Consider the following 63622-nt stretch of genomic DNA (forward strand, 5'->3'; position numbering starts at 1 on the left):
CATCATATGAATATCAGGTACAATCCTTTATTATACCAATCATGAGCCCTTGTCGGGCAAGATACAAAAACATCATAATACAATGATTATATAAACATTAGTGAAATACACAATAAGTAATACACACATAATAAATTGATAATATGAGCAATGTAGGATATAATAATGGTAAGAGGCATTAAGTGTAATGAGGTCGATTTAATATTAAAAGAATATGATATAAAGTTTATTAATACGGAAACAAAAAAAAAGTAAAAATAGAACCAGGAATATAGTATCTCATTCTGCAGGAGTTCTCCTCATGACCAGTGCACAGCAGTGAGAGACTTTTACATCACAACAATGCAAAAATCATCAAGGGGAGATCCTTCAGAACTACTACATATACATGAGATTACTCCAATAGTGATTCTCCTCATGATTAATGCACAGTAGCAAGGGTTGACATTGCTACTGGGCAATATTCATCAAGGGACGGTGCTCTAGAACTCACTATAGAGAAAATAAAAAGTTCAAATTACAAGTAGTAGAGGGAGATAAATCCCATTAAAATTTTTCATATTTTTTAATAATTTATTTTCTGATAATAAATTCTCATCTTCATTATTCATTAACCATATATCTGATTTTGGTTAGGGTCAAGATTTTTAAAATTCTTGCAGCAATTATTTATCATTGTTATCATGTCTTTCCTTTGGTCCGATAAACTATCACAGTTGAAAAGAAAATGTGTTTCATCTTCGACCTCATTACTACAACATCTCTTACATATTCTATTGTGTCGGGGAGTATTACTATATCTACCTCTCTCTCTATAAGTAAATGGTGAGCAGATATGCGAAATCTTGTTACACTCCGTCTATCTTTAAATTTTTTACCAATATTAAGATATTTTTCACAAGCACAATTTGATTTAAAGGTAACATATGTGCATAGTTTTCCTTCTGATTGAGTTTTGAGATTTTTTTTCCCCAATCTTTCAACATGGCATTTCTTAGTTTTCTGTTGTCAATTGGTTTTATTTGTGGAAAATTCTATTGTACCACGATGGTTTCTTTGACTCATACAATTTCTTTGATTCTATAAATGCATTATATAACAATGGAAAGTAAGTGTCTGATTTTTCTAGTCTGTAATAGTATTTAGTCATTGCTTTAATCATGTTAAAATATATTGGTAGTCTTCCTAACTCAGTTAATACTGCAAAATTGGTGCTTTATTTGGAGCTCTAAGAATAAATTTACAGAATTTAGTATGAAGTTTTTCAGCAGGTAATCTAGAGTGAACATGGTCAAATGAAAAAAAAATCCATTTCTATATTTAGACGACATTGGATTAAAGGCATCCCATATCTCACAGCTGTATAATAGGATGGGTTTGATGGTATGATCAAAAACATGCATGCTTGTTTTGAATGAAGGATGCAAGGATAAAAAATCTTTAGATAACTTAAAATAAGCTTTTAGTGCCTTTTTATACAATTCATCCTGGGCTACTGTAAAGGAGCCAGATGCACAAAAATGTATACCCAAATATTTATATGTATTACCACACTCTAGTTTTACACCATTTAGCATAAAATCATATTTGTTAATCAATCTACCTGCCTTGTTGAATACAAGAACCTTTGTTTTGTTTGTATTCACACTTAAGCACCAATCATTGCAGTAATTTTGCAAAATGTCCAATTATTAAGTGTTTTTACATCTCGCAGTGTGCATCGTTTATAAATTATCATGAGTCAATTAATAATTTGTATGCTTTGCATGTAAGTGTGAATTAAGTTCAGACTAATTACTTTCATTTTTCAAAAATTGAAAAAAAGAGGGAATGCATGTTTCTGTTTTGAAATGGGATGGGAAAAAGAACGAAATCTAGAATAAGTAAAAAAAAAAAAAAAAATAAAAAATAAAAATAAAATAACCAACCAAAAAATGCGACATTTCAGAATTTTACTCAAAATCAACTTGTTTATTATAACAAATAGGTTTTTTTTACTAATGAAAACCATGTTTATGTTTCAGGTGCATTTTTGATTCCGTTTCTGTTTTTCTTGGTTCTATGTGGACTACCATTATTATTCCTTGAGACCACAATTGGACAATTCAGTGGTAAAGGATTTCTTCATGTTTGGGAAGTATGTCCACTATTCAAAGGTAAAATCAATGGATACAGGTCAATACATCTAGTTCATTTTTACCTAGCAGATGTATCAGCGCAAACAAGTTAACAAATAATTCATGGGGGCTTGAGTATATATCGATGATTACCACGAATTTATGCGACCATTTTACCACGAGCGATAGCGACTGGATATGCTATCAATCACGATGTGTATTATGTGTTTTTATGCCCCATCTAGGGACGCTGTGTTTTTAATTGATATTATAGTAGCCTCTGGTCTACGCTATCAGAAATATAGAGTTCAAACTTATTCATTATCTTTTTGACCAATTTGTATTATCATGTGTTTAAAAAGCGTGATCCGAATTTGACCACTGATTAAGATACGTACATGTATATGTATGGATATTTCAAGATAACAATAGATTCATGATTATTTTATTAGTTGTTAGCTGTCAGTAACTACGAGTACTCTCGGATCAGTATTTAGTGTCTTTTTGTTGTTAGGATACACAAGTACCCGACCAAGTCCACTGTGTATTTTTGTTAAATGTATTTGTATTTGTATCCATCGGATGATTTAAGCCTTTTTCAACTGATTTCTATAGTTGGTTCTTATGTTGTACTGTTACACCACTGTCCCAGGTTAGGGGGAGGGTTGAGATCCCGTTAACATGTTTAAGCCGCCACATTCTGTATGTATGTGCCTGTCCCAAGTCAGGTGTCTGTAATTCAGTGGTTGTCGTTTGTTTATGTGTTACATATTTGTTTTTCGTTCATTTTTTGTACGCAAATTAAGCCCTCTGTTTTTTTGTTTGAATTGTTTTACATTTGTCATTTCGGGGCCTTTTTATACCTGACTATGCGGGACGGGCTTTGCTCATTTTTGAAGGCCGTACGGTGACCTATATTTGTTAATTTCTGTGTCATTTGGTCTCCTGTGGAAAGTTGTTTTGTTGACCACATCTTTTTATATTTATACATGAAGATGTAAGTATGATAAAAATCGCGTTTATTGGGATGACCCATTAATATTCACTCATACGTAGTTCGGGTCAAATAGGATCATTATATAAATAAGTACGTCTGAGTCAGTGACAACTCTACAACAGATATATCCATCGGAGCACCAGCAATGATGGTGATACATGGCTGTGTACATTATGTATATACAACTCATCTAAACATCAACCCAACAATGTTAGATCTGTAAATTTGCTTTCGCAAATTTTTGGTTCTTCCCTCACAGTAGCATGGGTTCGAATCCCGGCGAGGGAAGAACCAAAAATTTGCGAAAGCAAATTTACAGATCTAACATTGTTGAGTTGATGTTTAGACGAGTTGTATATATATATATATAAGTACGTCTGAGTCAGTGACAACTCTACAACAGATATATCCATCGGAGCACCAGCAATGATGGTGATACATGGCTGTGTACATTAAATATGTTTTATATACCCCATCAATCAATATGTTAAACTTTTACACAAATTTTGTGTAGCCGTCAAGCTACAAAGATATTTTTTGTCATGCATCCGATTTCACCTAGATAGATGCACACGCCCGATGAAGCTAGTTTGTTTAGCGAAATATTGCGTGAATAATATATAAAATATAACAAACTAATTTTATAACACTCATTAGTGTGTTAAAGTTACATTCTTAGACACTTATATAATTTAATTTAGTAACTGCATCAGTTTATTTACAAACTGATCCACACCTAGATAGATTGAATGTTGATTGTTGCTATTTTTAGACACTATATATATATATATATATATATATAGCGGATGTGGTCGAGTGGTCTAGAGCGCTGGACATGAGGCTAAGCGATTGGTGCTGTAGTGTATCAAAGGTGTGAGTTCGAATCCCGCTGAGGGACGGACAAAAATTTGTCAGTAGAAAATCTAACTCTAACACTGTTTGGTGTAATTTTCAGACTTATAATATATATATATATATATATACAACTCGTCTAAACATATATATATATATATACAACTCGTCTAAACATATATATATATATATATATACAACTCGTCTAAACATAAATATATACAACTCGTCTAAACATCAACCAAACAATGTTAGATCTGTAAATTTGCTTTCTCAAAGTTTTGGTTCTTACCTCGCCGGGATTCGAACCCATGCTACTGAGATATCGTGACACCAAATCGCCTGCACTGTAACCGGTGCGCTAGACCACACGACCACCTGGGCTTCATAAAAATGAAGCTTTCGGTGGCCGTATGTTACCTTTTCACGTCAGTTTTAATCTAGCGTCTTACTACATACAGTACATGATATATAAGGCATAGATGTTATTTTTACAGATCAGCTAAATTATCCATAGTGAAGGATCCTACAAATTATATAAGATAATTATATTTATAAGTACGTTTGAGCCTGTGACAACTCTACAACAGATTTATCCATCGGATCACATATTAACTTGCTTCATCATGCTATAACATATATTTAGAGCCGGTAAAATGCTGTTTAAAATATGATAGAAGCTGTGTTTAAACTAGATTTAAATATTCTAAACATTCTGTATTGAAATGGAAATATATGTAGCATGTATATCTATTAACTTAGTGTCGTACTGGGACAGAATTCGTTTATTCAAATATTCATAAATTGCTTTTATCAATTGAATTTAAAATGCCGTTTTCTGTCAGTGTGTTCAATATATATATATATATATATATATATATATATATAAATACAAACATATTTGTTTTACCGAAGAAACACATTTTTTTTAGGATTTCGGAAGAATCATTAATGCAGTTCAGATAATAATTATGTCTAAACTATCATGTTTGATTTCCAACACATTTGACAAACTCCAAGCGAGGGGCAACACTTTTACTCCAAACGTTTATTGTTATACACCAAACGCTAAAGGAGATTTATGTTAAAAGATATACATTTATTTACTGAATTTAATGGATATTTTCAGTTTTTTAATCGTTGCGGTAAGCGAACAATGATATTTAGAAATGTTTTAAAACTGTTAAAGAGTTTAAAAATGTTATTACCGTAGATTTAGGTTAATTGGGTACAGAAAATTTCACAATAAAACGATAGACCTGAGAAAAGAACACTATTAAGAATATATTATAACATGATCATTAGGTAGCTAGCATTTGATTTTTATGGGGGATAGGATGAAACTTTAAAAAAGCAGGAGTGTTGAATTAAAAAAAATGCAGGATGAACGAGCAACTAGGCAAAAAAATCCCAGGATGACAATTCATGCAAGCAAGTCAAGATAACCCAATAAAAAAATTCAGGACCGAAAAGAATGAAAAATAAAAAGACAGGACAGGAGATCACAACTTAAAAAAAGCAGGACAAGATTTTCATCCTTGTCTCCGTTATGATTCAAATGGTAGCCCCCTTAAATCGTTAATGGTGATTTTATTTTTCAGGAATAGGTGTTGGTATGATGATTCCTATATAATATGTATTTAGTATCTATTATAACATGATCATTGCATGCATGGACTTCGTATTATATCGGGACTAATGATTTTATTTTTTCAGGAATAGGAGTTGGTATGATGATTCCTATATTTGTATTTAGTATCTATTATAACATGATCATTGCATGGACTTTGTATTACATCGGGAATTCTTTTCTGAATCCGTTACCATGGACAACCTGTGACAACTACTGGAATAGTCCTAATTGTGTAGTAGACCACGGATTCCTTAAGAATATTAATAACATATCAGGACAGAGTTTAAACATTAGTTCGCAGATATATGAAGATACAACAAACATGGAGTTTATAACGAATACAAGTTCCGAATGGATTACTGCACAGGAAGACTTTTGGCAGTAAGTTCGCTGGCCTTATAGATCCTTCCTTTGGGTTCATATAATCTAAGGACCATTCAGTGATAGAAATCAAATCATGTATACCTGAATGAGCCCTTCTTTTGGTGTTAAGCTTATATAGTTCTCTTTTAAGTTATTCTTCCGAGAAAAGAAAACACCAACATGACCTTTTATAGCTGACTAAGAGGTGTGCGCTTTGCTCATTGTTGAAGGCCGCACGGTTACCGATAGTTGTTAATTTGTGTGTCATTTGGTCTTTTAAGAGTTGTCTCATTGGCAATCTTACCACATATTCATTTTTTTGTATATACAAGTTATACAGACGCCGATATTCAGTTTTGTTATTAAAAAATAAAACACTGTTTTAGGTCTCTGATGATATTTGTATATTTGGCAATCATACCACATCTCCTAATTTTTATATACAATAATTCGATTGTTTGTCAAGCTACGGTCATGCACAAGGTATCTTTTCTAAAACATGTATCTTTACTGCGACGCTTTATTCTGACTCCGATCCGAAAGGTTTTTGGTTTGCATATATATATATATATATATATATATATATATATATATATATATATATATATATATATATATAGAGAGAGATAGATGTATCTGTAGATATATATAGTTGGTTACCTGAAGATAATATGGTAACCTTACAGATATATATATATATATGAAAATGTATAGATGCACCGTGGGATACACTGGTGCTTTACATTTAGAATGCACCGTGGGATACACAGGTGGAGTATCCAAAAACCTATAATGTCATAGTTAACATTAAGATTATATGCAGCGAGTTCTGCAATTTACTGGGAATCTATTTATGATGCTTAAAGTTCAAATAAAAGTCACTAGTCTCAACAGCAAACAAGTTGGTATCATTATTAAAATCTGTATTACCGCTGCTACAGACAGAAACCTGAAAAATAAATACAAAGGAGCAATTATATCTCGTACAAAAAAGGAGTGGGAGGGCAGGTTTTCAAATTTACCGCTTACGAAATTCAAACAGCTTGCTGTAAAGGACTAAATTAAGTCACAGAATATATAACGTCACTCATGTTAGGTAATTAAGCTAACACATGAAACACAATCCGAAAGAGGCCCAGCGATAACTGAATTTAAGTCTATTTACTTAAATTCCATTAGCCCAAACAGAATTATGCTTTTCTTAAGGAACCGATTTTCTTCGTTGCAGAAACAATGTACTGCAAATGTCCAAAGGTTTAGAAGACTTGGGTAATTTGAACTGGCGTTTATTGTTGTGCTTGCTTGGTGCATGGGTTATTGTAGGACTATGCATTATCAAAGGGATCAAATCAATAGGGAAGGTTAGTAAACAGTAATTTCTATCATATGACCATTGATTAAGTATATTATTCGCGACATTCTTACCTTTACTACATAGATATAAGATAGAAGATGTGATAGGAGTGTCAATGAGACAACTCTTAATGTATACATTGTTACTTCATGCATACCCAATAGTAAGGGTTTTGTTTTATCGCCATCATGTATATGACTAAATTTTCTACTTACTACTATTTTTACGAGTGTCGATACACGTTTTAACATGAACACGTAAGCATTACATTTAAAAAGCCATTTTTATTTTCCACAAAAAGCCAAATAATTCTAAAAAGGGTTGAAACATTTTCCATAAGTTGTAACAATAAAAGCACTACATATGATTTGACATCATTTGCATATAGTAAATCTTTTAAAGGCAATTTTGAAAATATCTTTTAATATGAGCAATATAGAACAATAATGTATAAAAAATCTAAATTACATGTATATATGTATTTTAAAAGGTTGTGTACGTAACAGCAGTATTACCGTATATTTTACTGACAGTTATATTCATCAGAGGACTGACACTTGAGGGTTCTCTTTACGGAGTTATGACATTTCTGAATCCAGATTTTAGTAAACTTTTAGAAATCAGTGTAAGTATGAAAAATAATGATATTGCAACAAATGTTTCGCTCTGAGGGAACTAGAAAAAAATATTCCGATTCCCAACTTTAAAGAACAAACTATTTCGATCGGGGGTAAAACAATATCTGATTGATATTTTATGTCATAAAAAATAATGTTCAGTTCTTGAAAACGTCCTGTGTTTTCGGCGGTGTGATATTACCGAATGAGATTTTTCAATGGATTTGTACATGTATGCATAAATAATACAACGGGTGTCACATGAGGGGTAGAAACTGACTAACCGTCCGGTGTATATCAGTGATTTTTCCTAATACAACATATTAAAACGAATGTATCGGTATAATGCTGAGTCGTGCATTCGCATGCTATTAAATAAATAGATTAAGATCAATGACTCCACATACTCTACTTAACATAAAATGTTATTTCATTGTATGGATATTATAATATTTCTGAAGGAGTATTGAATTTGTTCATCGTTATAGAACTTGTCTGTCGTGCATAAAATTTTAAAGTGGGTTCACAGACATCCGTGTACTATAATGATATTCGGAGTACATGTATACACTAAAGTATATAAACGAAACAGAATTGGCTTATACTTTTAAATGTAATAACATGAATAAGGATATCATATAAGATATACATTTGTGTAATATATTCCGGCATATTTTAACTTCAGTATTAAGATATAACAAAAAAAGATATGTATGAAATTTTAAAATTTAAAAGATAGAGAGAGAGAGAGAAATTGACTTCTCGCTTCCTCTATCTTTTTTTGTATGAAATTTAGAAATAACAATGAATGTATATACATGTTGCATGGCATTGTTGCGATCCGCATCAGATACATCAAACTGCATTTCTGGTAAGTATTAGAAAAGCCCCAAATACAAAGTAATGATATACGCAAGCGCAATAACGGATATAAAAGAGAATGGTTCTGATATCGAAAAGCTCGTTATAAAGCATTGTGATGTAAGATATAGAGAGGTAACATAAAACCCAACTAAATGTATTGTTATATACACATATATACCTTCACCACTGTTTTAAAATCTATCAATGCCTACATTTTGGAATTGCTCAAGGTCATGTTTATGTCGTCCTTACACTAAATTCATTGGAGGTTGGGTGTGTACTGATTCATTATTTAGTTTTAGATACATGATATTTTATTTGTGGTGATCTAAATTTGAACCGTATTGCAGTAACTGCGATTTCTCTCTGCTTTGTGTCGTTTGTGTTTTTATTAAAGCCTCGTCGACAGTAAACCTAATTTGCGACCATCATATCACAAATTGATGCCGTCGGCTCTAAGAAAACAATATTGATTTCTTCTAATTCTTCAGGCATTTGTCTGTGGTACATCAGTGTGCATATTAATCTTGACTTTTACAGACTTATAGTGAAGCTGGTTGTACGTTACAAATGTTTTCTCTCTCACAATTTCAGATTTGGATTGAAGCTGGCCTTCAAGTATTTTTTTCATTAGGAACTGGGACTGGTCTCCTTATTTCTCTCGCAAGTTTCAACAAATTTGACAACAATTGTTTGAGGTAATTAAAATAAACAAACTCCTTTTGAAACAATAATAATATTTTCAATAAAAACCAACAAAACAAAGATGCGTTATACTGTTAAAACTTTTAAATTCTACTGTAGTTTTTTCTAAGTTGTTGTAATACACATTTTATACTATTAATACACATTTTATACTATTAAGAGGTTTGAGAGATTGGAAATTGTCGTGTTTCGAATATTCAATTCTTAATTTATTTATGCTGTACTTCGTTATGTGTCTTTGTCCCTTGGTATTATGATTGGTGTTCAAAAGCGAACAAAATAATATTCTCGATGGTTTCACTTCATTCAACTGAACTTTGAAATATATATATATATATATATATATATATATAAAATCGGAATAGGCTCACAACAAATACACAGTACACAGTTAGTAGTATCAAAGGGATGCAAATAATAATTAGAAATAATAAAAAGATAAGAGGATGACTTGTGGTATGATTGTAAATGAACTCGAGACGACTCTCGACCAGAGACCAAAGGCAATATATACGTTAACAACTTTAGGTCAACAACATTGCGCAAAACCCATTCCGCATTGTCATCTATGCAATGCCCTGGGATACATGAAATTGAAATGTAATAATTTTTTATGAAGTTTGAAGTGGTTTCAATCAAATTAAATGATATATATTAATGTGTTTTGTATTCCATACTTAAAATTATTTTTTAAATATTATAGTTATAAACATTTTTACTTTTAATCGTTGGTTTTCCCTTTATTTAATTTAAGGGATTCTGTCCTGCTGTCGTTTACAAGTGAAGGAACCAGTATATATTGTGGACTGGTCATATTTACTGTCCTGGGATTCATGGCTACAAAGTTTGGACTGCCTATTGACAAAATAGTTAAATCAGGTGTGTTCAATATTTACGTTTCTCTTATTCTAAGTAGATTCTTACTTCAATTCCCATCCCGGTTTAATATTTTTCAATAATTACATTGGATGTATGTTTCATTATAATACGATATTCTGATTGGCTAACTGCACATCACGTGTTATTCCTTAAGCAATTGCATTATTCAATAAAAGTTATCATTCATGATAACACGAGGTCCCAGAATAAAGTGCCCAGGTGAATTAAATAAAAAATTGATAAAATTCGTGTTTTCATGATCCTGGCTAAAAATGTAATTATAAGTATTAAATGCTTCTTTTTGTAACTTCATAGATTTGTAAAAGCGTTGATCGTGCGCACATTTTTAGGAATGAAGCGCTTCCGCGCTCCATACAAAATGTACTTCGGTCAACGCTTTTACACCCCAATGAAGTTACAAAAAGAAGCATTCAATTCTTAATTAACAACGTGTGGTTCTGCAGTGTTATCGATCTCTTTAATAAAAGTCATCTCTAATTATTACTAGGTTAGTAATGATTTAAGGTGAGAGGTAATCTTTTGCTTTGTTTTTTTTTTTATAAAGAACAGCAATAAACGAGCTGTTTCTTTGTATTTTTTTGTTTGTTTAAAGTTTGTTTGTTTGTTTGTCAAAAGACAGAGAAGAGAAGATAGAAAGTAAAAAAAAATAATACAGAAAAAAATAAAAATGAATAAATAATACAAAATATATCTATGCGCATGCATTTATGAGTGGTATATCTATATATTTTGTATTATATTGCTATAAATGTTAAATGGAAAAGACTTCATAAGTCTCTTTGACTTGTGGCTTATCCAATTTGTATCAACTTGATCAAATAAAAAATGTTTAAACTAATTTGTCTTAAATCAATGGTCTTGAATATTAAATTTCTACACTATTCTTTTCCGTGCAAATACTGTAAGTTTTGTTGAACTTTTGTTTTCTTGTATTATATGCATTATTATAGTAATCGGTTGTGTGTTAAGTGTTTTTCTGTATCTCTATTAATCAGAAACTAATACCATCCAAAATTTTAAAAGTAACAATTGGATAATGTATATCAAATTATAGGGTTTAATACTATTGGAGCGGACATCGGTGGCCGCGTTGTAAAAGTAGTTCAGCTGCTGTACTAACTAACCAGGCATCATTGAGGTTGTAAGTTCGAATCAAGCTCGTCCGGGTACACTCGACTCTTATCTTAATTGACTAGGATGGTAATATTTGAATGCCTCTATCAATAAAAAAGTAACTGCCATGAAATAGGCCAATAGTGTTGAAAGTAACGTATAACACCAATCATTCAATAATTTGGATTAGTTTAAATCGAATTGATAGTCACTGTAACAGTATAATTATCCAGAGAATTTGATTTGCGATATTAACTACAGCGTTGCTGTCTCTTTGTTTCAAACACAACTTGTCAGTAAAAAAAATACAACCATACTGCTACTGCCATGGAAACAAATTGTCATCATCAAATGATTCATGAGGAACACAGGCACTTGTCTCAGAAAAAAAAAATCCCATAGATACCTTAATGTTATATTAAGGTCTATAGGAACAATTTTTCTGAGACAAGTGCCTGTGATGAGGAATCATTAAAATTACAGTTTCGCATTACACAATAACTATGACAACGTGTATTTTCATATCTGAGGCAATGCACTATTCTTACTCTCGTGACCGTAAAAAAAAAATTGCTAACAGTCTATCAATATGAGGAATATTCTATGTCTTTTAAGGACCAGGAATAGGTTTTATGGCGTATCCAGAAGCACTAGCACATCTGCCAGGTCAGAATGTTTGGTCATGTCTCTTCTTCATAATGCTTTTAACTGTTGGCTTGGATAGTCAGGTAAGGTATTTTTTTTTTATAGCAAACGAACAAACAACTATTTAATAGTAAGTCATATTATTTTTAACATGTGTTTGTGTGTATGTTGATTGTGAGTTGCGTTTGGTTGACATGCTGCTGACAAAATCATTCGTTCTCTGTTTTACTATGAATAATTCAAAGATTTATTTATAGATGTTGCAAACATCAGAAACGAACATAGTGTGTGATTTCCCTGCGCATATCACAATCATTTTATTATGTAACGTCGGAGAAATATTCACATAGTTCGCTTGAGAACAAATATTGAGAAAGAAGAATGTTTTCAAAGGAAAAATAATGAACAACAAACTCTTTTCTGGTGTATTTTAACCTAACAGTTTGCTACTGTTCACTATATTGTCACAATAACACAATTTAATCTAAAAAAGAAGACGTTGTATGATTGCTAATGAGTCAAATCTGCACAAGAGACCAAAATGACACAGAAATTTACAACTATAGGTAACCGTGCGGTCTTCAACAACGAGCAAAGCCCATACCACAGAGTCAGCTATAAACGGCCCCGAAATGACAATGTAAAACAATTCAAACGAGAAAACTACCGATCGTATTCATATTAAAAATGAACGAAAAACAAACATGTAACACATAAACAAACGACAACTACTGAGTTACAGGCTCCTGACTTGGGACAGGCACATATTTACATAATGTGGCGGGGTTAAACATGTTAAGTCAAAATCAAAGCACTGAGTGGTAGTATCGTGGAAGATTTATATTTCCTATTAGTGGTACAATACTACTGATAGTATTGACGATATTTCCATACACATAACACATGTTTTCATACATGATTTATGCCTAAGAACATAATTTAGACAGCGAAACATTTGAAAATTTCAGTAATCCAAAACGTCGCAAACGAGCAACTTATCGGTATGTTATATATTAAGGGGACTTCAAGGTTCCATTCTCTAAAACAGTGCTATATGTTCTAATTATCTATATTTTTTAGTTTGCCATTTGTGAATCAGCTGTTGGTGTATTGACGGATAGCTTTCCGAGACTACGTAGACGGAGAAGCGCTATTACAGTCCTGTTTTGTTTGCTGTGTTTTGTGCTTGGAATTATATTCTGTTTCCAGGTGTGTTCCTATCTAATATAAATTTGATGTATTGTAAACACATACTGCGAGACAAATGTATTACATACTAGTAAATGATATTGACAGAAAGCATACAAAAGAAAGGATAAGCATATGTCTAACTTAATATTGATATTACAAAACTTAAAAAAGGAAATGCTGATATTATGCATAAGCACGTACATATATGAATCGGGTTGGCACTGAAAAACAGGTATAGTAAAAACAAAAAAAATAACTCCACACAAACTGATGCTAAATTGTCTGCCTTTTTCAGGGAGGGATATATATTTTCCAACTGATCGATTGGTATATTGCTGCCTTTTCACGACCAATCATTGGTATTTTAGAATGCTTAATATTTGGATGGATATATGGTGTGTATTTTGATTTATATATTGTAACTTAAGGGTTAATCACATATTATGTGCAAAAATGAATTGTAATGCATAATGACTTGTTTTAGTATATATCCTTTCCAATATTTAGTTTATTTTACTACAGTTCACAGTATGACAGCTTCGTTTGTGTACTTTGAGTTTCTTACAACTGCTAACTGTAGACTTTAACATGTAATTCAGTTGTCAATGTTTGGACTGCCCATGTTTTGTTTTTAAACGTTCGGACGATAAGATCATTACTATTGATGCTGGTGCATCATTAAAATGAAACTTTCTCAAACGTGTCATTGTTTTTAGATCAAAGAGCTGTGGTATGATTGCCACGGACAGAAATATCCACCAGAGATCAAAGTATTTGGATGTAAGAAACTCTATTAACCATCGCACTATCCTTAGCACTATAACGTACGTCAAGACCTAGGCATGAAAAAAAGTAAAACTATCCCGACGAGAAACCAAAGATCTGACATATGCTAAAAACATTGCAGACAGCAAAGCAGGAAGATCACTAACTAACGTTAGTGTCAAAATTAAACGGATTCAATAACTTTACCACCTAGTTAATGCTTACTATATTAAAGTGATATTTTAGAAATAACATTTTGCATTAAATACTCTTAATGCAAATGAATTACTATACAGGACTCGAACGTCTATCACACGACCTTCACCTGATGATTGGTAAACGACTACCTGCCTTTTTTAGAATTTGTATAGCAGTTGTTACGCCTGCAATACTGATGGTTAGTTAAATACTTAAAATATATTGAGATTTATTTAGATATTGCAGAAAATTATTAGTATCTTCTTCTTAAATCAGCTCAAGTTTAAATAAAATATGTATGTACATTTAATATTCCCGTAATCAAAATACATAGAAAAGATTGAATAAATAAGTAATGCATGATTTTAAATACATTGCTACTACACCAATCATAGATATATGATTATAAAATGTGTCTGATATAATGTGATACAAACTTGATGTTACAATTCAAAAGAAAATTTGATGATTTAACTTACTTTTTTAATGATTTACTTAGGTGATCTAACGTAACATTAAATAAATCAAGAATTCAAAATTGATACCATAAAATGGGGAGTATTAGTTAAGGATCAAAATAAGCAAAAAAAATACAAAAGACTCAGAAGTAAGGCTCGAATAAAAACAAACCCAAATAAAGTATGACGTTAAAGAGCATTAAGGACCAAAATCCCGTTATTTGCCAAATTTATCTAAGGTAATTGATTGATTGGGAAAATCAAATTCAAAATAAAATTTGGAATGGAAATGTGGAGTGTGTCAGCGAGACAACAACCCGAAAAAGAGAGGTAAACAGCCTATTGTCACCAATGGGCTTTAAACACAGCGAGTAAATCTCATACCCGGAGGCCTAGGCGTGCATCAACTGGCACATAAAGAAAGTATATCATACTTGCTCAGTTATAATGGACGTCTAACTAAACTCAGAAATATACAAAAAGAAACTAAAACTAAAAATAATATAAAGCTTGGGACATGCGCAAAATACGGCGGGGTTAAACATGTTTTTTGAGATATCAACCCTCCCCCGATACATGTAACCAATGTAAAAAAAACCAAACACATAGCAATGCGCACAGTAAAACTCAGTTTAAAAGAAGTCCGAGTCCGATTTTAGAATAGTTAACAAAAGGAACTAAACAAAATGACAGTGATACATACATAAATAAGGACTACTAACAGTTACTGACATGCCAACTCCAGACCTCAATTGAACTGATTGAAAGCATATGTCTACATAATGTGATTATCAGGCACAATCACTCCCGTATCATACCATCATAAAATATATGAGAATAACAAAACCCGTCGCATGCCAACAACTGGTGTTATAATAAAATGTGTTTATGTTCCAGACCGTATGAGTATTTGGACCGTACGCGTACGGTCTGACTGATATTAAGAAGTTGGTCAAGCTTATTAGATACAAATGTATATAACAGATCAACATGACTTATATCTCCAATTAATATAAAAAGTTCAACAGCATTTGACATAAAAACTTAATATTTTAACTATTTAAAAAGATCACGCTTATTTAATCTGTTAATCTCCTGTATTTTGCAGGCCGGTAATTCATTAATTGCAGCTCAGTATGCTCATTGAAATTGAAGTTATCGGAAGTAAACATAATGTGGGAGGACAATTTTTTTTAGAATATTTATCAACTTTACAAAAGAAATGCATACGCAAAGGAACATGCATTAACAAAACATGTAAATGTAAAAAATACGACGTTCTTATTAGAAGCAAGTGTCACCTTCGGCCAGAGTAACAAAATAGAATTCACTGATATAAAATTAAGCAAATATTTAATTTCTATTGTTCGCTTATTCACTTTATCATCGGCCATCTATTTTGTAATAATAACAATTTGTATAACTAAAAATAAAGATTTTGATAAATGTTTGTTTAAATTGAACCCATATGATCCCAAAACGTATGATCAGCTGGACCGTACGCGTATACTCATACGGTCCGACCGTACGCGTATGGTCGGACCGTTCGAGTATACGTATACGGTCTGGACCGTACGCGTACGGTCCAAATACTCATATGGTCTGGAACATTTATATTCGAGCGTCACTGCTGAGTCTTTTGTAGACGAAACGTGCGTGTGGCGTGCTTACAAAATTTAATCCTGGTATCTATGATGAGATTATTCCCGATACAAAACCCTATAATGGAATCAATAGTAAAGCCAAAATATGCCATTTCCTTACAACAGTATCGTAAACTTACCACTTCTTAATAAGTCTGTTTACAGGTTTTGTTAGCTTTTGAGATGGTGCTTTGTAAAGAATATAACTATAAAAAATACTACCTGAACGTATAAGATGTCTGCATGTTGATTTATATTTATGAATGATGTCATTGTACTGATGATAAGATTTAGTAAATGTTTTGACAAGTTTGTGATATCGAAAACCCTGGTGTTATAATTTTCAGTAATACATAGATTTCTTTCTCTAAAATCAAATACGTTGTTACATACACGAGCGAATCGTACAAGTTGATCATGAGATATAGAAATACCATATAAACACCATAAGATGGTGGCAAGAGAACGTCATCATCTAAAAATATATAATTAACAATAGGAAATGAAAAAGTGTGTTATCACTCTAAATTTATATTTACGACCACAACAATGATAATACAAGTCTTCAAGATTTGAGGAGAACATCTTGACCATCAGCGGCATGCATGTGTTTGTAGGAATCTGATCCACAACTACCATTCCCTTTAACTTGTGACATACTTCGTGAAATTCCGAATTGCTTTAGTGATGATATCGAATAAATTGTCGATTCACCAGAATCATATTATTTTTGCTAATTTATCTAGGTATTAGTGATATCAACATTTGCAGGATATAAAAGACCAGCGTATGGGAGTTATGTATATCCACAATATGCAGCAGTAATTGGAATACTTATATCCGTGTCTCCTATTATACCTATTATAGTTTTTGCAATAATTGCAATTCGGAAGGCAGAGGGAATAACTTTTTCAGAGGTGAGTAGTCATCGCATCCCTGACCGGTTTATGTAAATACTTGTTTGATATAATGTGATACAAACTTGATGTTTCTATTCAAAAGAAAATTTGATGACTTTACTTACTTTTTTAATGAGTTACTTAGGTAACATTAAATAAATCAAGAATTCAAAATTGATACTTTAAAATGGGGAGTATTAGTTAAGGATCAAAATAAGCAAAAAATATTGATAGGTGATGGAGCTCCTTTTCGAGATATTTGATTTATAAAATATGGCGGTAAAAGCACGACTCAGACTTTTACCTTATGTTTGCATTGGTATTATTTGGGTCTCAAATCAGAAGAAAGAAAATATAGAATCTGCGTAATTTCTGTCACATGACCTCTAATGAGCTATCATTTAAGTCTTATGTTAAAAGATAAATAGGTGTTATTGGGCAAAATATTTTACCTCGTAGGGTATGGAAAAACACCAAGGAGTCCGAACATTTGACACTTATTCCAAAACCTCACCTAAGTACATCATTAAGGTTAACATTTATAGTCGATTTGAGAAATTTGAATATCGGTAAAATACTGTTGCTCAATGTCCTAGGTGATATTCTTTTCAAATATATTAAGAAACTATCAACAAATGCAAAAGTCTGAATCAAGAGGTTAACACATAGTAGGACACCACTTTTCTAATACACAACTTTGCATTTAAATTCCGGTTGGGGTAACGGCGAGAAGTTGTCATTTTTGCTTTCAAAACAGCATTCACTTTATTGAAGTATTTTTATATTTTGAATAACATGAGCAACAACTTAAATACACATAATATAGAGTTTATTACATAATGAAACCTCACCATCACGTTTGTAATGACTTAACGGTAGACGTTACCTAACAAGACCAAAGTCCTTATAGATATATGTATGTAATTAGTTTATGCTATTAGTATGTTATTCTTTCAGAAATTACGTTCTTCAATGAAGCCCACCGTGTTCTGGAGCCCTGTGCGTACAGATGAACAAAACAATTCGAAAGATTCACTGGTTGTAGGCTTAAGTGTTCCTGAAAAAATCAAACTCAATTTATTGGGCACAAAATAAAAAAAAAACATCCAACAGTTAAGGGAGTTCGCTACTTAGTTTTAAAATAACAAGCTTTTCATAACACTAGTATATATTGATACATGTAGGAGATTAATAAAGGAACCAAAAGAGCAAAAAAAATATAGGGTAATGTGCTTGTTTTCAAGATATTAGCCATTGACATACTAGCGGGAAAATGTTCTCTCTTGATTTTTTATGGCTTTATCATTGACCAGTTTAAGGTCTGAAAAACTATTAAAAATAATTTTATATACTTTATAAGACTGTTATAAATGGCTTATAATTGTACATGTGAAAGATTTATTAAAAGACAAATGAGGGTCAATGGGCAAAAATTATAAAGGCATTCAAATTGTTAAAACCAGAGGATTCCGAAATCTGACAAAAAAGCCAAAACATTTCTAGCGTACGTCCTTTAGGCCAAAGAGCTTTGAAAAAAAACTTAGCTACATGTAGATTAATAAAGTTTTCACAGTTATCACCTGTATTGAAAATTTATCAGTATCGTATATGGAACAATGAAAGGAAGATGAATACTAATTGAATGTTTTCTAATTTTAAAATGGTTGTTTAAAATGATAACACTGACCATGAGCCCATACTTATATGAAAGTATATCGATCTTGGTCCCAAACGTCAGCAAACTTCAGCACTAAAATGAAGTTCTTTTACAGAGACAAAAATGTCTAAAGGCACATTAAAAAAATAGAAATTATAGATTACGTTCGCGTTTGTAAAACAATAAACATCAGGTGTGCAAAATAATATTTATTATTATCATGTCGCTCCTCTTTTTGTATTAATGATATATCTCCTATATTCTAAAGTAGTGGTGTGATTTTATATCGTTTTGCAATACGTTCCTTAAAAGACAAAACACAACATTATGTATTAGAACAAATGAAATTTTATTTACTTCAAACATAAAAGTATAAATCTAGTCTAGTCAGTAAAATTTCCAAATTTCAAAACCATAAATTTTCGGAATATTTTCCCTGTTTACTATTTGTTTTAAACATTTTTTTTTATTCTCGTATTAATTATATGCCTAGGCCAACCATGAGAGGATAGATACAAAAATAACAAGTATCGCCACTTAGTGTAATGGACTAGTTTCATGTCAAATATTGTGTTACCTCAATCTTCTGGCGTCACAAAACTTTGATTTTGATTAATCGCATTAAACATTTTCCTTCGTAACGTCATTTTAGAGGAATGCGCATAATACACAGAAGTGACAAAAAGATAGTGACACAGAGAAGTTAGACTTATATTACATGTACCACGCATATCTATCTGTTTTTATTTAATAGTATACTGTTTACCATGGGTTACATATATAAATGTTGGTGACCTTCTGCTGTTGTCTGCTCTATGGTCGGGTTGTTGTCTCTTTGACACAGTCCCCATATCCATTCTCAATTTTATTTTGTGATAGCATATATAATTTGCAGGATAACTCCTGTTTTGTAAGCTACGTCAGAATTAATTTTTTTTGTCTTTATTTACTTACAACAAACTGTAAATGATTTCTTGCATATGGTATACCACCGAGTTTATCACACAATTTCATATGCTGTTTTTCTGGATCCCCTGGAACCAATACCGGACGATCCTTGTCAGCCTTTGAAGTCAATGAAATATTATATTGAAATGTTGATGTTAATGAATCGCCTTTTCACAAACTTATGTAATAGTTCAGTACACATTTATATACAAACAGCGATTTCTTCTGACTAGTTTCAGTCGCTATTTACCAAAATACATTCATATTAAACTGTTTAAACGTTTTAGAATATTCATGCTAAAGTCTTGCCTTTACATGCACAGCGACATAGAAATTATGAGTTTCAAGATGAATTGTTTTTGTAATCGTTTGAATAATTAAGAAACATGAGAAGAATATAACACTAACCATGGTAATCACTGTTTTTAAGTATATAGAATTCTTCAAAACTCGGAGAGAAACCTTTACATTTTAACTCATATGAACACAGTCAACAGATGCATTTATAGAATAAGTCACCTTAATATTTTTTTTTGTCTACGCGTAGCGAATTATTTTAAAGTTTGCACCACGTACGAACAGGGAGATTTGAACCAATGTTTTGACAGCCATTCCTTATAATTTAATTCATAATCCATTTCAAGGTATAGTTCATGAAAAGAAAAACAATCATGCATATGAGCTGATAGACATAATAATTGCAGCCAATCAGAAGACGTGTTACATCAAAAATTAAATTATATTAATATACATGTATTTATCAACGTTATTGTGAAGAAATGAAGTCAATGACATACAGACGGTTGATTTCTGCAAGCATCTATCAAACATTGCATTCTGTTTGTAAAACCATCTTCAAATTGATTAAGATCAATTGCTATAAAACCTAAACCCTGTTGAAAAAAATGAAAAACAAAATATCATCATAAAGAATCAAGGCTTTTATGCCTTATAACTGTATCTCGTTTATATTCTTCACAATTATCAAATTATGTAAAAGTTAAAAACAAAATTTGGTAAAACTTGAGATGTTTACATTGTTTACCCTCCCGGAGCACATGAGATCACCCAAGTTTTGAGTGGGGTTCGTGTTGCTCAGTACTTAGTTTTTCTATGTTCTGTTTTGTGTACTATTGTTTGTCTGTTTGTCTTTTTCTTTTTTAGCCATTGCATTTTCAGTTTATTTTCGACTTATCAGTTTGAATGTCCATTTGGTATCCTTCGCCTTTCTTTTGAGAAAATTGTCAACATAATGTATATCCGTTTACATAAGTTATCAAATTTCGTAACTGGGTTAATTCCTTGAGTACGGAAAGCATATTTGTCTTCACATAAAAACAGTATAAAATAGCATATTACAAATACAATTCTTAAATTAAAAAAACAAAAGAACAAGTTCAGTTAAACACGAATCATTTGTATAATATATACATGTAGATAGCAGAAAATATATTGCGGGGAAATTCAGCATAAAGAATGTGATTCAATCAAATGTTCTCGAAAAGTCAATATGATATAATAACCTTTTTTAAACACACAAGAGCAGAAAAATAGTATTTGCTTATAAACAAAAACGTTAAAATCAAAGTTCTTTAAATATGTTACCAGATTTCCCGCTCCTTTGCAATTTGCCCCAAATTCGGCACCACTTAAAACACCGCTAAGGATATCAATCATCATGGCCAAACCAAACCCCTTATAACCACCTTAGGAGGAAAAAAAATCAATAATCATATGTTAGATGTATTGAAATAATCTATGAATCAGTTAGTTTTCCATAGGTATTTCATGAAAAGCGATTAATTAAATCTTGTGTTCTTTTCATGTCCGAATAATTTGACTTCCCTGTCTTTCGCAGGCACGATCAGAAGCAACACATTTGTTATTTTTTTTAATTCTACAAATCTTTGTTCAAGGAAATTGTTCACACTGCTCTTCAACTTTGTACTTTATTTGGCCTTTAAACTTTTTTATTCGAGCGACACTGATGAGTCTTTTGTGGACGAAACTGGCGTTTGACGCAAATAAAAAATTGCAAACCTGGTATATATGATGAGTTTATTTTCGAAATTATCAGTCTAATAACTTGATCTAGTCAGAAGAAGTTGAAACTGTGAATGATTGTCATACAAATTAGATGATTGGTGGAAGACTTTGTTAATCCATGTTTTGTCATAGATAAGGCCGAAGGCTTTTTTCTTCGTGGTTTCGTTTTTTTCACAGTTATACGTAATGGGTTTTGCTCGGTGTTGAGTGTCATGTGCAAATGCTGTAATCCACATTATTTTGACTTTGTGGAATAGTTACCTGTTGGCAATCATACTACATTTCCTTTTTTATATGACTTTTAGACATACCTAATGTACAAATATCTAAAATAAAATTCACTAGTTAACGATGTTTTCGTCTAGTGTTCATTTGACTAAGACTGTATGATGTCTTTCTGATTATTGTCTCTCTCTTAATAACAAACGATATACCATGTCGACGTCTATTTGTAGTTTTCCTCTAATTTACAGCTTATATAAATAATCCCGTTAACGTAATCATAGTTCGTACGACGGACTGTTGTATGTTGTTGAGTTTGGTGGCGGACACCTGTATTTACATCGGCAATCAATCAACTAGTTATAATTTGAAATAGACTTTTTTTCAGACTCAAATGAGGCATAATGCATTAACTGTCAAATTTTTAAAATACATGTGTTTTGTGCTGTTTTGGAGCATTATTTTTTGAGGTTTTGTGTTTTAGTGGATAAGGGAAAAGGGATTGCATGATTTTTTTTGTTTCGTTTGTATATGTAAAAGTAAAAATCATTTGACTAATCACTGATTGATTATGGAGTTAACAAAATCACTGATGTTGACCAAGAAATTTACAAAATCAGTGATGTTGACTAAGAAATTTACACAATCACTGATGTTGACTGAAGTAACTGAGAACTTGTCTTCATATTGACTGAACGAATATACCCGATATATATCTAAACAAATATTAACTTTACTTTATTAATTGCATACCCTACCAGTTTCTTCTCTACCTCCGACCGGAAACACACCATTAAAATCTTCGTATTTACGGCTTTCCTATAGATATCAAATAATAAGATAGAATTATGGTATTGATGGCGCGCGACCAACTGATTCAATGCCATAACTTACAGTTAAGTCACCATAGAGTACACTGACTAACTAGTATACAAAATTAGATGATCCTCTTGTGTCATATCTTCAACAGTTTATTATCAAAGTATTTTAAAGTAGAATCATCCTTTTGTTTTGTTTTGTTTGACATCGGTGCTCCCTAATGGTATTTTCATTTGGGTTTGTAAATAATAGTTGTTAGAGATTGCTTTGGCGTTTACAGTCGTCTCGGTGCCACTAGATACCATACTAATCTAGTCCACATAGAAACAGTAAGTTCAACCCTAGACGTGAATCTGTAATTTTCTGTCTAGAAATAGTTTAGAATCCATTGCCAAGCAGGCAAGCCAAACATCATTCTTTTCCTTATTCTCACCAACATTCACGTATCATTCACGGATTTACGTAGCTGATAGTTGGGCGGCTTAAATGAAATTTGACAAAATCATGCAAATGGTGATACAAGCATAGGATTTGGCAAAGACGTTCTTTAGGGTGTACTTTATCATTTCAGAGGGTTAGCCAACATGTTTTTGATTTTTTTTTCGGCGGCCATCTTGAATTAAAAATTACATCATTTGCTTAATAGTGGAGAATGAAAAAATATGAAGCTCCATCTCGGTTAAACCCTTCAATTAAAGTTTTTCGATTGAATGATAAGACAGGAATGTAATGAAATATTGGAGCAGCATTACAGTAAAACTTGGGCAATTGCTTAGTATCTAGTGCGTTTTACAATTCACGATGTTAACAGAAATCGATAATATAATCTTTGGAATGTTTTTAAATATAATTGTGATACACGTAATATAATCATTTGTATGGATACTCACATGCCCATTCACATCAAGAATCATATTTGCTGGAAGAATACTATGCTTCGAAGCCATGATCTTCAACTGAATCAAAAAGAGAGAACAATTGTTTTCCATGTTCTGTGATAAGACTTATTGATAAGAATGCCGCCTGTCTTGTTATTTATAAGCAAATCGTTCGCGTAATCTATGAAATAATACGAATACGTTACGTTTTATTACATGAAATTTTTAGAGATAAAGACGATTTCATGAACGGGCATCATTTCTTCCAAGCATATACATATTTTGAATAAATTCCTTACTGATATATATGCAATTCTTATAGATACTATGAACCTAATCACACATATTAAGTTATGCTTAGAAGAGAATAAATCTGTTCTTTTACAATTTTTTCAGTATAATCAGGTAATATTAAAAAGACTGTATTCGGGAAGAATCTGTTTTAGCGGACTCCGGAAATTGAAAGATGCAAAATTTATGCGCACGACCGATAACCACAAGTTACGTTGCTATGCTGAAATATAAACAGCGGCCATTTTTGTTTGCCGCTTTGAAAGACGGCGATGTAAATGATTTTTAAAAATTGATTTTAACTATTGAAACTGAACAATTAAAATTAAATCTATGCACTTACCCATTTAAGCTGGAAAATCATCACGACTTGAATTTAGTGTGTTTGTTTGTTATTTCGTTAAGTACTCTTTGTTTTTCAGATGCAAGTTGTGGTTCACTGACACCGTGCTGAACTACGTCCATTATTCATAGTTTATTATTCATTATTCAATAATGAATAATGAAATAGTTCACTATTCTCTATTCAATATTTAAAAATGAATAATGAATAATGAAATGTTTTATGTTTCATTATTCAAATTGAAGCGGTGAATAGTGAAAAAAAGAGGGTTTACGGAGGACCTAAATGCCACAATGCATAAAAATGAGGAAATATAAAAAAGAAGATGTGGTATGATTGCCAATGAGACAAATATCCACAACAGACCAAAATGACATAGACATTAACAACTATAGCTCACCGTACAGCCTTCAACAATGAGTAAAGCCCATACCGCATAGTCAGCTATAAAAGGCCCCAATAAGACAATGTAAAACAATTTAAACAAGACAACTAACGGCCTTAATTATTTAAAAAAATGAACGAAAAACAAATATGTAACACATAAACAAACGACAACCACTAAATTACAGACTCCTGACTTGGGACAGGCACATACATAAATAATGTGACGGGGTTAGCCTATTTTAAATAATGAAATGGATATTTTGAATAATGGAATGGACTGGCAGGACCCTTCAGCCCCTAATTACAGATATATATTATACCTAAATCGAAAGCTTATCAAGAGAGGAACAGAAGGTTTATAGTCAATATTTTCCGCAACGCATATTAACGCATATTAAAGGAGTAACGACGGACTTAAATATCGAATTACGCATGAACATTGAGAAATAGCCAATTGTGAATAATGAAATGGATATTTTGAATAATAGAATGGACTGCCAGGACCCTTTAGCCCCTAATTACAGATATATCTTATACCTCAATCGAAAGCTTATCAAGACAGGAACAAAAGGTATATAGTCAATATGTTCCGCAACGCATATTAGAGGAGTAACGACGGACTTACATATCGAATTACGCATGGACATTGAGAAATAGCCAATTTTGAATAATGAAATGGATATTTTGAATAATGGAATGGACTGCTGCGACCCTTTAGCCTCTAATTATAGATAAACCTTATACCTCTTTCAAAAGCTTATTACGAGAGGAACAAAATGTATATAGTCAACATGTTCTGCAATGCATATTAGAGGAGTAACGAAGGACTTAGATATCGAAATACGCTCGAACATTAAGAAATAGCCAATGTCGAATACTGAAATAGATATTTCGAAAAATAGAATGGGCTGCTGCGACCCTTTAGCCCCTAATTATAGATAAACCTTATACCTCATTCGAAAGCTTATTACGAGAGGAACAAAATGTATATAGTCAACATATCCCGCAACCAATATTAGAGGAGAAACGAAGGACTTAAATATCGAATTACGCATTAACATGGAGAAATAGCCAATTTTGAATAATGAAATGGATATTTTAAATAATGGAATGGACTGCTGCGACCCTTTAGCCCCTAATTATAGATAAACCTTATACCTCATTCGAAAGCTTATAACGAGAGGAACAAAATGTATATAGTCAACATGTTCCGCAACGCATATTAGAGGAGTAACGAAGGACTTAAATATCGAAATACGCGTGAAAATTAAGAAATAGCCAATTTGGAATAATGAAATGGATATTTTGAATAATGGAATGGACTGCTGCGACCCTTTAGCCCCTAATTATAGATAAACCTTATACCTCAATCGAAAGCTTATCAAGAGAGGAACAAAAGGTATATAGTCAACATGTTCCGCAACGCATATTAGAGTAGTAACGACGGACTTAAATATCGAATTATGCATGAACATTGAGAAATAGCCAATTTTGAATAATGTAATGGATATTTTGAATAATGGAATGGACTGCTGCGACCCTTTAGCCCCTAATTATAGATAAACCTTATACCTCATTCGAAAGCTTATTACGAGAGGAACAAAATGTATATAGTCAATTTGTTCCGCAGCGAATATTAGAGGAGAAACAAAGGATTTAAATATCGAAATACGCGTGATCATTGAGAAATAGCTTATTTTGAATCATGGAATGGACTGCTGCAACTCTTCACTCTCTAATCAAGGCAAACGGTATACACCAAATTAAAGCTTGTTGATAGAGGAATAAACTGAGTATAAACTATATGGGCCGCAATGACCATTAGAGGCGTTACAGAGGACCTAAATGCCAAAATACGCTCGAACATTAAGAAATAGCCAATGTCGAATACTGAAATAGATATTTCGAAAAATGGAATGGGCTGCTGCGACCCTTTAGCCCCTAATTATAGATAAACCTTATACCTCATTCGAAAGCTTATTACGAGAGGAACAAAATGTATATAGTCAATTTGTTCCGCAACGAATATTAGAGGAGAAACGAAGGATTTAAATATCGAAATACGCGTGAACATTTAAAAATAGATTATTTTGAATCAAGATTGATTGATTGTTGGTTGCTTTACGCCGCATTAGCACAAAAAGGCTATATCGCGGCGAATTTTGAATCATGGAATGGACTGCTGCAACCCTTCAGTCACTAATCAAGGCAAAATTTATACACCAAATTAAAGCTTATTGATAGAGGAATAAACTGAGTATAAACGGTATGTGCCGCAATGACCATTAAAGGTGTTACGGAGGACTTAAATGCCAAAATACGTGCGAAAATTAAGAAATAGCCAATTTTGAATAAGGAAATGGATATTTTGAATTATGGAATGGACTGCTGCGACCCTTTAGCCCCTAATTATAGATAAACTTTATACCTCATTCAAAAGCTTATTACGAGAGGAACAAAATGTAAATAGTCAATTTGTTCCGCAACGAATATTAGAGGAGAAACGAAGGATTCAAATATCGAAATACGCGTGAACATTGAGAAATAGGTTATTTTGAATAATGGAATGGACTGCTGCAACCCTTCAGTCCCTAATCAAAGCACAATTTGTACACCAAATTAAAGCTTATTGATAGAGGAATAAACTGAGTATAAACGATATGTTCCGCGATTACCATTAGAGGGTTTACGGAGGACCTAAATGCCAAAGTACGCGCGAAAATTAAGAAATAGTCAATTTTGAATAATGAAATAGATATTTTGAATAATGGAATGGACTGTTGTGACCCATTAGCCCCAAATTACAAATATACCTTTACCTCATTTGAAAGCTTATTTAGGAAGGAACAGTAGTATGATAATGAGAGTTCTGCCGCACACCCATTCTGAGGATCACAAATAGAATACCGGGCAAGAGAAATTCTGAAAAAAACTGGCCGCTGTTAAGGCCAATCGAGATCAGCGCTGCAATGATGAGAAAATTCTTAAATGGCGAGAAGTAGGGCAGGACTCACCCTGGATTGTCAAAGACATGAAAGATGTTGGCACGAGGTAAAGGTCTGCCAAATTATAACCTTATGCTGAAAAGGGGAAACTTTTTGCAAATGGGGATGTGAGAGACTAAACATGCAACTGACTTCCGCAAAGAGAGAGACCGATCGAGCTGTGCAAATTGTGAGCTAAGAGATGAAAAAATCCAGACGCACCGGGAACGTTTCACGACTATCTTATTTTTTATGAGGATTATAGGATCGGAAGTGTTAGGATATGTTTTGTAGGCCCGAAAACTGGGTCTAAAAACCGGTGAATTGAGGATGGTGGTTTTGTGGTGACCTAAATTGTTTTTTTTTATTGTTAGGATAAAGACATGGATCCAATAGTGAACATGGAGTTGTGGAAAACGTCAAAGCCCTGAGAGGTATAGCCAAAATGAAACACCTTCGAGGGTACTCACGGTTGAGGAAATATCAGTTGATTGAGAGTTGACAGAAACGAAGACAAATCTTAAATGTCATCGTCGTCCCAAACCCCACACGAGGAAGGAGATTATCACCCAGGCAAAACAACTTGGGTTGGAGGAGGTTAACAGGCTGTCGATAGATCGACTGCTAAAGAAGGTGCAGGAAAAGATTTGGGAAAATAAGAAAGCCATTGGGGATAAAATTGAGGTACATTCGCCGAAGAAAGCTGTTAAATTTCTATTTACTACCTGGAATATGACCCCCATTAATGGCATGGATGTGCAGACCTCCCTTGAGGTCTCTCGGATGTCACGGGTGGAACTTATAGAAAATTGGGATTCAACGAGGGATACTTTCACTCGAGAAACTTGATTTTCACCGCGGCCACGGACTTGGTTGAAACCCTTGAGGAGATGGATGAAAAAGATCGTAGAAAAGATTGCCCAGTGGACCTCTGACAAAACTAGGGAAATGGTGAATACTTCCTAGATCTAGCGGGGTGTGTACCCCTTCTCGAATGTACCTTTTGTCTTGGTGATTCGGAAAAATCGCAGTGGTTTCATGGGAGGTATGCTGCCGTAAAGGTTCCTATACAACTTGTTTTTATGCTCCTTATGACTTGTGGCAACAGGGGTCATCTTGATAGCGGTGTTTGTTGGTATTGTACTGGGGAACAAGATCGTCCAGGACATCGATATAGGTGCGTGTGGAGTTGGCTGAAAAGTATTTGAACATTTTCTCTTTCATGGTGCGGCTCCAACGTTTGAAAATACTCGACTTCTCTTCGTTCCCGGTGGAGTAGAGATCGATAACATGCTTTTGAAGCAGCTGATTTATATGTTTGTTGTAAAACTCAGTGCCTATGTCTGACCATAGCTTCTTGGGCACACCGCTTGGAAGGCATCCGGCACCATCACCCCCTTCTTGTTCTTGAGTGGTAAAAGCCAGCCATATTTGGAGAAGACAACGATAATGTTCAGGATAAATGTATTTCCTTTGTTGTCCCTGGAGAATTTACTCATATGAACGAGGTCGGCCGCCCAGGTCTCATCCACACCACCCACCGCTACACAGCGTTTATTAAACTAGAGTCAAGCTGGTTTGTGCAACTCCTCAGGTAGATCAGCGATCCAGCGAACATGTTTTTAACACCCAGACCGAATCAAACTTTGGTACCGATGAAGGGTCCGGCGATGCTGCAGTCGAAGCGTTCGCGAGTGGTAGAGATGGGAATGGTGTTAATCGAGGCTAGCAAAGCTTGGTCACATATGGAGTTGCGTGCGGTTGCATCCTTGTGCTGGGCATAACAAAGATCGTGGTGATATGCTGCCTGGTCAACTTGATTAATGGGTTTTGACCAAGTCTTCGGAATGCCATCGGGAAGTAGTCGCTTGCTAAGTTTAGTCCCTGGACGGTGAAGTTGTGTCCGGGTAGATGCATTTCCATGGGTAATCGGTTGATTAGTTTGTTCATGTACCCTGTACCGGTTGTAGCAACAAACATCGCACACCTTGCAGTTGCCAACCTTTCTCCGTCGCCTGTTGCTGGTCATTACCTCGCTGGTATTAACTGTGTCAGTCTTCCTTCTACGACTTTCACGCAGAAAATCATCGCTATTTATTTTAATAAATGAACGTTGAAGACATTTCCTACAGTGTCAACGCCCCCTCGAGGAGTAATCACTACCTCATACCTCAGCGATCGATAAGACGGTTAATCATTGGGAAGTTGGACTGTGGATGGCTCCTACTACAATCGATTGTATGTCTTCGGATAATCGCTTCATCAACCTATCTACCAGCTGTTGGAGCAAGCGCTGAATAAAAGCTTCCCTAAGAAGATATCCGATACCTCCTACAGTGCAAGGGGCAAGTCACCCTACTCGTTGGTCGATGAGGTCAACACCACCACGACACCCGAGTGGTATCGACACTTTTTTCTTCGAGTAAGGGAGCGATGTAACAGACCCCGAGAACTTGATCTCAGCCACAAGACCTCATGGTGAACCTCATGGTGTTCGACGACCGGATGCTGAGAAAACAGAACACGTGTGAACACAACGTCGTTTATTTTTACATATGCCAGAACTACTGCACACTGCCCTGCCAGTCGATCCGGAAGAATGCCAACTTCCCCTGCCTCTTCCAGAAGAATGCTAAGAATATCGACCACATCCGACGCGATCACTGCAACGATCTCAACAAGGAACAGTTTGGCGCTCTTTGTAAGCATTGTTGGTCCAAGCCCTATGGATTTGTAACCATCGATTTTACTAGCACCAAGGCAAATTGAAAATATTGATGCAAATAAAAAGGAGTTCTATGAGGTATAAGATAAAGAATTGATCAGCCTGAAGATTTCGTTATGGAACTGAAGTATGAAGAATATGTGAACACAGAGGAACACAAGCCCTCCACGTTCGAATGGCACTGCAAATGCAATTTTGAGTGGGTTCCAGTCGATATGAGGAGCATATGTTGAAAATGCGGTTGTTTGATCCTTCGTCCGATCTAAAGCGGTGGAGGTGATTTCAACGCATGGAAATTCATCATTATGATAAGGTGGAGCGATTTTCTCAACCCAAATGCCCTGCCAAGACGATTCGAGGCCACCAGTGCACATACCCATGACACTTGAATCTTTCGAAGAAAAGGGATCCGAATCAGCTGTGAAATACCTTCATGTGCAACTCATCTATTAGGGGCGTTCACACCAACGCGTAGGGGCGTTCAACAGCATTCGATCCTTTTAGATAAATGACGTTTGTCAAGATTTTCGACCCTAAGCAGCATGCGACATTTGTCAAGGAGTTGCCAGACACCAAACTGAATATTCAAGCCAGTAATATGCAGCATCACCTCGAAAAGACTGAACTTAGCCAGGACCTGTACAAGGTGTTCAATCCTGTGGTTGAGGCTCAGCGAGAGGCAGGTTCACAGATCACCACAAAATTGCAGACCTTCCTGCAACAGTGCCAGCCCTCCGTTCTCCACCGCCCGAGTTTGCCGACCCACTACTCATTGTACCACCTACTACAGACACCGTCCTCGGAGCTCGAGAACAGCAGCATTTGCAGCTCAGTATGACTACTCCCGACCAAACCTTTGGATTGTGATCTGAAAACGATGGTATCTTCATCAGAAGCTCACCATTTACTTTTGACGGCGATAATTTTTTCATGGAGAGTGTGAAATACAAAGGAACCCTTGGTCTCTGGGAAGTCATGGTGAAAAAGAAACCAGAATCGTTCGAGCTCGACGAACTTGGCGACTATGCAGAGATCCTGGAAATTTCCGGTGCTATCTATAAAGGCAATTCCATCCTTTCAAGAATCCTGGCACAGGGCGAATAAGAATTACAAGTGGAAGGGAATCGTGTTCCACATCTACCAGAAGTATAAGTTTGGCAGTGAGCTTCAAACCGTGTTTTGTCCAACTTCAAGCAGCTTCTCGATCGTTTGGAACTGTGTGCTGCAGCATACTGATCAGTAAATAATGGTTTGCGCAACGAAATTGTGTAGATTATCCATTCTATGAAAAAGGGTAGACATATCAGCATCGAAGAATATATGGCGCTTCATCATAACATCCTATAGGCAAATGTTGCAAATCAAGAAACTAAGGTTACACCTGAAAGTACGCATACGGTGGTAGAAGACTGTTTGACACACTCGCCAGTTTGGCTGGACGCATTTTTACTTCCCCTGCCACCAAAACCATAGGAAGTAAGGCCTTGAGTGCAAACATCTTCAATACAGCCTCGAAAGGTGTTGAAAAAGGGGCCCCCAAAGCCGTCGACCATGTGACGTGGTTCATAAAATGACCCGCCCCAGAGAACGCAGAATGTCTTCTCGACAGCCCAATGTTCAACGCAGCAAACCGCAGCAAACCCAGTTGAACAACCTGATCTCCGGTTCTGGCATTGCTACCATCCACGACTTCGTGCAGCGCTATAAATAAATACATAATGTCCAACATCCTTATAATCACCGAAGGGTTGACCTTCGACGAAAGTCTCCTAGAATATCAGGTTCACGAATACGAACCTCAAGCTGTTGCCAACCTGAATAATCCAGGTGAGATCCGAATCAACATCGAAACCCAAGACTTGTTCCTCCATCCGCTGAAAATTATATCTTGGTAGAGGGGCGACTGTAAAAGAACCACGGTAGTCGTATGCTTATGCAGATCTAGTGTCTCTCATTCACAATTGAATCATGTATCTCTTCAAGACCATCAGTTACAATTAATGCAAGCTCTCAGGCCAGCTGATCAAACATATCAACGACCCAGTCGTTGTCATCAGCATGCTGGGAATGTTGATTTATCCCAACAATTTCTCCAAATCCCAAGGTCTCAACTAGCTGTGATACAAAGATTCATCTACCGAAGCCGAGGCCAAAAACACAGGGTTTGTAGCAGCAGTCCATTCCATTATTCAAAATATTCATTTCATTATTCAAAATTGGCTCTTTCTTAATTTTCACGCGTATTTCGATATTTATGTCCTTCGTTACTCCTCTAATATGCGTTGCGAAGCATGTTGACTATACATATTTGGTTCCTCTCGTAATAAGCTTTCGAATGAGGTATAAGGTTTATCTATAATTAAGGGCTAAAGGGTCGCAGCAGTCATTCCATTATTCAAAATATCCATTTCATTATTCAAAATTGACTATTTCTCAATGTTCATGCGTAATTCCATATTTAAGTCCGTCGTTACTCCACTAATATGCGTTGCGGAACATATTGACTATATACCTTTTGTTCCTCTCTTGATAAGCTTTCGATTGAGGTATAATATATATCTGTAATTAGGGGCTGAAGGGTCCTGTCAGGCCATTCCCTTATTCAAAATATCCGTTTCATTATTCAAAATTGACTATTTTTTTATTTTCACGCGTATTTCGATATTTAAGTCCTTCGTTAGTCCTCTAATATGCATTGCGGAACATGTTGACTATATACATTTTGTTCCTCTCGTAATAAGCTTTTGAATGAGGTATAAGGTTTATCTATAATTAGGGGCTAAAGGGTCGCAGCAGTCCATTCCATTATTCAAAATATCCATTTCATTATTCAAAATTAGCTATTTCTTAATTTTCACGCGTTTTTCGATATTTAAGTCCTTCGTTACTCCTCTAATATGCGTTGCGGAACATATTGACTATATACCTTTTGTTCCTCTCTTGATAAGCTTTCGATTGAGGTATAATATATATTTGTAATTAGGGGTAGAAGGGTCCTGCCAGTCCATTTCATTATTCAAAATATCCATTTCATTATTCAAAATTGACTATTTCTTAATTTTCACGCGTATTTCGATATTTAAGTCCTTCGTTACTCCTCTAATATGCATTGCGGAACATGTTGACTATAAACATTTTGTTCCTCTCGTAATAAGCTTTTGAATGAGGTATAAGGTTTATCTATAATTAGGGGCTAAAGGGTCGCTGCAGTCCACTCCATTATTCAAAATATCCATTTCATTTTTCAAAATTGGCTATTTCTCAATGTCCATGCGTAATTCGATATTTAAGTCCGTCGTTACTCCTCTAATATGCGTTGCGGAACATGTTGACTATATACCTTTTGTTCCTCTCTTGATAAACTTTCGATTGAGGTATAATACATATCTGTAATTAGGGGCTGAAGGGTCCTGCCAGTCCATTTCATTATTCAAAATTGACTATTTCTTAATTTGAAGGCGTATTTCGATATTTAAGTCCTTCGTTACTTCTCTAATATGCATTGCGGAACATGTTGACTATATACATTTTGTTCCTCTCGTAAAAAGCTTTTGAATGAGAATGAAGGTTTATCTATAATTAGGGGCTAAAAGGTCGCAGCAGTCCATTCCATTATTCAAAATATCCATTTCATTATTCAAAATTGGCTATTTCTCAATGTTCATGCGTAATTCGATATTTAAGTCCGCCGTTACTCCTTTAATATGCGTTTATGAACATGTTGACTATATACATTTTGTTCCTCTCGTTATAAGCTTTCGAATGAGGTAAACGGTTTATCTATAATTAGGGGCTAAAGGGTCGCAGCAGTCCATTCCATTATTCAAAATATCCATTTCATTATTCAAAATTGGCTATTTCTTGATTTTCACGCGTATTTTGATATTTAAGTTCTTCCTTACTATTCTAATATGCGTTGCGGAACATGTTGACTTTAAACATTTTGTTCTTCTCGTAATAAGCTTTCGAATGAGGTAGACGGTTTATCTTTAATTAGGGGCTAAAGGGTCGCAGCAGTCCATTCCATTATTCAAAATATCCATTTCATTATTCAAAATTGGCTATTTCTTAATTTTCACGCGTATTTCGATATTTAAGTCCTTCGTTTCTCCTCTAATATGCGTTGCGGAACATGTTGACTATATACATTTTGTTCCTCTCGTTATAAGCTTTTGAATGAGGTATAAGGTTTATCTATAATTAGGGGCTAAAAGGTCGCAGCAGTCCATTTCATTATTCAAAATATCCATTTCATTATTCCAAATTGGCTATTTCTTAATTTTCACGCGTATTTCGATATTTAAGTCCTTCATTACTCCTCTAATATGCGTTGCGGAACATGTTGACCATATACATTTTGTTCCTCTCGTAATAAGCTTTCGAATGAGGTATAAGGTTTATCTATAATTAGGGGCGAAAGGGTCGCAGCAGTCCATTTCATTATTCAAAATATCCATTTCATTATTCAAATTTGGCTATTTCTCAATGTTCATGCGTAATTCGATATTTAAGTTCGTCGTTACTTCTCTAATATGCGTTGCGGAACATATTAACTATATACCTTTTGTTCCTCTCTTGATAAGCTTTCGATTGAGGTATAATATATATCTGTAATTAGGGGCTGAAGGGTCCTGCCAGTCCATTCCATTATTTAAAATATCCATTTCATTATTCAAAATTGGCTATTTCTTAATTTTCACGCGTATTTCGATATTTAAGTCCTTTGTTACTGCTCTAATATGCATTGCGGAACATGTTGGCTATATACATTTTGTTCCTCTCGTAATAAGCGTTCGAATGAGGTATAAGGTTTATCTATAATTAGGGGCAATAGGGTCGCAGCAGTCCATTTCATTATTCAAAATATCCATTTCATTATTCAAAATTGGCTATTTCCTAATTTTTACGCGTATTTCGATATTTATGTCCTTCGTTACTCCTCTAATATGCATTGCGGAACATGTTGACTCTATACATTTTGTTCCTCTCGTAATAAGATTTCGAATGAGGTATAATGTTTATCTATAATTAGGGGCAATAGGGTCGCAGCAGTCCATTCCATTATTCAAATTATTCATTTCATTATTCAAAATTGGCTATTTCTTAATTTTCACGCGTATTTCGATATTTAAGTCCTTCGTTACTCCTCTAATATGCATTGCGGAACATGTTGACTCTATACATTTTGTTCCTCTCGTAATAAGCTTTCGATTGAGGTATAATATATATCTGTAATTAGGGGCTGAAGGGTCCTGCCAGTCCATTCCATTATTTAAAATATCCATTTCATTATTCAAAATTGGCTATTTCTTAATTTTCACGCGTATTTCGATATTTAAGTCCTTTGTTACTCCTGTAATATGGGTTGTGGAACATGTTGACTATATACATTTTGTTCCTCTTGTTATAAGCTTTCGAATGAGGTATAAGTTTTATCTATAATTAGGGGCTAAAGGGTCGCAGTAGTCCATTCTATTATTCAAAATATCCATTTCATTATTCAAAATTGGCTATTTCTCAATGTTCATGCGTAATTCGATATTTAAGTCCGTCGTTACTCCTGTAATATGGGTTGCGGAACATATTGACTATATACCTTTTGTTCCTCTCTTGATAAGCTTTCGATTGAGGTATAATATATATCTGTAATTAGGGGCTGAAGGGTCCTGCCAGTCCATTCCATTATTTAAAATATCCATTTCATTATTCAAAATTGGCTATTTCTTAATTTTCACGCGTATTTCGATATTTAAGTCCTTTGTTACTCCTCTAATATGCATTGCGGAATATGTTGACTATATACATTTTGTTCCTCTCGTAATAAGCGTTCGAATGAGGTATAAGGTTTATCTATAATTAGGGGCAATAGGGTCGCAGCAGTCCATTTCATTATTCAAAATATCCATTTCATTATTCAAAATTGGCTATTTCCTAATTTTTACGCGTATTTCGATATTTAAGTCCTTCGTTACTCCTCTAATATGCATTGCGGAACATGTTGACTCTATACATTTTGTTCCTCTCGTAATAAGCTTTCGAATGAGGTATAATGTTTATCTATAATTAGGGGCAATAGGGTCGCAGCAGTCCATTCCATTATTCAAAATATTCATTTCATTATTCAAAATTGGCTATTTCTTAATTTTCACGCGTATTTCAATATTTAAGTCCTTCGTTACTCCCCTAATATGCATTGCGGAACATGTTGACTCTATACATTTTGTTCCTCTCGTAATAAGCTTTCGATTGAGGTATAATATATATCTGTAATTAGGGGCTGAAGGGTCCTGCCAGTCCATTCCATTATTTAAAATATCCATTTCATTATTCAAAATTGGCTATTTCTTAATTTTCACGCGTATTTCGATATTTAAGTCCTTTGTTACTCCTGTAATATGGGTTGTGGAACATGTTGACTATATACATTTTGTTCCTCTTGTTATAAGCTTTCGAATGAGGTATAAGTTTTATCTATAATTAGGGGCTAAAGGGTCGCAGTAGTCCATTCTATTATTCAAAATATCCATTTCATTATTCAAAATTGGCTATTTCTCAATGTTCATGCGTAATTCGATATTAAAGTCCGTCGTTACTCCTGTAATATGGGTTGCGGAACATATTGACTATATACCTTTTGTTCCTCTCTTGATAAGCTTTCGATTAAGGTATAATATATATCTGTAATTAGGGGCTGAAGGGTCCTGCCAGTCCATTCCATTATTCAAAATATCCATTTCATTATTCAAAATAGGCTAACATGTTTAACCCCGTCACATTATTTATGTATGTTCCTGTCCCAAGTCAGGAGTCTGTAATTTAGTGGTTGTCGTTTGTTTATGTGTTACATATTTGTTTTTGTTCATTTTTTTTAAATAAATAAGGCCTTTAGTTGTCTTGTTTAAATTGTTTTACATTGTCTTATTGGGGCCTTTTATAGCTGACTATGCGATATGCGCTTTGCTCATTGTTGAAGGCTGTACGGTGAGCTATAGTTGTTAATGTCTGTCATTTTGGTCTTTTGTGGATATTTGTCTCATTGGCAATCATACAACATCTTCTGTTTTATATTTCCTCATTTTTATGCATATCGTGGCATTTAGGTCCTCCGTAAACCCTCTTATGGTCATTGCGAATCAAAATATAGCTATAGTGTCACAGTCAATTTTTTTTATATTTTTTTCACTATTCACCGCTTCAATTTGAATAATGAAACATAAACCATTTCATTATTCATTATTCATTTTTTAATATTGAAGAGTGAATAGTGAACTATTTCATTATTCATTATTGAATAATGAATAATGAACTATGAATAATGGACGTACTTCAGCGCGGTTTCACTGACGGTGATAGTTTCTGTCGTAATCAAGGCTTGTTTTTGTTTTTCCGGATTATACACTTTTTAAATAAGGTTAATAAATACTATGAAAGGGTCGTCAGATTTGTGTCACTGACGGTGATAGTTTCTGTCGTAATCAATGCTTGTTTTTGTTTTTCCGGATTATACACTTTTTAAATAAGGTTAATAAATGCTATGAAAGGGTCGTCAGATTTGTGTCACCTACTGTTACATGCATTCTTAACTGACTTAAACACTTCTTAAGGATAGTCGTATGTTATCACGAATAAGACAAACATTCTCACCTTTCCAGCAGCCACCACTGTAGTAGCCATATCTAGGATAAAACTGTCACCATGGTTTCCAGGAGCTGCAATACTGATTGGATTTGTACCTAAAGTGGTCTTCAGTGAAAAAAAACATTTGAATGAAACTCAGTGATATTCTTTCTGATTTTCAAAAATGATAAAACAAAATAACAATGACAAAAGAAGGTTACTTTGACTTTGAAGTACATTATATAATGACTAATTTGTACAAAAGATAATTCTGGCCATGAAATCCTGTAAGCATTATAATCTTTAATCTTTATATAAATGATTTTTTGGCATCAAATGTTTAATAAACAACAAACACATGTATACTGCATTTTCGGATTGTCCAAACTTTCTGTACTTACAACGCTAGTATTCCCCCTAGTCTTAAATACTAACAGATTTTAAGACGTTTTTTGTTTACATACTATTCTTCTTGAAGTTGGAACCATTTAGATGTTGTCTAGGCTATAAGAACTTTATCATTGATGCTCTATTCAGAACCATTAAACGATTGTTTAGGTCATGTGTGCTTGTCATTGTATCTCTTTTCGGAACTATTCGAGGATTGTTTTCATTATCCATATTTACAATTGCTGCTTTATTCGAAACTATTGGGGAATGTCTTCACTTTCCCTACATACAAGTATTGCTCTTTTTTGGAACCTCTATAGAATTGTCAAAATTGATTATAAATTCGGAGGAACCAGTTGAATATTTTGACAGAAGAAGGATATACAGATAACTCGAGCTCTTATCATAACTAATAACTTAAGCTTGAGAAATCCTGGGCGATATCCTGCTTGACCAGTATCTGTGTACTATCTGTGTACTGTCTATTGTCAACTGATAACTTGCCGAACTATTTTCTTGTTAACTTTAACCTTTTAAGCATTATTCTGGTGTTTAAATGGAATACAATAATTTGATTTAGTCAACTTAATCTACTTTAACTGTCGACCTGTAAATTTATAAATTGTTTCTTGTATATTTTAAATATTTGTCTTGCCCAAGTCTATACAAGTGTTTCAATGTACAAAGCCAGAATTATAGTACCATATCTTCTACTTGTCTATTTATATCGACAATAATTCCCGTGTTTATTACATTGGAACCATTTCTGTACTTGCCCTTGTCCCTATAGTGGGAACTATTCCTGTTCTTACCTTTGTCCCTCTAGTGGAAACCATTCCTGTACTTACCCTTGTCCCTCTAGTGGGAACCATTCCTGTACTTACCATTGTCCCTCTAGTGGGAACCATTCCTGTACTTACCCTTGTCACTCTAGTGGGAATCATTCCTGTACTTACCCTTGTCCCTCTAGTGGGAACCATTCCTGTTCTTACCCTTGTCCCTCTAGTGGGAACCATTCCTGTTCTTTCCCTTGTCACTCTAGTGGGAACCATTACTGTACTTACCCTCGTCCCTCTAGTGGGAACCATTCCTGTTCTTACCCTTGTCCCTCTAGTGGGAACCATTCCTGTACTTACCCTCGTCCCTCTAGTGGGAACCATTCCTGTTCTTACCCTTGTCCCTCTAGTGGAACGTTCTGTTCTTACCCTTGTCCCTCTAGTGGGAACCATTCCTGTACTTACCCTTGTCCCTCTAGTGGGAACCATTCCTGTACTTACCCTTGTCCCTCTAGTGGGAATTATTCCTGTACTTACCCTTGTTCCTCTAGTGGGAATCATTCCTGTACTTACCCTTGTCCCTCTAGTGGGAACCATTCCTGTACTTACCCTTGTCCCTCTAGTGGGAATCATTCCTGTACTTACCCTTGTCCCTCTAGTGAGAACCATTCCTGTACTTACCCTCATCCCTCTAGTGGGAATCATTCCTGTACTTACCCTTGTTCCTCTAATGGGAACCATTCCTGTACTTACCCTCGTCCTTCTAGTGGGAATCATTCCTGTACTTACCCTTGTCCCTCTAGTGGGAACCATTCCTGTACTTACGTTTGTCCCTCTAATGAGAATCATTCCTGTACTTATCCTCGTCCCTCTAGTGGGAATCATTTCTGTACTTACCCTTGTCCCTCTAGTAGGAACCATTCCTGGACTTACCCTTGTCCCTCTAGTGGGAATCATTCCTGTACTTACCCTTGTCCCTCTAGTGAGAACCATTCCTGAACTTACCCTTTTCCCTATTGTGGGAACCATTCCTGTACTTACCCTTGTCCCTCTAGTGGGAACCATTCCTGTACTTACCATTGTCCCTCTAGTGGGAACCATTCCTGTACTTACCCTTGTCCCTCTAGTGGGAACCATTCCTGTACTTACCCTTGTACCTCTAGTGGGAACCATTCGAGGATTAGTATTACATAAAGCTACTCCCTGTAAATGAGTACGAAATAAAATAAATAATCTTAAATATAAATTGATGATAAAGAATAATGACAAAAATGACATTATTGTCTGCAACTGCATGTAAAAGGAAACAGCTGAAATGATAGAGAAGCAGACCTAAAAAAAAACACGGGAAATACCAATTTAATACTTTCTAATCATGTATTTTTAATGCAAAATAGTTTTTTTAAAACAGAGAAAAAAAAAAAATCATTCGAAAAAAAAAAAAATATTAAGGAGTACATACACTGTACAGCAATTGTTTTATATTAAATAAGGGAAAGTATACATGTTTGGCTTTTATCGAGACTAAAATAGAAACTGTTTTTGTTTTTACCAACACATGTACATCAATTAAATATTGAAAATATAATTTACCACAAATCCTTGTTCCATCGCATACGTACTGTACCATCCTGCCATACCAAAGTGATTTGCTCCTAAAATCATAAAAAAATAATGATTACATCAATAAAAGAAAAAGCAGCCTTAACGCCTATCAGTTGCGACCGAATAACACTTTTAAATGTAATTTTATATGTTTCTTTAATGTCTACGTTGTTGTTCGCAAAAATTAAGAAGCATATAGCAAGTTATACAACATAAAAAATAAGCGCAAATATACAGTAGAAGAAAAATATCAACACGAAGTTTGCAACAAGTGAACTGAAAACCAGTATCGCATTAATCAACTAAAAGTGCATTTGACTCAAATGTATAGGACTTGGCAGTCTACTGCTAGTGGCCTTTTTTATCCTGTGTGTCAGCAATCTTTTAGTCAACATGTATGTGTTGACATTAAACATTATCGAAGCGATGTATCTTTTTTTGTAAATTAACTGTTAATTAAATGCCATGATAAGCTGAAACAATATTCTCACCTCTACACGTGACAAATCCAATTCCAGCTTCTTTTGCTTTTTTGATTGCAATATCCATACAGTACCGGGCAACATACGCACCTGAAAATATTTTTGATGGAAATAGTACCTTCAGAGAAGCATTGAACTTTTATGAAACCAGTAATTATACGTGAAATTGGTGTACTAGACTTCAATCGATTATTTTTAGGATTTAAAATCAATTTGTATTAGGCTCGTATGCTTGTTTACATTTAAAATATATTTTCGCAAAATATAGAAAGAATTCAGAAAGCAAGGCACTTTTATTGAATAAATGCATCAACTAAATGACTATGATTCATTGGTTTGTTTATTGCTGTCTGTTAAATTTGCTTTCGTTAATTGTTTTGCCATGACTCAGTCCGTTGGTTTTCTCGTTTGATTTGTTTACATTTGGTCACTCCTGTACCTTTATATTTGATTATACGATATGCATCTATGTTATTTGATCACCAATACATGTTGATGTCTTATTTCCGTATTTTGAAAAAGTTGCGATTCTGTTCATTTTAACAATAAGTGTCCTTTCCCACTTATTGGGTGTTATTTTCTGTGTAGTAAAACATTCATATTTTCTGTATGTTTTGTATATTCGAAGTAAGACGATTAAGTATGATTGCCAAGAAAACAACTATTCACAAAAAGCATAATATTAAATTAAATATGAATAAAACTATAGATGCCACTAAAGCATCAGAAACCAAACGCACGTTCATAGTATCCGTGATCACCATCAGTGTTATTTTTGTTTCATGGTTTAAAGTAGGTTTTAGGGCTTTGCCTGTAATATCGTTTCTGTTTTATGACTAATATTTTCAGACTGATCACTTTGAATGTACATGCTTTTAAAGCTCTACGAAAGTGCACCAACCATTGCAACTTTGTTATGATTTATTCTAATTAATGACCTATACACAGATAAAATGGTTGATTGACAGTTTGTCCCTGTTGGCATCACTTGCCTAGTCCATCTAGTACTCCTGATTAATTGATAGGCCATCACCGCAGTCGTAAGGGAGGTCATTTGACTTGATGGGGAAAATGAGGAAAATGTTGATCGGATTAGGGACTTCTTGCGAGAAAATTGATATGCCAGTGGCGGATACAGAAATTTTTAAAGGGAGGGGGACACTCACTGTCTAAGAGAGGGGCCACCACAATTATACTCTAGTGATTTCCTACTATATATAATCAACCATATTTTTCTCATAAATGGGAAGAAAGGGGGGGGGGCGCACCCTTGTCCCTTTTTAAATCCACCTCTGTTTCCTAAAGGCAACTTAAAGAAACCTTGATACACTGTTTTGCAGGATGGTTCCGTCTACGTGTTTTGAGCAGGGAAAACTTTCGGCACTTATCTAATAAATTTTCAATATCAGTCAACTTTACAGCTCTCTATCACAGTCGAACTTTTTTTGCTGAACTCACTTGTCGGGTTATATAGATCTGTGTTCTCGACCTGGATATTTATGAAATACTTTTCACTGGACATTTCACAAATTAAACAATCTTTTTGATAAAAAGGGCTGCCACTAAAATAAATAAAATGCAGACTTATGGACACTGTATATGACTTAATTCCTTTATAAACCATAACAAATGTGTTTTTCTGGTTTTTTTTCATTACAGCAATCAACAAAATCTATGTTTATCATATATATATATATATAATATAATTTGTATTGATTATTCTGCTCTTCATACCATAGGCGTCTTGATTGACAAATAAAACAATTCTTATTCTATTCTTCTATTCTATAAGAAGATGTGGTATGAGTGCCAATGAGACAACTCTCGTTCAATTTCATAATTTGTAATAGTAAACCATTATAGTTCAAAGTACGGTCTTCAACATGGATCAATGACTTACAAGCAAGCTATGAAGGGCCCCAAAATTTAATAGTGCAAAAGAATTCAAGCAGGAAAATCTAAGCTCGAATTCTAAGACAAATGTGTATCCCGAGGACGAAATTAAGAATGTGACCAATGACGATAACATGTAATTTCCTTGCAATAATTGATTCAATACAGTCAACACAATCTTAAATAACTTACCAATTAAACTATTTCCGTCTACAAGTGCCGTTCCTATTGATTCTTTAATAACTGTTGGTTCTTTGTCTTCTACTGATACGGCCCCTGATCTGATTTCGTCCATATATTTATCTAAAAGAAGTTACATTCAAAATGAGTATGTCTTACAGTTTCCACTCAACATCACACATACCGACAATTCATAAACTGATGCATTAATTCAATAAATGTGAATCAAGGCCAGAATATACATTTTGGTACAAAGGTTGGATAAGGTCAACATTTTAATTGACGTATAAAAAAAAATGATTTCGAGATTTTATAGCATTACTGCTCTTTATTATATCTTACATCTAAAAATCAGGTTGGAAGACAATACAAACACAAGCATTAGCCTTTCAAAAAGGTCTAGTCGACTCTTAGCTGATGAAAATGGAAAATGCTCTCGCTTTGTAGATTAATTCATTTACTAGAATAGCCACGTGAGGTCACACGTTATGAAGTAGTATATATCGTTTAACATTGTTGTTTACGAAACTCCAGAAGATTCGACTATTTATAGATAAAAGTTACCTGTGTACCATTATCATGAATATGCAATATTAATGACCAGGCAAAATCTAATTGCTAAAATAGAGAGGACAAATCCGATACTCTACGGGATTGAAGGACATTAACTAGGTTTGGATTGTCCTAACCAATCAATAAACTTTGTTTATTCACGTCTCGTAATATCTTCCAATCAGGTAGCAAGAAAAATTCACGCACTGACTGTCCATCGTTCAATTCTTAATATCGACTCCTTGGAGTCTATAATGAAGGTTTATCCCCTAACGTTTAGTCCTACTAACAAGTACATTTTAAAAAGTAAAGATGTGGTATGGTTGGCAAAGAAACAACTGTATTTACTAGAGTTCAAATGAAATGGATGTAAGCAATTATAGACAACCGTACGACCTTCAACAATGCGTGTATTTCTAATTGTTGACAATGTATTAAAAAAAAAGCGGTGGTATAATTCCCACATGAGAAAACTCTTAACAAAAGACCAAATGCCACAGAATTTACAACTAGATTGTTTCTGCCTAAATTAGCATTATATATGGACTAGATATTAAAGAACGAAAAGAAGACCGAGACTATTCTAAAAAAGATAATAAATTTTTTTTTTCAACAAAAGTATTTTATAAATATCACGATCAAAATTTAAACACGTATATATGTTCAGTTGATTCGTTAATACATTGCAAAATAGAACAAAATACAAACAAAACAATAGAGACTTCACATTGTTTGGTAGTTAACTCCGTTAAATTTAACACCTCATTATTGAAATAAGATACTAGGTACCAAGTAATATGACTCCATGACTATAGATTCCTCTGTAATCTGCCGATACCAGTATATCTGCAACCAATGATCCACGTGCTGGGGTTAATCCAACAGCTTCCAATGAGCTTACAATAAAATTGTGAACATTATCCTTTGGAATTACAATTTCGAAACCCTCCATGTTTGACTATAGTCCAGTATGTAGGACAGAAGTTCATTAAATTAGGATGATATGATAATACATGTACAAATGTATTATACCACTTAATGACCCAGACTCTTATCTATGGACTATAAAGTCTACAATACATTTAGTAAAGTTACTGTGGGGTATTAAGTCTACAAATAATAAAAATACAAAGACAGGTTATATGTTTATTTTTTTTCTGTTACGAGCAAAATGATACGACAGAAATTGCAACGGATATAGTCATGAACATGTTCTAGTTTGATTTTTTTCTCCAGAATATTACATACGTTCAATGCTGGCTGTATATTGGAGAATCTTTTTAAATGAAAAAGGTAAAACTGTAAAATTGAGAATAGAAACGAGAAAATTGGCAAAAGGAACAACAACCTAAAAAAAAACCCAGAAAACAGACGAAGGCTTCCAATGTGTCTTCAACACAGCGAGAAAATCCCACAAACCTGAGTGAGGCGGGTTTCAGTTGGCTACATAAAAATGTATATTAGTTCAACTAAAATGGAAGTCACACTAACTCCGAAACATATGGTGTTTCATGCTTGGTTAACGAAGTTTGAATTAAACTTTTCTTTTCAAGATGCAGACATTTATTTATTCTGAATTTTGACAACATTATCTTATATTCATATATGTAATTTTTTTAAACACAGAATTAATATTGTTTATTTGTGTTATTTATTTTCCCTTTTGTATACAGTCATATATTGAACGTCTATACTCCCCCAACTTTAGCTTTAAACTGAGACATAATTTTATTTGTATTCTTTGATACCATGGGAGGAAGAGATTTTCGAAGAAAAAACATCATCTACCAAACAACCCCCCCCCCCCCCAAAAAAAAAACCCCCAAAAAAAACAGTTTAAAATACTGTCTATACCGATTTTGTTTCTTCCAATAAACTAAAAAAAAAAAGTAATAGGTACCCCCGCACAAAAAAAAAAAAAAAAAAAAAATGATTTACGTAGGTGCATTATAATGAATCACTTTCATCAGTATATTCCTATTCAAGTAGTGATAATTTTTGAAGTCATGCATACCCACAATATGACTATGACCATGCACCTTTTGTCATCAATTTTTATTAACAGTATCAGCAGGAGATTGTCTGGTATCCGTAGTTGACAAAAAAGGCAATTGGATAAATAAAAGAAAAATATTGCAAAACGTAACTGTTTGAGAAATGTTTAAATAAAACATCACATACATGTATTGCATTAAAATTCATTATAAGTCTGTGACACTATTTTAATGCCTTTTTAGTTATTGTAACCTACTGTGTTTATTTGACAAACTATTAAAATTTAGGCTTAGGCAAGAATCACAAACATGTAAATGCGATAGGAACTTGGTCTTTTAATATATTTTGTAGATTTAATGCCTAAATGAAAAATTTTAATTTTAAGTTAAAGAAATTTTAAGATACACAAATTATTAAAGACCCAACGGTTGCCTTCGGCTGTTTTCTGCTGTTTGATCGGGTAATTGTCCATTTGACACATTCCTCACTTCCATTCTCTATTTTATCTCAATGCATGTTTTAACCTTAACCAATATGTCCTTTTGTTGGAATGTTTTTATGGAAAGAATGTTACATATTCTGATTGTTTAAAAATGAACCAAAAATACTCCAACAATTGAATTCGATACCATAAAGATGCATTTATTGTATCCTCTTTTAAGAGGAGTCTTTATTACCATACGCCTTTACTGATTCATTCGTAGAAATGTTATTTTTTTCGATATTGTCGTTAGAAAAGAAAATGTATTTCCGAGAGCTCAATGCTTCTTGAATAACCTGCATCAATTACGATCTTGAACCCAGACTTTGAACAGTCAAATAAAGAACATTTAAGAGCATGATTAGCAAGAAGGGCGCACAAATAACAGCAGTAAACACCTTAGTTTAAGCATACATAGTGATACATCACTACAAAAATTGCAAATTCCATTGACTCTTTTTCACATCAAAATTGTTTCCAAACATTTCCCTAATACTTACTGCAAACTCCCAATATGATAGTGACATGAAACGTGCGTGTTCCAGAACACAAATGAATGGAATTTATAGACAATTATTGATCACCGTACGACCTTCATCAATGAGCAGCTATACAACGTAATAGGACACACACATGACAATATATTAAACAACCAACTAACGAAAAACTAATCTGACACCCTCAGGTAGCAAAGACAACCACTGATAATAATGCTTATGAACCTACAGTTGCTTACTTCATTTCATTTGTTCTCTAATGGAACGATGTCTCGTTCGCAATCGTACTGCATCTTCTTATGTTTGTTTGTATATTACTCATTTCACGTCTACGCAAGATCTATCAGAAGCACTCGATTCAAAACTGGTCTTACCAATTGTATGCATAAGGGGGAAAAATCTAAGTTTTTGTTTATTGTGATGGGAATGGATCACCGTTCGTCAGTTCGTTCTTATGTCTCAATTTTGTCTTCGCTACTGCTCTTAAATACCTGGCAGCTTCTGACTATCTGAAAAAGTCAAACGAAAAGACAAACACCGATCATGCTTTGACATGACTTATATCAGTTCAAGGAAATGATTCCTCTCAACCTTAATAAATGCTTATGAAGGTGTAAATCAATGTATAAATGAGTCTTCAAAAACTCAAAGAAAATCAACAAAGGTTAACTGGCTTAGTCCTCATCAAGGATACGATTTAAAAAAAAATTCTTGAATTGTGCTGGACTTCAAACTTTCAAAAAATTCCTAATGAAAACTTTTGAAGAACAATATTTTTTTACCCAAAGGAACTTAATTTAAATAAGTTTAATTAACACGGTAATAACTGTCCTTTCCTATATTTAGATATTTCAGGTACACTGGAAACTCCACAGTTAAACTTACGACAGAAAGTAAAATTGAGAATATAAATGGGGACTGTGTCAAAGATACAACCCGACAAAAGAGCAGAACACAGCAGAACTGGCCGTCAATGGGTCTTCAACACAGCGAGAAAATTCCGCATTCGGAGTTGGGTTTCAGCTAGTCCTCTACAAAATGTGTACTAATTCAGTGAAAATGAACGTAATAATAAACTCCAAAACATATAAATGAACCAAAACTAAAAATCGTATAAGACTGACAAAGTCCAGAGGTTCCTAAATTGGGACAGGTGCAAAATACAGTAGGGTTACACATGTTTAGTTAGATCTCGACCCTTCCCTATACCTCTAACCAATGTGGACAAACTAAACACTAAACAATACGCACAGTAAAACTCAGTTTAAAAGAAGTTCGATTTCGATATCAGAAAAGGTAACAAAAGAAACTAAGCATAGTGACAATGATACAAGGATACATGTAAAATCCTTTTGTAGAAAAAGTTGTACAATGTATTCCTTTATAATTTCGTTCTTTAAACTCTGATCCATATGTTATACTATTTTAGTGATTTTCGATCTCTATTGTTAATTTTCCCCTTTTTTGAACGGTGCTGTTCTTCTTGCATCATCTTACAGTATTGATATATCACATCTCGTTTCATATATGACCGTGTCTATTGTGACGTTTTGGATTTCAATGCACGTAATCTAGGTTTTACTCGTAATTTGTACTTATACACCACTGTCTTTAATGACTTTAAACTATTTTAACCTCGCCTCATTATATATGCGCCTGTCCCAAGTCAGAAGCATGTAATTAAGTGGTAGTCGTTTTTCGCTGTTTCTCATGTTTGGTTTTCGTATACTGTTTTGTTTAGTTTGTTCTTGTGTTGTGCCGCTGTGTCCCTGTCCCAGGTTAGTGGAGGGTTTGGCGCCAACAAACTTGTCAAAGCCAGTCATATTATGTATATGCCTGTTCTAAGTCAAAATAAAAAAAAAAAAGATGTGGTATGATTGCCAATGAGACAACTATCCAGAAAAGACCAAAATGACACAAACATTACCGTACGGCCTTCAACAATGAGAAAAGCCCATACCGCATAGTCAGATATAATTGGCCCCGATAAGACAATGTAGAACAATTCAAACGAGAAAACTAACGGCCTTATTTATGTAAAGAAAAAAATGAACGAAAAACAAATATGTAACACATAAACAAACGACAACCACTGAATTACAGGCTCCTGACTTGGGACAGTCACATACATAAATAATGTGGCGGGGTTGAACATGTTAGCGGGATCCCAACCCTCCCCCTAACCTGGGACAGTGGTATAACAGTACAACAAAAGAACGAACTATAACTAGAGGCTCTAAAGAGCCTGTGTCGCTCACCTTTGTCTATTTGAATATTAAACAATGGACACAGATGGATTCATGACAAAATTGTGTTTTGGTGATGGTGATGTGTTTGTAGATCTTACTTTACTAAACATTCTTGCTGCTTACAATTATCTCTATCTATAACAGTACTTTCTGTGGAAAATGTTATTGAAAATCTTCCAATTTTAAGAAAATTGTTAATAAAGGGCTGCGCTTTAGCACATGATACGCCCGTTGCTCTTTTAACTCGTCTTTTATGCTTTAAATGAATTTATATGATCAACTAGAAATATATATACAAATCAAAAGGGATGTTACATTAATATATTCACCAAAGTTTCATAAAATCCCCCCTTTTTTAAGTATAAAAATTCATTACTTAAGAAAACGTAAAATCTAAAATTTATAAAAATTGAAAGGGAGCTTATGTCAATTGATATAAACAATTTATCAAAGTTGCATAAAATTTTGTGAAAGTGTTAGTTATTGTCCCAAAATTGGAAAATCCCCCCTTTTTTAAGCATACAAATTCATAACACGGAAATGTAAAATCTGAAATTTATAAAAATTGAAAGGAGGCTTACATCAATAGATATAAAAAATTCACCAAAGTTTCATGGACATTGGTGAAAGCCTTTTTGAGTTATTGTCCGAAGTGTTGAAAATCCCCCTTTTTTATGAATAAAGCCCCATAAATCCAAAACTTAAAATCTGAAATTTATAAAAATTGAAAGGGAGCTTACATCAATAGATATAAACAATTCACCAAAGTTTCATGGACATTGGTGAAAGCCATTTTGAGTTATTGTCCGAAGTGTTAAAAATCCCCCTTTTTCATTAATAAAGCCCCATAAATCCAAAACTTAAAATCTGAAATTTATAAAAATTGAAAGGGAGCTTACATCAATAGATATAAACAATTCACCAAAGTTTCATGGACATTGGTGAAAGCCTTTTTGAGTTATTGTCCGAAGTGTTGAAAATCCCCCTTTTTTTTTATGAATAAAGCCCCATAAATCCAAAACTTAAAATCTGAAATTTATAAAAATTGAAAGGGAGCTTACATCAATAGATATAAACAATTCACCAAAGTTTCATGGACATTGGTGAAAGCCATTTTGAGTTATTGTCCGAAGTGTTAAAAATCCCCCTTTTTTATAAATAAAGCCCCATAAATCCAAAACTTAAAATCTGAAATTTATAAAAATTGAAAGGGAGCTTACATCAATAGATATAAACAATTCACCAAAGTTTCATGGACATTGGTGAAAGCCTTTTTGAGTTATTGTCCGAAGTGTTGAAAATCCCCCTTTTTTTATGAATAAAGCCCCATAAATCCAAAACTTAAAATCTGAAATTTATAAAAATTGAAAGGGAGCTTACATCAATAGATATAAACAATTCACCAAAGTTTCATGGACATTGGTGAAAGCCATTTTGAGTTATTGTCCGAAGTGTTGAAAATCCCCCTTTTTTATAAAAAAAGCCCCATAAATCCAAAACTTAAAATCTGAAATTTATAAAAATTGAAAGGGAGCTTACATCAATAGATATAAACAATTCACCAAAGTTTCATGGACATTGGTGAAAGCCTTTTTGAGTTATTGTCCGAAGTGTTGAAAATCCCCCCTTTTTAATGAATAAAGTACCATAAATCCAAAACTTAAAATCTGAAATTAAACAAAAACGAAAGGGAGCTTACGTCAATAGATATAAACAATTCACTTAAGTTTCATGGAAATTGGTGAAATTGTTTTTGAGTTATTGTCCGAAGTGTGGACGACGGACGGACGGACGGACAGACGGACGGACAACGGTATACCATAATACGTCCCGTCTAAAAGACGACGGGCGTATAAAAATTGACTATGAAGGGCAATAACTCCTTAGGGGGTCAATTGACTATTTTGGTCAGAAATTGACTATGAAGGGCAATAACTCCTTAGGGGGTCAATTGACTATTTTGGTCATCTGACTTATTTTTAGTTCTTACTTTGCTGTACATTATTGCTGTTTACAGTTTATCTCTATCTATAATAATATTCAAGATAATAACAAAACAACAGTAAAATTTCCTCAAAATTACCAATTCAGGGGCAGCAACCTAACAACCGATTATCCGATTCATCTGAAAATTCCAGGGCAGATAGATCGTGACCTGATCAACAATTTTACTTCCTGTCAGATTTGCTCTTAATCCTTTGGTTTTTGAGTTATAAGCCAAAAACTGCATTTTACCCCCATGTTCTATTTTTAGCCATGGCGGCCATCTTGGTTTGTTGGCCGAGTTACCAGACACATTTTTTTAACTACATACCCAATGATAATTATGGCTAAGTTTGGTTAAATTTGGCCAAGTAGTTTCAGAGGAGAAGATTTTTCTAAAAGATTACTAAGAATTACGAAAAATTGTTAAAAATTGACTATAAAGGGCAATAACTCCTAAAGTGGTCAACTGACCATTTTGGTCATGTTGACTTATTTGTAGATCTTACTTTGCTGAACATTATTGCTGTTTACAGTTTATCTTTATCTATAATAATATTCAAGATAATAACCAAAAACAGCAAAATTTCTTTAAAATTACCATTTCAGGGGCAGCAACCCAACAACGGAATGTCCGATTCATCTGAAAATTTCAGGGCAGATAGATCTTGACCAATTTACCCCCCATGTCAGATTTGCTCTAAATGCTTTGGTTTTTGAGTTATAAGCCAAAAACTTCATTTTACCCCTATGTTCTATTTTTAGCCGTGGCGGCCATCTTGGTTGGTTGGGCAGGGCATCGGACACATTTTTTTAACTAGATACCCCAATGATGATTATGGCTAAGTTTGGTTAAATTTGGCCCAGTAGTTTCAGAGGAGAAGATTTTTCTAAAAGATTACTAAGATTTACGAACTAGAGGCTCTAAAGAGCCTGTGTCGCTCACATTGGTCTATGTGAATATTAAACAAAGGAAGCAGATAGATTCATGACAAAATTGTGTTTTGGTGATGGTGATGTGTTTGTACATCTTACTTTACTGAACATTCTTGCTACTTACAATTATCTCTATCTATAATGAACTTGGCCCAGTAGTTTCAGTGGAAAATGTTAGTTAAAATTTACAAATTTTATGAAAATTGTTAAAAATTGACTATAAAGGACAATAACTCCTTAGGGGTCAATTGACCATTTCCGTCATGTTGACTTATTTGTAAATCTTACTTTGCTTAACATTATTGATGTTTACAGTTTAATCTATCTATAATAATATTCAAGATAATAACCAAAAACAGCAAAATTTCCTTAAAATTACCAATTCAGGGGCAGCAACCTATCAACGGGTTGTCCAATTCATCTCTAAATTTCAGGGCAGATAGATCTTGACCTGATAAACAATTTTACCCCTGTCAAATTTGCTCTAAAGGCTGCGGTTTCAGAGTTATAAGCTAAAATCTACATTTCACCCCTATGTTCTATTTTTAGCCATGGCCGCCATCTTGGTTGGTTGGCCAGGTCACGGGACACAATTTTTAAACTAATTACCCCAATGATGATTGTGGCCAAGTTTGGTTTAATTTGACCCAGTAGTTTCAGAGGAGAAGGTTTTTGTAAAAGATAACTAAGATTTACAAAATGGTTAAAAATTGACTATAAAGGGCAATAACTCCTAAAGAAATCAACAGACCATTTTGGTCCTGTTGACTTATTTGTAGATCTTACTTTGCTGAACATTTTTGCTGTTTACAGTTTATCTCTATCTATAATAATATTCAAGATAATAACCAAAAACAGCAAAATGTCCTTAAAATTACCAATTCAGGGGCAGCAACCTATCAACGGGTTGTCCAATTCATCTCAAAATTTCAGGGCAGATAGATCTTGACCTGATAAACAATTTTACCTGATGACAGATTTGCTCTAAATGCTCTGGTTTTTGAGTGATAAAAACTGCATTTTACCCCTATGTTCTATTTTTAGCCATGGCGGCCATCTTGGTTGGCTGGCCAGTTCACCGGACACATTTTTTTAACTAGATACCCCAATGATGATTGTGGTCAAGTTTGATTTAATTTGGCCAAGTAGTTTCAGAGGAGAAGATTTTTGTAAAAGATGACCAAGATTTACGAAAAATGGTTAAAAATTGACTATAAAGGGCAATAACTCCTAAAGGGGTAAACAGACCATTTTGGTCCTGTTGACTTATTTGTAGATCTTACTTTACTGAACATTTTTGCTGTTTACAGTTTACCTCTATCTATGATAATATTCAAGATAATAACCAAAAACAGCAAAATTTCATTAAAATTACCATTTCAGAGGCAGTAACCCAACAACGGAATGTCCGATTCATCTGAAAATTTTAGGGCAGATAGATCTTGACCTGATGAACAAGATTACCCCGTCAGATTTGCTCTGAATGCTTTGGTTTTTGAGTTATAAGCCAAAAACTGCATTTTACCCCTATGTTCTATTTTTAGCCATGGCGGCCATCTTGGTTGATTGGCCGGGTTTCCGGACACAATTTTTAAACTAGATACCCTAATAATGATTGTGGCCAAGTTTGGTAAAAATTGACCCAGTAGTTTCAGAGGAGAAGATTTTTGTAAAAGCTAACGACGGACGACGACGACGACGACGACGACGGACGACGACGACGACGACGGACGACGGACGACGGACGACGGACGCCAAGTGATGAGAAAAGCTCGCTTGGCCCTTTGGGCCAGGTAAGCTAAAAATCAGTTGAAAAAGGCTTCACTCATCAGATGGACAAAAATACAAATGGAAGTGGCCGGGTAAAAGCCTGTTTTTCAGTGGTTGTTGTTTGTTGCTGTACTTTTTTTTCTTTTTTTGTTTATTATATATGCGAAAGCAAATTTACAGATCTAACATTGTTGGGTTGATGTTTAGACGAGTTATATATATATATAGATTGCCTAACAATTTAATTTTAACACACTATTTAGTATGTAAATATAAGAATGTTTAAAATATTTACAAAATGATGAAAATAAACGCAATATTTCGCTAGACCAACTAGCTTTATCAAGCGTGCATCTATCCAGGTGAAATCGGATGTAGATGATAAGAAACTTTTGCAGCTCAATGTATTTGTTGCACTTAACTGCCTTTAAAATAAGAAAATTTTGCAGCTCAATGTCTTTGAGCACTTGACCTGATTGGTTTCCGGCTCCTGTTGTATAGCAGCACGTTTTTTCACAGCTTACAGATTTTAAGAATTTGAAAGTATTTTAATAGTCTGTTTTCCATCACTTTTTAGTAAAGTCACTTGTATATATACATTTATCACCCACGCAAACATTTCACAGCCAGGAATTTTACCTTTTATTGTGTACATAAAGATTCGATCAAGGAGGACTCGAAGACCAGCACAAGTCTTTACACCCTCCAGGACTCAAATGTGTGTAGAAAATAAAAGTGAAAATATTCATACAAAAAGTTACGCACTGAACAAAAAGAAAGCACTGAAAAAGAAAATTGAAGCTGCAGATAGGGAATTCTCAGTAGTTGCGATTGTTAAAAAGGGCAATTTAGTTATTGAATGTGATGCCGGATTATTTGAGGTTTTCAAAATAGAACTTTATAGACATTTTAATGATCCGTCCTGCACAAAAGTTCACTCTATTACTAAAACTATTGACGAAGAAGGTCTGACAGTAGAAGAAAATATCTCTGTAAAACTAGTCAGCCAAAAAAGGCAACTGTATAAAATCAATCTCTATAATACAACATCTCGTATTCTTGTCAATGGCTCTCAGTTCTTAGAGTTTGTGAAGGTTGACCTACCAAAAGTGTTAGAGACTCTGGATCAAAATCCACTACTTAAGAAAATAAATGAAAGTATCAGAAGTGCATGTTTAGCAGGTCTATCTCAATTAGAAACACCAGTAAATCATAATATTGGTCATGATACACAGCCGGATGAAAATTTGGGAATTTCTTCACCAAAATTAAATAAACTGTCAATCTGTGATATATCCTATAACGAACGAACTAAAGATCTCCAATGTGATCATATTCGAGGACCCCCGCTCGACTCTCAATCGGTATCTGAAACTCCAGATGTCAGTTGTGTAGAAATGTGTTCTCTATCTGTAAACACGTCGCCTATAGACATAGATCTACTCCAAGATACAAACTCTGACATATTTTCTAACGACAATCAAATCCTGCTTTCTCCAACAATCTCTGAACTAGCAAAGGATAACGATAATACACTTATTTATGAAGGTCATGGTACTGATGTTACTACATTGTATATCTGAGCCTAAAAATGCAAGAGCAAGTCATTGTAATGTCAATCAACTGTTACATACTGCATCACCATTGCCAACCATTGATAACTCAGAACTCTCTATTCTCGAACAACAGTTAAAAAAGAAGGAAAAGGAGTTAGAAAAATGGGAAAAGGAACTGAAAGAACGAGAATACGACCAAAAAGCAGTTGCAAAACAATTAGCTCTCACCCGTTCGAAAATATTAGCACTGGAAAAAACTGTGACTGATCTAGATCATTCAAATAGATTACCCAAATCCCGTTTTCTAATAGAACAAAACAAAAACCAAGAAAACCAATCAAATGAAACATCTTTGAACACTAGTCCGTTATTAAATCAAGATCATACCTGTAAGTCGTCTCAATACTCAGCAAGACATCATAATGATAATTTTCAAAACTCAGACATTCAAACTCAAAAGCTACTTGATACTCAAATGGAATTTCTGCGAATGCAAGCTACTCAGTCAGAAAGGCAGTATGAATTTATGTCAAGAATTTGTTCTCTGGAGGAAGAGAAGGTTACAATGAAGCATGAAATTGAAAAGATAAACAATAAACTTTTGTCATCAAATAACTTTAATTTACAAAATGTAGCTCAACAAAATGTACATCAAGCTCAACCACATATGAGTCAGCATTTTAACATGGGGAAACCTCCAACTACTGTACCAGTAATTCATCCTCAGCAGTTTGCACCTACTCTAGGCACCTCTGTTATACGACCATATTTTGTACATGTTCCTAAAGCCCAACCTGGACCAGCGCAAGTCTTCCAAATGCACACTAACCAAAATTATGGCCCTACAACAAGGAATCATTCACAATTCAACTCTACGTATAACAACAACAATTTACGACAACAGGGAACTCATGTAGAGACAAAAGCCCATAGAAAGAATTAAGAAACGAACTTAAAAATCTCTCAGAACGTGCCCGAGAGAGCTGAATTTGTGTCCATAAATAACTTTCAAAACAACCCGTTAGTGAGTGCAGTAGATACGGAATGTGAAACTTTACCCACACATCATTTTTTAGAGAAAGGCCAAACATCAAATCATCCGCCGAGGACTCCAGGAACATCCATAAACAACTGAGTCTTACAACATTGAACATTGAGTGTTTTACATCCAATAAGGCATATTTATTAACTTTAATGAAAACAAATTCTGTAATTGCCATTCAGGAACATTTTCTGTATAATTGTGAAAAATCAAAATTGGAAAAATTCTGTTCTGCAAATAATTTGAGTTGTCTTATAAAGTGTATTTATGATACAGATCCGATTTCTAATTATGCAAAACCGCGAGGTATGGCAGGTACAGCAATGTTATGGTCAAATCAAATAACCGAGAAAATTACTGTTCTGAATGAGGGGAGTCATAGAATTAGTGCAGTGACACTTAGTGATGATATTTTAGATTTCAATTTGTATTGTGTTTATATGCCGTGTCAAAATGATTCCATGGATATATTTGAAAGTACTTTGGACGAACTAGGTGAAATTATGACAAAGTATAGTAACTCAGCAACTATAATATTAGGTGACATGAATGCCAGTGTGAATAGGTCAAAGGGTTATCGCCAAGATAAAGCTTTAAAGTCATTTTTGAACGAGAAACATCTGTCCGTGCCAAAGGACTACCCAGAAGAGCATACGTATTACCACCATGGCGGGAAACAATCTTCCCAGATTGATTACATTCTCATATCCTCAACTGAAATAGATAAAATCTCAGATATAAAAGTCATGATAGATGAACCGCCTAACACTTCATCTCATAGGTCAGTTCAAGCAACCTTGTCATGTTTCTTTTTAACAAGAACGACCAAGTCTGGAAAATCGATCTCAACACTGAAGAAAGTGAACTGGAAAAAACTTGACAATGAAAAATATGGACAATTACTTCAACAGAGACTAAGTTATATGTTTTTTGATAATAGTATTTTCTCATTTATCGAAATGAGCTGTGAAGAACTTTTTAATATATTGACTACAACTGCCTTTGAATGTGCACCAACAATTTCTGTTGGAAAAAGGAAACGTTCATGGAATTCTGTGCTGCAACAACTCTGTAAACAAAGCAAGGATGCACATTGGAAATGGAAATCTCTGGGGAGTCCGTCTGACATAAACGACCCTGCAAACAGAAAGCGTCTCGATATGAAAAGAGAACTTAGAAAACTCCAAAGACAATTGAATGCTGAAGAGCGACATTCTCTCTATCAGAACATTATGAATGCTCATTCTGGTGACAATGCCACATTTTATAAAATTATTCGCCGTCAGAGACAGAGTGGAAAACGCCTTCTCGACTGTCTGATGATTGATGATGTTCATTTTGATACACCTGATCTTATTCGTGAGGCATGGACAAATTATTTCACTGACTTATCTACTCCGTCTGAAAAACCGCAGAATCAACAGTACCGTTCTCAAGTTGAGCTAGACCGTATTTTGCTTCAAGACATATTGGAACATGAAGATGAAAAAACTATTGAATTTGATATTGGAACAATTCAAAAAATGTATTTCAAAAATGAAAACGGGAAAAGTTACTGACCAATTTGGAATTTCTGCTGAACATTTTAAATATGGAGGTGAAAAAACAGCCAAAATACTTACAAACTTGATAAATGAAGCATTCAAATTTAAGCGTGTACCATAGTGTTTCAAAGAAGGTATTGTTTCACCGTTGTTCAAAGGTCATGGAAAACCTATCTGCCTACCAAAATTTTATCGACGTATAACAGTTTCTCCTGTAATGGGAAAACTGATGGAATCGGTACATCTTTGTTTAGAGGAACCTAAACTACTAAAGGTACAGAGAAGACTTCAACGTGGCTTTACTGCCGGGGTCAATCCTACTTTTGCAGCACTTCCCCTTACTGAGGCAATCATAGAAGCAAAAGAATTAGGACAAACATTATATACTACTCTTGTTGATGCGTCATCCGCTTTTGATGTTGTTTGGCATGCTTCTCTGCTTAAAAGTATATTTCAAAGTGGAATTTCTGGACAAAGTTGGCAAGTCTTAAATGACTGGTACACGAATATGACCTCTGCAGTTCGATGGGAAGGCAAGTTATCTACTTCGTTTGCTGAACTCCAAGGCGTCCGTCAAGGTAGCGTATGGTCTCCCTCTGTCTACAAACTTTTCGTTAATCCGTTAATAAAAAAGTTAGAAAGTGACAGTTTGGGTTTTAAAATTGGAAATGTGTTTGTGTTACATGACACCTCTGGGTTCAGTCCATTTAAACCATGCAGTTCTGAGCCCATAAGTGCGTATGATGTCTGTCTTGCAGTTTTTAGACGATTTCCAATAATTGTTCTTGTTGCCTCAGGATCCTCAATGCTCTTCAACTTTGTAATTGTTTGGCTTTATAAATATTTTGATATGAGCGTCACTGATGAGTCTTATGTAGACGAAACGCGCGTCTGGCGTACTAAATTATAATCCTGGTACCTTTCATAACTATTTGTGGGTACTCCAATGTGTGCAGACGATCTGCTACTTATATCTTCAAAACCTGATGAACTCCAGACTATGATTAGCTATACTGCCCATTTTGCAGAGACAGAAGAATATAATATAAGTAAGGAAAAAACTAAAGTTATGATATGGAACTCATCTTTAAATTGCAACCTTTGGAATCAAATGGAAAAGTTCCACATTGGCTCAGAAACATTAGAAACTGTAGAAAATTATAAACATATAGGAATTGATAGAGACTATCGTGAAGTAGAGGCAACAAGAACAATTATTGGAAATCGTCTAAAAACTGCAAGACAGACATCATACGCACTTATGGGCTCAGGACTGCATGGTTTAAATGGACTTAACCCAGAGGTGTCATGTAAACTATGGTCAACGTATGTGGTTCCACGTTTGTTATTTGGACTTGAAATTGTAAATCTTAGTGCTAAAGATATTTCCCGCTTAGATATTTTTTGTAATAACTTTCTAAAACAAATTCAAAATCTACCCGCTAGAGCCTCCAACGCTGGAGCTTCTCTATTTTTAGGTCAATTACCTATTATTGCACTTCTACATAAAAAGATTCTGATAACGTTTGGTACCATAGCTAGAAGTGACTCTGTCGAAAATGATCTTGCTAAGCGTCAACTGTCTACAAAAGGAAAAAACTCGAAAAGCTGGTTTATTAGGGCTGACAAGATTTTGAAACAATATAACTTACCGTGTGCCTCAGAGGTTTTACTTAAACCAGAGACAAAATACAAGTGGAAAATGAAAGTAAAAAAGTGTGTTGATGGCTTTTGGTCCGAAAAACTGTTTACTGAAGCCAAATCAAAACCGTCATTACGGTACTTAAATATCAAAAACTGTAAAATTGGTGTTGTTAATTCTATATAGAAAAGTGCTGGTTCAGAACAAATGTGTATACGTAAAGCCTGTTATAAGATCAAAATGCTTTTGGATACATATATTCTACAGTACCACCGTTCAAAATTTTCAAATGGTCAAAAAACTTCAATTTGTCCGCTATGTGAGGAAGGAACTGAAAATGTAGAACATTTTCTTGTCGTATGGTCTGCCTTAACAAGTATTAGAGACATCTTTATCTCAAAGCTTTATACAGTTGTTGTACCAAAGATTGGGACCGCTTCATGGACTGACATATGCGTTAGCAACTCGAAAATGATACAATTAATCTTGGACTGTAGTCTTTTTGAGTGGTACTATGTGTTAGAGAAAAATGACATAAATTTGGTGGAATCAATCACTAGAAGCCTGTGTTACTCGCTCCATGAAAAGCGTAGTGCGCTCCTTGAAAGTAAATAAGCATTTAAAAGTTGTAAGGTTTACCAAACTCATAGGCTGTAAATAGATAAAAAAATGTTTAAAGATAATGTATAGTGACTGGAAACAGATGTAAATATAAAGTAACAAATTTTTACTGGATGAACTTCAAGGTTCTCCTAATAGAGGAGGGATCTACAGAAGGTAACAGGTAACAGGTAACTTGAATTAAGCTGCTTTGAAAATAAGAAAATTTTGCAGCTTAATGTATATGTTGCACTTGGATTTAGCTACCTTAAAAATACATAATTGGTAGTTGAAGTTAGCAACGTCCATTGGCCAATATTACGGAATAAAGAGGACGAAGCTTGGTTTTAAATTATTCTTTATCTTTCCTGTATCTTTTTTCGTCTTTTTCGTTAAGACCATCAGGTTCTAAAGTGTGGAGTTGGTGGATCCAAAAGTTTTCTCTTCTCCTTCTCGCCGTGGTGTCCCACTCGGAGTTGACTTCTATAATTTGGAAAGTAACATTATCAAAAGGATGTTTCGTTGAACGAAGATGTCTTGTGAGAGGACAGTTTTTGTTGGTTTTGTACGATGAACGATGGTTATTGAGCCGAATATTAAATTTGTCCATTGTTTCTCCCACATACTGAATGCCACAAGTGTCACATGTTAATATATAAATTGAGTTCTCCGTTTTACAGTTGGAATTAGAGTAGATGGTATAATTTTGTTTAGTAACGGAGCTGATGAAAGAACTGCTTATATTGGCAGCTTTACAACACAAGCAATTCCTTCGACCACATTGTTTGTAGCAACCGGGCGATGGATTAGGCTGCTTTGCTAATATAGATGTCACTAATTTGTCACGGATGTTTTTAGGTCTCCTGAAGGCCATGACTGGTGGTGATGAAAATACTTTTTTAGATTTAAATCATTTTCTATACTTTCCAAATTATAGAAGTCAACACCGAGTGGGACACCAAGGCGAGAAGGAGAAGAGAAAACTTTTGGATCCACCAACTCCACACTTTAGAACCTGATGGTCTTAACGAAAAAGACGAAAAAAGATACAGGAAAGTTAAAAGAATAATTTAAAACAAAGCGATGATAAGTTGGTTTACAATATACGGCTTTGATCGATTCTGATGAAGGAAAAAAGAGAAAAGCCTTTGGAACGTATCGAGATATATCACGTGTTGTTTTCATCTATTATCTGTTTGAATTTGAGTGCATCTAAAATTAGAATTTAAATGAAAAAAAAAGCCTTTTTAAGCCTTTGTTATAAGATGAGTTTTGACAACCATTTGGTCAATGAAAGTTGAAGCGGATGTGGGGTTCGTATTGCTCAGTTTAAGTTCTTCCAAGTGCTCCATGAAACCGCTTTTTAAATTATTAACATCTATTTTATCAGCAATCAAAGATGGGCTTTAAAGTTATTGTGAAACTGCCTATTCTAGTGTTGGCGTGAATCAGATGTGGATACTGAAAAATTCCAAAGATCTTTTAGAGTACATACAATCTAACTCTCTTTCATCTTGTAATAGTATTATAACATTTGACTTTTCTACACTTTAAACAAGTATTCAACATTTCAAACTTAAAGAAAAATTGAAAGAGTTGGTATTGCTTTACTTCATAAAAAAGAATGGCCAACGAAGATAAAAGTATGTTGTCTTGGCAAGGGATAAATCCTACTTTGTAAAGGATCACTCGGATTTAAACAAAAATTCTCTTAAACTGACATTATTCAGTGTAAAAGAATTGTACCCCTCTTCTTGCCGACTTGTTTCTGTATTATTATGAGGCTGTTTTATACAGGAACTTCGTAGGAAGAAAGATAAGAAGTTAGCAATGTTCTTTAACAAATGTTTAACTCTACTTTCCGCAATATAGATGATGTTATTCACTAAATAATTTAAATTTGGTGACTATGTCGAATGCATCTATCCCATTGAACTAGAGATAAAGGATACAACGGATACAGTTAAGTCGGCCTTATATCTTGACTAACATCTAGAAACTGACCATGAGGGTCGATTGAAAACAAAATTTACGACAAAAGAGATGATTTCAGCTTTCGAATTGTGAACTTTCCAATTCTAAGTATCAACATTCCAGCAGCACCTGCATACGGTGTATATATCTCCCAATTGAAACGATATTCCCGTGCTTGCATTTCCTATCATGATTTTCTTGATAGAGGGTTGTTGCTCACAATGAAGCTATTAAATCAAGAGTTTCAAATAGTGAAGTTGAAATTATATCTTCGTAAGTTTTACGGACGCCATCACGAGTTGGTTGACCGATATGGAATAACCGTTTCACAAATGATATCACATAATTTCCTTACGTCAACTACAATCCCCTTCCCTTTCGTGAATGTGACCTACCGAATTAGACTATTTACCGGATTTGTTATAACATAAGCAACACGACGGGTGCCACATGTGGGGCAGGATCTGCTTACCCTTCCGGAGCACCTGAGATCACCCCTAGTTTTTTGTGGGGTTTGTGTTGTTTATTCTTTAGTTTTCTATGTTGTGTCATTTGTACTATTGTTTGTCTGTTTGTCCTTTTCATTTTTAGCCATGGCGTTGTCAGTTTATTTTCGTCTTTCTTTCAAGTTACCTGTCTTGTGTTTTGTGTACTGTTCTTTGTCTGATTTTCCTTTTTAGCCATGGCTTCATCATTTTTGGCTTATTTGTTTAAACATCCCTTTTATATCTTTCGCTTTCTTCTATTTAGACAAATTATAAGTCTGGTATCTTTTTGATGATTTTTGTTGTGTAAAGCAGACATACGACACAATATATGAGATAAATAAAACGTATGCAGATGCCACTATTCGAACCTTCTCTTACTTTTAATTTCTTATTATCATTTTTTCTCACATTTAGTAAAGTAGTATGTACCTTTTTGTTGAATACTATGAATATACTTCATATTATTGGAAATGTGAATGTGAATTATACCAGTTTTGTGTATCTTTTCCTGTTTTCTTGAAGCAGATAAAACATGTATAACTAACAACTTAAAAAGCATAGTCATTTATATCAGAATAGTATTACCCCTATTTTAATCTTGAATCTTGGTTTTGGATAGACTTTGTCAAAACTGATCTTTAAATCTAATTCTACGTTCTCATTCTGTTTAAGCGTCACCAGAGCAGAAGTATTCTTCGGTACACCTACAAACAATAAAGAATCCCAAAAATAGGCTCGTTAACTTGAAAATCTCAA

General features: G+C 34.2%; 2 protein-coding genes across 2 annotated transcripts; one reads left to right on the forward strand and one right to left on the reverse strand.

The window, feature by feature from the left end:
* The first annotated feature begins 5679 nt into the window (after positions 1–5679).
* LOC143075241 (sodium- and chloride-dependent glycine transporter 1-like) lies at positions 5680–19124 on the forward strand. Its single transcript, XM_076250598.1, has 11 exons — positions 5680–5980; positions 7191–7323; positions 7807–7941; positions 9392–9495; positions 10257–10381; positions 12131–12243; positions 13241–13369; positions 13647–13746; positions 14413–14513; positions 17162–17332; positions 18272–19124. The coding sequence occupies exons 1-11, from the start codon at positions 5697–5699 to the stop codon at positions 18407–18409; spliced, it is 1533 nt and encodes a 510-aa protein (XP_076106713.1). The 5' UTR covers positions 5680–5696; the 3' UTR covers positions 18410–19124.
* A 23-nt stretch (positions 19125–19147) lies between these two features.
* Positions 19148–43674, reverse strand: LOC143075243 (putative oxidoreductase YjmC). The gene is made up of 11 exons (XM_076250603.1): positions 43570–43674; positions 41494–41574; positions 40991–41052; positions 40547–40600; positions 38259–38357; positions 23897–23962; positions 22946–23006; positions 21525–21625; positions 20717–20812; positions 19926–20036; positions 19148–19275 (listed from the first exon to the last, which is right to left on the reverse strand). Exons 1-11 carry the CDS (start codon positions 43670–43672, stop codon positions 19234–19236), a joined length of 876 nt encoding a protein of 291 aa, XP_076106718.1. The 5' UTR covers positions 43673–43674; the 3' UTR covers positions 19148–19233.
* Positions 43675–63622: the final 19948 nt, after the last annotated feature.

Source organism: Mytilus galloprovincialis, chromosome 5 (assembly GCF_965363235.1).
Source record: "Mytilus galloprovincialis chromosome 5, xbMytGall1.hap1.1, whole genome shotgun sequence".
Lineage (NCBI taxonomy): Eukaryota > Metazoa > Mollusca > Bivalvia > Mytilida > Mytilidae > Mytilus > Mytilus galloprovincialis.

Excerpts from the sequence above, each read along its gene's own strand:
- LOC143075243 (XM_076250603.1), bottom strand. The coding sequence starts at position 43,672 with ATGGACGAAATCAGATCAGGGGCCGTATCAGTAGAAGACAAAGAACCA. Across the intron at positions 38,358-40,546 it reads TTCCCACTAGAGGTACAAGG|ACCACTTTAGGTACAAATCC; the intron begins GTAAGTACAGGA and ends TTTTCACTGAAG. Across the intron at positions 21,626-22,945 it reads CGGAGGTAGAGAAGAAACTG|GTGGTTATAAGGGGTTTGGT; the intron begins GTAGGGTATGCA and ends TTTCCTCCTAAG.
- LOC143075241 (XM_076250598.1), top strand. The coding sequence starts at position 5,697 with ATGATGATTCCTATATTTGTATTTAGTATCTATTATAACATGATCATT. Across the intron at positions 12,244-13,240 it reads CTGTTGGCTTGGATAGTCAG|TTTGCCATTTGTGAATCAGC; the intron begins GTAAGGTATTTT and ends TATATTTTTTAG. Across the intron at positions 17,333-18,271 it reads AGGGAATAACTTTTTCAGAG|AAATTACGTTCTTCAATGAA; the intron begins GTGAGTAGTCAT and ends TTATTCTTTCAG.